The sequence below is a fragment of the Clarias gariepinus genome, chromosome 24 (genome assembly GCF_024256425.1).
Source record: "Clarias gariepinus isolate MV-2021 ecotype Netherlands chromosome 24, CGAR_prim_01v2, whole genome shotgun sequence".
NCBI classification, from domain to species: domain Eukaryota; kingdom Metazoa; phylum Chordata; class Actinopteri; order Siluriformes; family Clariidae; genus Clarias; species Clarias gariepinus.
In genome coordinates, this window is record NC_071123.1 from 10,117,001 (window position 1) to 10,189,089 (window position 72,089).

General features: G+C 37.4%; 2 protein-coding genes across 2 annotated transcripts; one reads left to right on the top strand and one right to left on the bottom strand.

The window, feature by feature from the left end:
• Positions 1–16,513: 16,513 nt before the first annotated feature.
• Positions 16,514–17,794, bottom strand: timm8b (translocase of inner mitochondrial membrane 8 homolog B (yeast)). Its single transcript, XM_053485673.1, has 2 exons — positions 17,574–17,794; positions 16,514–17,244 (listed from the first exon to the last, which is right to left on the bottom strand). The coding sequence occupies exons 1-2, from the start codon at positions 17,688–17,690 to the stop codon at positions 17,077–17,079; spliced, it is 285 nt and encodes a 94-aa protein (XP_053341648.1). The 5' UTR covers positions 17,691–17,794; the 3' UTR covers positions 16,514–17,076.
• A 9,042-nt stretch (positions 17,795–26,836) lies between these two features.
• Positions 26,837–55,883, top strand: bco2a (beta-carotene oxygenase 2a). The gene is made up of 13 exons (XM_053485421.1): positions 26,837–26,932; positions 27,421–27,507; positions 30,982–31,171; positions 32,010–32,221; positions 39,716–39,831; positions 43,595–43,697; positions 43,774–43,902; positions 48,005–48,165; positions 48,406–48,573; positions 48,691–48,828; positions 49,572–49,754; positions 50,000–50,110; positions 50,247–55,883. The coding sequence occupies exons 1-13, from the start codon at positions 26,926–26,928 to the stop codon at positions 50,361–50,363; spliced, it is 1,722 nt and encodes a 573-aa protein (XP_053341396.1). The 5' UTR covers positions 26,837–26,925; the 3' UTR covers positions 50,364–55,883.
• The last annotated feature ends 16,206 nt before the right edge of the window (positions 55,884–72,089 follow it).

Below are 72,089 nucleotides of genomic sequence, written 5' to 3' on the forward strand. Positions count from 1 at the left end.
CACTCACAGGACCCATCTCTGAAGGACTACTGTGTCTCCAGTCTTTGATGACTCATGGTCTTTCCCATCTCTGAAGGACTGTAGCCTCAGCGGTGTCTCAACTGTCTTTCTGAAGGATCACAGATGCTACCTCTATCTACTGTAAGAGATCACAGACATGCTCTCTATTAAGGTTTGTTGACTCAGTGTAGGATCAGTGATGCACTCTCTCTCTCTCTGAAGAATCACAGACACTGGCTCACTCTCAAAGGCCGCAGATGCTCTCACTCATACTCTACCTCAGGGATCACGCTACACAATATTGCTAACTTATCACAGCCCATCCCTCCATTGAGTTCTAGGAGTTCATAATTTTTTTTTCCAAAATAACTTCTGCCTCATCACTGTTTTTTGTAGCCTTTTCCATAATTATCCCCATTAATCCAAATTCCCCTAATTCACCCAACTAGTATCCCATTCATGCCAACTTATTACTCACACATGCTGTGCCTTTACACTTGCCCTCTCTCATTTATCCCAAACTCTTCTGCAAATTCACAACTTTTCACACAGCCCAACCATTCCCTACATTTCCCTTCACATCCCAGGCCCCCACAGGTTGCTTTTACACTTGGTCTTTTACTTGTTGCACAGCGAGTTACTCAAATTGCTCTCGCAGATCCCATAACAGAAGGTTTGTTTATGGTGCAGTGGCTGGCTGCTTTGTGTTCCAGAGTGTCCTAATGTCTATGTTCTGGCTTTTGCTTTTATTTATGCTGTCATAACTAGTCTTGCCGGAGTCTAAGCTTGCACACAATTTACAATTTCTTTAACCATTATATGCCCCCCTCTAATATAACTCACTCCTGGCAGGCCTGCCTCTGTCCACGATTCGTCCTCTTCAACTGATCCAGAATGCAGCAGCAAGTCTCGTTTTTAACCTTTCCAAGTTCTCCCACACCACCCCACTCTTCCGCTCCCTGCACTGGCTTCCTGTGGCTGCCTGCAAAACGCTGATGCTTGCCTACAAAGCTAAAAATTGCCCAGCACCCACTTACCTCTCTGCTCTAATCACACCACGCACTGCACCACGTTCCCTTCGATCCTCCAGCACTGCTCGCCTCATCCCACTGCCAAATGCCTAAATGTAAATGTAAATGTAAATGTAAATAACTCCTTAAATATACTGTAAGGGTTCCTAAAACATTCTTTTCCCTTTCTCTGCCTGATCCATCCTGATGTCTAATCAGTTACTGCAGCTGAGCATGGCCCTGTATGGACCACCTAAATAATAATGAGATTACTCTAGATGGTAACACATAAAAATATAACGATGGATACTGACTGCAATTGCTACAACAGTCTTATGTCTGCAATTACTACAAACAGTTTTGCATTCAAGTCTCAATCATTGAGCAGTTGATAACTTCAGCATAATAGACTTCAGAAAACTTTAATTTCCTTAATTAATTGAGAAATAACTCTAATGCTTATATTCATGAGTTGCTCATAAGACCAGAAGTTCCTGGTTACATAATTGTACATTTTAACTATACAGTGGTGTGAAAAACTATTTGCCCCCTTCCTGATTTCTTATTCTTTTGCATGTTTGTCACACAAAATGTTTCTGATCATCAAACACATTTAACTGTTAGTCAAAGATAACATAATTGAACACAAAATGCAATTTTTAAATTATGTTTTTTATTATTTAGGGAGAAAAAAATCCAAACCTACATGGCCCTGTGTGAAAAAGTGATTTGCCCCCCTTGTTAAAAAATAATTTAACTGTGGTTTATCACACCTGAGTTCAATTTCTGTAGTCACCCCAGGCCTGATTACTGCCACACCTGTTTCAATCAAGAAATCACTTAAATAGGAGCTACCTGACACAGAGAAGTAGACCAAAAGCACCTCAAAAGCTAGACATCATGCCAAGATCCAAAGAAATTCAGGAACAAATGAGAACAAAAGTAATTGAGATCTATCAGTCTGGTAAAGGTTATAAAGCCATTTCTAAAGCTTTGGGACTTCAGCGAACCACAGTGAGAGCCATTATCCACAAATGGCAAAAACATGGAACAGTGGTGAACCTTCCCAGGAGTGGCCGGCCGACCAAAATTACCCAAAGAGCGCAGAGACAACTCATTCGAGAGGCCACAAAAGACCCCAGGACAACATCTAAAGAACTGCAGGCCTCACTTGCTTCAATTAAGGTCAGTGTTCACGACTCCACCATAAGAAAGAGACTGGGCAAAAACGGCCTGCATGGCAGATTTCCAAGGCGCAAACCACTTTTAAGCAAAAAGAACATTAAGGCTCGTCTCAATTTTGCTAAAAAACATCTCAATGATTGCCAAGACTTTGGGAAAAATACCTTGTGGACCGACGAGACAAAAGTTGAACTTTTTGGAAGGTGCGTGTCCCGTTACATCTAGCGTAAAAAAGTAACACAGCATTTCAAAAAAAGAACATCATACCAACAGTAAAATATGGTGGTGGTAGTGTGATGGTCTGGGGTTGTTTTGCTGCTTCAGGACCTGGAAGGCTTGCTGTGATAGATGGAACCATGAATTCTACTGTCTACCAAAAAATCCTTTAGGAGAATCTCCGGCCATCTGTTCGTCAACTCAAGCTGAAGCGATCTTGGGTGCTGCAGCAGGACAATGACCCAAAACACACCAGCAAATCCACGTCTGAATGGCTGAAGAAAAACAAAATGAAGACTTGAGTGGCCTAGTCAAAGTCCTGACCTGAATCCTATTGAGATGTTGTGGCGTGACCTTAAAAAGGCGGTTCATGCTAGAAAACCCTCAAATAAAGCTGAATTACAACAATTCTGCAAAGATGAGTGGGCCAAAATTCCTCCAGAACGCTGTAAAAGACTCGTTGCAAGTTATCGCAAACGCTTGATTGCAGTTATTGCTGCTAAGGGTGGCCCAACCAGTTATTAGGGTAAGGGGGCAATTACTTTTTCACACAAGGCCATGTAGGTTTGGTTTTTTTTTCTCCCAAAAAAATAAAAACCATCATTTAAAAACTGCATTTTGTGTTTACTTGTGTTATCTTTGACTAATAGTTAAATGTGTTTGATGATCAGAAACATTTTGTGTGACAAACATGCAAAAGAATAAGAAATCAGGAAGGGGGCAAATAGTTTTTCACACCACTGTATGATATATACTGTAGATCAGCCATAACATTACAATCCGAAACATTATGTTCATATGTCTATGTTCTATTGCCTTTCTATCATAGCCAGCAACTTTTTTGAGCTGCATTGGCTTTTTTGTGGAATCGGATCACACAGGCTTAAAAGCATAAATATTCCTGTTTAGACCAAAGGCTAGCCTGTCAGGTCCAATCCCACAGAAATATTAATGTAGCACAAATTAATGAAAAAAGTCAGTGCTGGCCATACTAGAAAGGTATCAGAACACCCAATGCACCACAGACTGCCGTGTATGGAGCTTAGCAGGCAAAGAGTTAGCACCACTGGAAACGCACCAGACATCCATGAAGACCCCAACCATGAGGCTACAGACCATGAGGCTACAGTCCTTCAGTGGGGATGTGCACAGCAATCTTCTACTAATTCAATTCAAACCCACACTTATTGGAATACTGACCAATTCTGCTCATTTCCCAAAGGCTGTCTTGAACAGTCCCATATGCTTCAGAAGAAAGTTTTATTTAACCATTGGGATAAATTAATACATTTAAAAAGTATGTCTGAAATGTATAAATATTCTGTAAAACTGCTTTGTGACATTGTCCATTGTTAAAAGCAGTATACAAATAAAATTTCATTGAACTGATGTCTAGCAGACACAAACTTTGAGGTTTACAGGCTCATAATTCCATGGAGGTCCTTCCCCTACCATCGTAAAACCTACTTAAAACATCAAGTTCCTTCTTTACTATAATCAACCAGTTACCCTGGCACTGTTATCTCTATAAACTCCTTGAGATTATGGTTTTATAAAAGCATAAAAGGAAAAAAGTGTTCGATTTGGCTCAGCATCTCTTCAGCTTGTGCTGGTTTAAAGGCGATGGGTGGCCAGGGTGGCCAGTAAGCCTGTAATCTGATGGACAACCCCAGATGCCACCACAAAATTTCTGCCATGTCATTAGCTTCCACCTTGCTGTGTACTGGGGGTCACAGTCACATGAAAATTGTGATAATAGGAGGGGGGATAATTATTTGAACGTGCATCAATTCAGGTAGTTCCCTCTCCCTCCCTCCCAGAAGTTGAAACAGCTATGTGATTAGTGATTTTTTTGTTGTTGTTTTTCCGTCATGATAGCCGCATAATCAGCTAGTAAATCTGCCAGAAACACACACACACACACACACACATTTTTTTCTCACCATAATATGGATGATTATTACAGGTGCTGGTGATACTGTATGAACATGCGATAGTCAATGCAAAGCAATGATAAGGCCTCAAATTACTCTTTGAGGTGTTACACAATTTACTACATGCAATATAACACAATAGACTTAAGATAGCATTATGTAGCTTTGAGAAAAATTAGACAAAGCAGGGGCAGGAGCATTTTAACATGATTTAACACTGTTCCCTGCTATTAAATACTGTTGCTCACATTTGTATCATTTATCTCCAGTTTCAGAGAAGATTTAGAGCCGCTAGTTAAGCACAGCCAGAGACGTTTGTGTGGGTTTTCATGCATCACTGATAGGAGTTTTTTTTTTCTTCTTCAACAATATTATTGCATGGCAAAGTTTTATAGTCCAGAGTTTATGATTTTGATTAGAATTGTAACTTATTAGAATTGTATGCTTGTGCTATTATACCATTGCTGGTCTTGTAAAATAAATAATAATTGACTGCGAAGTAAAAGGTTTTCTTATTTGGCTATGAATGCAGAAGATAATAATTAAATGTTGTAATATGTGTTAGATGTGTCTGCTAAAACGGAAATTATCATAGTGAGGACAGCACCCATAAAAAACCCACAAGTGAGCCAATGATATCTGCCCCAACGTACAGTATACTGCACAGGAAATCAAGGTAGTGTAAAGGGCGATATAACTCCGTAATTTTGTAATTTACATTTAGTGTACTTTGGTTTGCTTTTTTTATTTCCTTTTCCATTAATAATCTCTTATCATCCTTCTTAATCAGTTTATCATTCTTTTACTTTTACGTAAAGATGGCAATAAACATTGTTGCTTTGTTCAAAAATCACAGTCACAGTTATAAAAATTTTATTGTTACAGCTAACATTAAGGTTTATTTGTCATTGTTAATATAAGCCTACTTTACTATAAAGATTATGCAAAATACGATACTGGTCCGAAACCTAATAACTGGTTGTGCCACTCTTGGTGGTACTGTAGCAACTGCATTTAAGCATTACAAATCTTTTAGATTGCTGTGGAGGAATTTTGGCACATTCTTTTTTTTGCAGGATTGTTTTAATTTAGCCGCAGTGGAGGGTTTTCAAGCATGAATGGCCTGTTTAGGGATTTAAGTCCAGAAACCCCCAAACTTTATTCATTTATTTTTCATTTCAAATTAAAATTTGATTTGTAACATTCACAACCATACACAGTATAATATGCAGTGAAATGCTTATGTGACTGTTTGTGACCTAGATAAAGAAATAGGCAGTATGAAAGTAATTATTTAAGTCATTCAGTGGTGGACTTGCTGGTGTGTTTCGAATCATCGTTCTGCTGCATAATTCAAGTTCGCTTGAGCTTGAGGTGATGAACTAATGACGAGAAATTCTCCTTCAGGATTTTCTGGAAGAGTGCAGACTTCAAGGTTTTATCAATTATGACAAGTCATCAAGGTCCTGAAGCTGCAAACCAGCCCCAGACTATCGCACTACCATCACTATGTTTGACTTGTTTGTATGATGTTCTTTTTATGGGACCCACACCTTTCACAAAATTCAGGTAATGAGGCAAGTGAGGACTGCAGATCTTTAGATGTTGTTCTGGGTTCTTTTACGAGCTCCTGGATGAGTCATCGATGTGCTCTTGGAATAATTTTGGTAGGCAGGCCCCTCCTGAGAAGGTACAACACTGTTCCAAGTTTTCTCCATTTGTGGATAATTTACTGGATTCCCACTGGTTCACTTGAGTCCCAAAGCCTTAGAAGTTTGTAACTCTTTTCTGACTGATACATGTCAATTACTTTGTTTTTCATCTGTTTCTTTTTTTTATCATAGCATGATCTGAGATCTTTTAGTGTGCTTGACTTTGTAAAACAGATTCCATTTAAGTGATTTCTTGATTCAACAGGTAGGGCAGTAATCAGGCCTGGGTGATTGGGCTTTCTCTCTGATCCTCCAGCACTGCTCGCCTCGTTCCACCATCTCTCAGGGATCGAGGAAGACATTCATCCAGACTCTTTTCTGCTCTGGTACTTAGGTGGTGGAACGAACTTCCTCTAGATGTCCATACAGCAGAGTCTGTGACAGTCTTTAAACGATGACTCAAGACGTGTCTGTTTCTTCAATACGTGGGCTAATAAATAAATAAATAAATAAAGATTTTTCCAACTGTGTTTGACTGATAGCACTTAGTTAGTAACCTACTAACCCAGTGTAAGTATCTATTTAATGATAGAATCTTCAAAGCACTTTTTGTAAGTCGCTCTGGATAGGAGCGTCTACCAAATGCCTAAATGTAAATATGTGGCGAGTGGAATTTAACTCAGCTTTCCAAAAAATGTGGTTAATCACAGTCCTTTTATTGATTTAGCAAGAAGAAGGTAATCATGTTATGGAGTATGTAATATTTTTTTTACATAGGGCCACGTTTTTTTCTCTTAATAATTGAAATCGACTCTTTAAAAAATGCATTTTGTATTAACTCGTATTATCTCCGTGGTATTTTAAAATGCGTTAAATAATCTGAATCATTTAGGTGTGATAAATATGAAAAAATTTTTATGAATCCACAAGGGTGCAAATACTTTTTACATTTGCAAATACATTTCTGAACTACTGTTTGACTAAAAGTGTAAAAGTAAAAGTTGGGTAAAGGAATGTTTAGATAGCTTTCCTTCTGTCTCTGTCCATACAACACGCTATATATATATACATGTGAATCGTAGTTTATATATATATATATATATATATATATATATATATATATATATATATATATATATATAAACTACGATTCACATGACTAAGTTCAAACGTGTGTCTTAGTGGTAAGTATGCAGTACAGCCTTGAGTCCATGTGTAAGGGCAGCAGAAGCACATAACATTATCCTCCGGATATTAAATGATATTAAATAGAGAGGCATTTTTATTGTAGCATCATATCACAGGAACGAAAGTGGGAATAGAGCTACTGTAAATGAATCTACCTCAAGGTTGGAAGTCCAAAGCAGATTTCTACGGTGGTCACTACAGATTTAAGATCCTGTCTCTCCCTTCACACATCTGGTGAAAGATTCCTACTTCCTACACACACATGCTCACTGGTATTTTAAGTAGTTGAGGACACACAGATCTTTGAATTCATTGAAATATTATGTATTAGTCATAACGTCCGTAAAAAAAAAAGAAAAGAAGACGCTCTCAGGCAGGGAGAGAGTGGAAAAGTCTGGGGAAACCTTAGGAAAAAATATGGTAAAAAGACTGTGTTTACGACTCTAAACGTTAATCTCTTTCAGTGTTCTTCTGAGATTAGAGATGATGACAGCTAATAAGGTTATGTCTGGATGCAAAACCCACACACCACTGAGACCCACTAACCACAGGCAGATACTTTCTGCTACCACATTCATCAAGCAGACTGCATGGTACTTGCACAGCTTAAATAAAACTATTACCGCATATACACACACACACATATATCATGCCACCAGCACCCACACAGAATGCTATTAAAATCTGAAATTTAAGCATATGGTTGACCGGTTTAGCTGCATAAGACCATCATGAAATATTCTCAACCTGGACAAAACATATTACACAATCTCCTGGGCAAACACATTCATCTTGTTCGGTTATTCAGTCATAATATGCCAGTCAGAGAATACACAAGAAGAAAATGTAAAAAGCATAGTGAAACCCAGGCAGCTGGGATTAATGTTAGAACGGCGAATTGAATCACAGGGCTCCTTATATAGTCTGTAAACACACTGATGTCCCCATCTGAATAGTGTCTGCCATCTAAATATTCATAACTGCACTGGATTAATTTGTCAACACAATTGTAAGGGAAAGATTTACAATCCTGGTTATTTATTTTCCAAGTGAAACATTGAACCATGCTGCCCCCAGATGGTGTAATAAAAATCAGTTCATGACAAAAAACAAAAACAAAAAAAAAAAGTTCAGTAATTTAACTGCAATATATAATAAAAATTACATAAGTATAACTGTTTTATGTGTTTATAATATAAGAATACTTCATATTCTTGAGCATAGCACAAGAATAACACTGATAAACAGCAAAACTGCTTTTTGATGGCACCATGATGACTTTATCACAACCACCATCACATCACAAACACACCTGCAAACTGATCAGCTGCTGTCATTTGCCTGGGGGAACCACAGAGACTGAGAGCTAAGCATTCGCTCACCATTAGCAGATGTACTGTGAGGTTTATACCATCTGGAATCGGTCTATTCTATCCAACACACAGGAAATGACTCTGAGCAAATAATTAATAGATGGACCAAGTTAAAGATCCTCTACTGTCTAACAATCAAATGTTACTGAATGTAAGATGACTAATAGCTTGAGGGTTTACAGTAAGAAGAAATGGCTTCAGAGAATTAGTCATGGAGTTCTGGAAGGCAGTGCGACCATCAATGAGGTTCTAGAAACAGCATACAGTTTATGCAGTTATCCAAATCAGCCAATAATGCATAGCGCAGTACTATGCATAAAATCATGCAGATACTGTACAGGTCACTTCAGTTTGATGAACAGTATAAGTCTTTTTATAAACACATACACATAAAGCATGGTGCAAGGCTGCATCCACAGACATTTTTCCTCATATGAAAGTTGATATTTTGCTTTTTTATTCCCAACCCCAGCTTGTTTTGTAACTAATAAGAGAAGACTGAAAAGAGCCAGATGTAACACCACTCGCTTTTTCCTTTAGGGTCACCTGAATCTGTAGTCTTTTTCGGGCCGGAACAATCATGGCACAAAAGGTTGAAATCGTTTCTGCATTAGTTAGGATGCATTAAGAAATGTTTAATGTTTTTTTGCCAATACAAGGGAAGTGCTTTATTGTTCCACTTAAATATAAAAACAGTTATTACATGTAGCTGATGATGCATGGCTGCACATTCTGATTTACAAAGTAGATGCTGATATTGAAACCCTATTATCTGTTATCTGTGTGATTATTAGTGGCACTTGGTATGTAAAGTATTGTTAATCATTGGGGGCAGGGCTGGTTCAGGCGGTTGGTGATCGGAGGGTCGTAGGTAAGAGCTCTGGGTTCCCACTGTTGGGCAAGACCTTTAACCCTACAGTATGTCCATACAATTTATTCGACTTTTGCCAGTTTATAAAGCCCAGAGGATTGGGCATCAGGCTACGAACCCAGCATTGTAAAAATCACAGTGGCTGCAGAAATGAAACTTGTTTCTCATTGCAACAATAATTAATATTGTTGCAATTTTAATTGCTATTCATTAGGTTACTCGTCTAGACGTCTTATAATTTCTGACATTTTATCATAGTACTGCAGTTTTTCAAATAGTTAAAAATGTTTTGCTGAAATTTACACAAACGTCCACCATGCAAGTTGACTTATACACTTATACTAAATTGATTAGTAGGAAACTGCAAACATTTACTTTATAATCAGATTTGATGTATGCAACTTTGATGAACAGGGCTACAGCAAAACAAATCCTAAAGTAAAAAAAAAAAAAAAAAGCACTTGTGTATGTTTTTGTAAATTGACCTTATTATTACTACTTACTGTATTAATATTAAACTCACGTAAACACAGATCTTAGCCAAGAATACTTTTTTAAAGAAAAGTATATTGTAATTTTTAAATGTATAGCACGTGCATTGTAAAAACATGAAGATTACATTCGTCCTTGCAACTCCTCTCTGGAAGAAACTGACTTCCAGAAGACAGAGCCAGTGCAAGCTTCATAGAGCTCAACGGGTCAGGCTTAGATTTCCACTGCGGTATCTTTGTAGTTGCAGAATCACACAGATCCTACTGTCCCTCAGGTGTCAGCCTTACAGTGCACAGTGTCTGTGTGGAGTTTTAAGACACTGGGCCCTTTCTCTCCAGGCCCTGGAAAAGACATGGCACAGACACAGACGCTGATTACGACAGGTTTAGATCCTATTATACTGCCGGTTTAATTAAGAACTTGTTGATCTTGAGGCTTTGACTTCACAGTGGCCTTTTGTAAAGGACAAGGCTTGGGGTCTGTTTTCTCTGATAATGAAAAAGGGATACAAAGGATATATGAGATAATGTTACATGTTCTTTACATCGAAGTTAGAACAGTAACCTTTAAAAAATATTTTATTGCATCCTTCCTGTAGACTTCATGGGGAGAGAAGAGAGACCATATAGCACTGCTTATCGTTCATGTTGAATAATATATTTTAATACCATCAAGTTTTAATAAACTTCTTACAGCATGATTTTCAAAACAATGACCATATATTTTATATATTTCATATATTTATGTTAAAACACTGCTATTGCACAGTGTAGACAACAGGCACTGTCACTATACAGTATGTGTGGCAACATCAATAGATAGATAGGGAGAGAAATCCTAGGTAACGTATTATGCAAGTAAAATCGGAAGTCTTCCATTTACATTTCTACTTGAGAAAAAGTACTAAAGTACTCACCTAAAAACAACTTTATTTCAATATTGAGAATAGTGAGCTTGCATTTACTCAATGTAGCCTGTAAGACTATCTAATATATCTCTCTTGTGCTTTTTTTTTTCGCGGTCTGAAATCATCCCCCCTTCTGATTTCAAACACCTGCTACATGATTGAGCATTTCACGGGGGGAAGGCAAATTACTGTATGTTGTGTTACCAACACCATTAACAAATAAAGTGAAGCATAAAGTACAGATATTTGTTTTGTATGATATAGTTGAGTAAAAGTAAAAGATATCTACCAACAAAACTTTAACAAAGTAAATTTCCCGTTGACTTCCGGGCAACTGTATGAATTCCCTCTGAATCCTGACCTGCATTGCATCTGTCTTGGGCTTCCCATTAATATGGTCCAACTTTGTAAAAATATTTTTTCTTTTTCTTTTCTTCTCCCGGAGAACAGCCTAATCGTTGATGCAATGCACAATAAATAAATCCAACTAGAACCAACGGTTTAGTCAAAAATCCCAAACAGATTTAATGGTTTTCAGTCTCGATTTTATTTACATGCACTTGGGTCATCCTTGACCTGCTGTGTGTAAACATTCATTGACTTTATTTTTTATTTATTTTTTATTGCCAAATAGGTTTGTGGTGTTAAATGTTAGGGATTTTTAAATCAATTTAAAAAATCAATTTTTCTTTTCCACACAACTATAAGACGCTCACATAGAGACAGTCACTATTTTACAGTTCAGTTAACACCCATTCTCTTACAAACCATACCCTTGCTGGCTGTAAGACAGAAAAAAAGCCTGTCTGTTGTCGTGCCAGCTTTCATCAACCCTCGGCAGTCACGGTGGTGAAGATTCTATAACTATAGACTTCCTGCATGCTCCAATAAGCATCGCTAACCTATCTGCTTCCTGTTTTTAATTAGTTCTGATGACAGACACTCCTCCTACAAGACACACACACACAAATCCATCAAAGACTACTTTGTGTACAATACACAGAGGAAGCAAAAAAGGCCAAATCTTCAAAGACCACACTCCTGACCTTATTATTTCCTTGCCTATAGCACTGTGGAGGCATTAGTCTGCAAAATAACTGGAGGTGGATTTAGTATCTGTCGTTTGGTTAATGAGAAAGACTGTAAATTATACTAATGGTAATGTGACAGCTTTCAGAACTCTGGAAGCTTAGAAACGTGCTTGACAGATCTTGCGCAAATTGTTTTAAAGTTATGACTGCAGTCATTTTTGGAATATTTAGAATGCCAATTGCTATAAAGTTACATCATAGCACATTTTCCAGTGCTATAAAACTTTTTTTTTTCTAAAGCCCCTTGATCCAGAAATAAAACACAATCATAAAATTAGCTTCTTTCGAAAAAGAGATAGTAAAATCACTTCTTAAACCAAAAAATCAGTAATAAACCTACCAAAGCAACAACATAATATTCTACACCAGTTGCAGTGTATGGTGTAGTGGTTAGCACTGTCGCCTTGTACCGCCAGGGTCCGGGTTCGATGCCTGGCCACGCCCGATTCCTGACTCTGTGTGCATGTAGTTTGCATGTTCTCCTGTGCTTGGTGGGTTTCCTCTAGGGCTGTAACTAATAATTATTTTAATAATCGATTAATCTGTCTTTTTTTAAAATATTCGATTAATCGGATAAAAACCTAGAACCAAGAAAAGCATTCATTTCCAATCCTTTATTCAAAAACAGAACTAACATCTTTAGAAAGTGCACAATCATGTTGCTCCTTGAGCTGTTATAATAATAATAAAATAAAATAAAAAATGGACCAACAAAAAAATAGACATGTAGTATGCTTATATATGATTATATATCTGTCAAATAGATATAGTGGAACCTTGGATTACGAGCATAATTTGTTCCGGGCGGCTCGTATTTCAAAACACTCGAAAACCAAATTTAATTTTTAAAACACACTAACAGAAATCACTGCTGTAAAGTAAAAATAAAACAAATGAACCTGCATTTTATGGCATTATATTCCTGCCACAATTCTGAGCGCGTGGTTTGACATTTTGAGAGCAGACAATGCACTCTATGCGCGTGCAATGTCTCCACTGCGCGCTCAACAGCTTGATTCGCGTGCAACATTTATTTTCCGTGCGCGCTCGACTCTGCCTGTACGCTCGCACAACTTTGTCCAGTGTTACAAAACTGCCACAAAACCAGCCAATCACAGACATCCACACTCTACTTCTGATCGGTTGTTTCTCCTCCAATCAAGTGGCACTACTATCGACCGCTGTGTGTGTAAACGGTGTGCAATGACGCACGCGCGCGCGCACACACACACACACACAGACAGCAGGCAAAGAGCAGCCTTAAGCAGAGAAAGAACATGGATTTTTAACATCTTTAATGAGACTTGTTTTTGCTTTACACGCGCGCTGTAAACACACGCATACAGACACAAAATAAAATATGTTTTACGCGCATACACACGTGGTCACAGTGTTAAGGTAAACAGTACATGCGTACACGAATGTTGATTATACCAGTAAGAGACAAGCACTAAGACCCAGCAGCCTCCGCCATGTATCTTTTCTCTACCTCTGCCCTGTCCAGTGTTGCCAACTTAGCGACTTTGTCGCTATATTTAGCGACTTTTCAAATCCCTCTAGCGACAATTTTTTAAAAAAGCGACTAGCGACAAATCTGGCGACTTTTTCTTGTGTTACTGGAGACTTTTGGAGACTCAGACTTGATGTGTCTGTACTGACTTTTCTCAACTTGCCACAGCAGCTGCCGCCGCCGACCCCTCCCCCATCCCAAAGCACTCACAGAACCCCCCCCAAATGAATTGCCCATGCGCAAATCCGCCGTTAAGTGATTCCGCCTTGACGACTTTTTTTTTTTTTTAAACGCCTAGTAACAAATCTAGCAACTTTTGGACAAACCTTAGCAAGTTTCCAAATGTCGCCAATACTGTCCTGTAAGCACGAGGTCTTGCTTTCCCGGTACAGTTACTCATCTCCCTGTGTCTGCTCTGATCAGTGAGCGCGAGCTCCGGCTAAAAGGAGCAGCATATTCCCGTGACTGCACAGCAGCTAACATGGATGTGAATGAGCTGCACATGTGAAAACGGTGTTGCAACGGACCTATCACTTACCTGCTTCTCCTTTGCTTGAAATAAAACTATTTCATTTGACCATTTTCTTTTTTTTTCTTATTTATTTATTTTTTCTTCCGATGCACTTATATTACTCACTGTTACAAAGCTTAAGTTCATAATTATATTGGACACATGAGGAAGGATTAGGAAAAACACGCAAAATGCAAATACGACGTAATTACGTCATCAATATGCAAATATACGCATGACGTCATCTAACGACATTTGGCGACTTTTCGAGCAGACTTTAGCTACTTTCCGTTGAAAATAGTTGGCAACACTGGCCCTGTCTATGAGGCGCGGAACTCTGCCAGCATCAGTGCACGAAACCGAGTGTGTTCATTCCGCTCCGCTTTTATCGATTCGTTGTTGCAGCCCTAATTTCCTCCCACAGTCCAAAGACATGCAGATTAGGCCAATTGGAGTTCCCAAATTGCCTGTAGTGTGTGTGCATGCCCTGCGAGGGATTGGCACCCTGTCCAGGGTGTACCCTGTCTTGTACCCTAAGCTTCCTTGACCTCCCCCGCGACCCTGAATACATACTCTTGTAGTATTATACGGTGCAAGGGCTGTATAAAGCAAAAATGGACAATTTTTTTATTAACTGACACGTTGCACGTAAGGAGTAAATCTTCCCAATTCAAAGGTACTACTTAACATAGTCTCCATCACAAGCCATGCATTTGCGCTGAACCCAACTCTCAAATTCCCTGTGTCCCAGTTGATGGTCTCCCACTATGCTACAAAATGTTTAAGTAAGGAAATGCCCCAACTGACAAAAGAAACATGCTCAGAGGATGAACTGAAGCATTGAAGACCAAGTAGTGTTATACTATCAAGTGCATGAGTCGGGATACATCCTGGATGTGGTTGCAGTCCATTGCAGGACACAAAAACACACATTAGCCTACCCTGCATTCATGGACTGTTGGAGGCAACCGCAGTACTCAGAAGGAACCCACTAAACATGTGGAGAACATGAAAACTCTACAGACACAGAGCCGAGGCAGGAATCAAACCCTAAACCTTGGAGATGTGAATCCACAATGCTAACCACTACACCATGCTGCTAGGATCATTCCAAACATGTGATTTTTTTCTTTAAACAATTGACAACCAAAGACATAACCAAGAACCACTAAATCTCACAACTTTTCATGCACTACTAAAATACCTCATGGGTGTAGGAGAGGCTTTAGAAACAATGCTTTGTTCTAACAGCAGTCTTCTCCCTCTTGAATTAGTAGTTGATGTATGACAGAGGAGAGCTAGCTGGTTGGTGTGGACTAATGAAAAATATTCAGAATTGTTCAACCCTAAAGTAGGAAGAAGATGCCCTCAAAACCAATAAACGACAACCACCAGAACAATAAAAACACATATGATTACTGGTGGATTATGCAAAAAAATATTATAAGAAAAAACTTCCATTTTTCTTTTATGTTGCTTAATTGCGGTTGGAATCCAGTAGGTTGGTTACATTACCACCAACTGTAGGCCTCATTCTCCTTCATCTTTCCTGCCTTTTAAAGCCCATTTTCCAGTCCAGCTTTCCTTAAAAATGTCTAATGCGTTCTTTCCTGATCTTGTCTTGACCTGCTCTGTATCTTAACCTCTCGGTCTACTTTATTCACTACTTCAATGCACTTTTTCTTCTCAAGATGTTTCTTCTCAGTACCAATCAGCATCTTCAGTTGGAGTTCTGTAGATTGTATCATTGCCACCTATATTATCCCTCACCTCAGCTTCCCTGTCCTCTAAAGTCGACTTTCCAGTTGTCTTCCTCAAAAACATTAAATGCTTCCTTTCCTGATCAGTGACTCCCCATTCTATCCATTTTTATCATTAGTTTCTTCTTCTATAAAATTGACTAACATAATAGTGTGGCTGTCTTTTGATCTCAGACCGGACAAGACCAGAGTTTGGTCCTTATTGCAAGAACTAATAAAAAGGAGTCTAATTTGATTGATAGGCAACATTAGCAAAATTAGAATAAAATTTAGGGGGAATTTTCAAGCATTAAATACACTGATCAGCCATAATCTTAAAACCTAGGTTTTGGGTCCCCTTTGTGCCACCTTGGGCAGCTCTGACCCCTTGGGGCATGACTCTAAAGGGCCTTTGGGTGTTGTGGGTTGGGAGGTGGAGCCTTCATGAATAAGAATTGTTTGTTGAGCCTGGAGGCTGGCTCTGTCGTCTTGGGCTGTTTGCCTGCTGGACCCGTTAGTTGCAATGCACTGGGTGTTCAGGTGATTTCCTACCATTGACTTTTTTCAACAATTTTCTACTGCATTGGCTTTTCAGTGAGATCGGACTGGAAGGTTCTCCGCAGGCGTGTTTAAGCCTTGAGCAATAAAGATCCTGTTGGTTACCAACACATACACCAATTTACCAGTGTATAGTTGGTAACCAACACATGTTTAGCTCACATAGCGGTAGGGTTAGTGTTATGGCTGACCATTGTATATAATTGTTACAAGCATATGTAAGTTTTCTTAAATCTCACAGCTGTAGCTCAAAATTTTTACTTATTTTGTCATTCATAACTACAACTGGATAATTATTTTAAACAAAAGTCCAAGGTGCTGCAAAGAAAAAAACAATAGCAGCTTGTAAATAATGATGTAATAAGATGATCATTAAGTTAAAGATAGTATTACTATAATCATAAACAGTCCACTGTGAATAGTTCTTAGGTATTCTCTTATAGATATATATGAATGTATGAAATGTGTTATAACCTCTGAGGCTTGAGAGCTGTGACACATACTAGTTTGTGTACTAGCAGGCAAATTGCTGGAAATCTATTCTGGATGGCATCAAGACGTGTAAATATTTAAAGACTCTTGCATATCAATGAGGATAAAAGTGTATATATTTCCTTGGGACTTAAATTTTATTGTTTTAAGGAATTTTATTGAAGGAATGCGTTAGGGTAAGTTTTTTCAGCAGGCTCTGGATTTCTGGACTTGTCCCCGGGTAAATTAGCTGCATGTCAGTAGGGAGTAAAGAGTCATTTGGGATTCAGTCTGGGATTGTGGTAGTAAATTCAGCTGCTGAGAGGATCATAGGCCACTCGTCCTTGAGAGGTCGCAGTATGACAGCATGCTCATTGTGTGCCCTTCTGCACCATCTGTGTGAAGCGGTTGGTGATGGCGAGAGTGGTGTCGATGAAGCGCTCCACACAGCTCACGAGGCACGTCTCGGTACGTGAGTCCAGTTTTGAGCTTGGCTTGTCTATACATTTGTCCCAACACACATCTGTGAAGTTGTGTACCTGTAAATACAGTCTCAGGGTCAATTCAAGGATATACATATAACAGGAAGTACTGATACACTAAAATAGATACCTTCGATGTGATCGAATTGTATTATGTGACACAAAACGTATATGGTGAATGTGATCATGAGAAAAGTTTCCATCACACCACTCAGTTGCTTTAGCATGTTTGTAGAGTCTCTACTCAGTTACAGCAGTAGATTAGTATCGATATGTGTAATTAAAGCTTTCATATGGAGATTTTAGTGATTTTTATTTTTTTCTTTTGGATAAAAATCCATTTCTGTAATGCTAAGGCTCTGCAGTGGAGCTCCCTCATGACATACCTGAGCCTGAAACTGTGCTTTCTGTTGCTCCACAGCAATCAGACGCTGAAGTTCCGCCGCTTCCGCTTTTTCCGACGAACCGGCCGACGGCATATCGAAACTACTAAAGTCTGCCATTCTCTCACTCTATATGCGATATTTTACAATACAGTGCGAGACGCTTAACAACAATCACCTCAAAGCGTAAAGCACGGAGAGAACCGCATGCAACCCGGAAGGACTTCCGTAACCAGGTGGATATGACGTCACACGTAAGCTATCGGCAGGCGAAAAAAAAGGAAAGAAAGAAACGGATTTTCCTAAATAAAAAAAAATATATATTTTTTTTTACCATGAATATGATAATTATTTATTTAAATATATTTTTAAAAAATTTAATGTTTATAATTTCCAAGTTTTTTTTATTCATAAATGAAAATTTCATAATAGTATACCCCTCTTTCTTGTATATATACTGTATAGAAATGTCATTATAGTATAATTAGAAAGTTGTCAAAAAAACTCCAAAGGTTTTAGAAATTTACATTTATGTGAGTCATATGGAATAATTCTTTACTACTTTCCCCCCTACTTTTATACTTGTTTGCTTATACTGTATATCTTCTATATTTCTTTATGTTCTTAATTGTGGATAGTTGATTATATTACACCAGAATGTTGTATATGGTATACTTTTACTTTTCCTCGTTTGTAATTGTTAAACGTTTTTAACAATTAAACGTCTTAATACAACTATCATTGTATCATTAGAGTTTAGTGGTAATGTAAGTATCTTTATATTATTTTCTCATTTCCTGTTTTATAATAATATTGACCTTACAGGTTTGTAAAAAAAAAAAAAAAAAAAAACTCATTCATTCCACTTGGTGGCAGCAAAGGAAAAAAAGACACACTTGAGACACGCTTCCGGTATGAGTGGTACAAACAGGAAATAATGTGTGGTACTAATTGGATGCGAAGACGTGTCCGCCATATTGGAAAGGGCCAGATACTGACAAGTGGGGGATTTGCCACAATAAAATCTCCCGTAACGAAGAGTCAAACACAACACAGAGTCCAAATTATACATACAGGGTCAATAATACGCATACACCAAACCTAATATTTGGTTGCAAATTTCACATTTTAAATAGCAAGTTTCATCTTTATCAGACACTTTTGGTAGCCATCAGCAAGTTTCTAGCAGAATTCTAGTGGGATTAAATTAAATCAGTTACATTTGTTGGCTTCTTTGGCATCGACTTTTATGCATGGTCCACATTTTTTCTTTTTTAATGTGTGTTTAGGGACAATGTCCTGTTGCAGCACTTTGAGGTTATGCGGTGGAATTCTGAGGTAGTCCTTCATCCTCACTATTTTATTGGCTTTGCATAATGGACCAGTTCCACTGGCAGGAAAACAGGCCCAAATCATGATACTTAATTTCTTAAAGAGCATTGGGGACTTGGAAATATTCATTATAGTGTGGTGTTGTGACGAGGCTTTATGCTCTGTCATAAACAATGAACTTGTTTTTACAAACAATTTTAATTAAGAGAACAACTAAAACCATTCAAATTTTATTTCATTTATTCACAAATTTATTCATTCATTCATTCATTTATCTATTAAATTGCTACATTTTATTAAGTTTTCTAAAGACAATTTTACTGACCTATTTCTTAAGGCACACAAATTTTATTGTAGTACAAATAAAGAAATGTAAAAGTCATATGATATCACCACTACCATGCTTTACAGTTGGGACACTGTTTTGAGGGTTGAATCAAAACTTTTTTTTTCAAAAAAATATTTCTTTGTCCATGCAGTCAGCTGCAAACCTCAGTTAAGCTTGAAGGATGAGTTTTTGGGGTAGAGGCTTCTTTCTTGAATGGCAATGTTTTTCAACCTGTGCCCACATGCCAACGGGACACTGCCCACCAGACCTTCACGACCCCCACATCCCTTCCCTTTCTTTCCGTCCTTAACCCTTCCCTTTCCCATTTTTCCTTAAATAAATTATCCTTTTTCTCGTAAGACCTCGCCTCGTTGTCCATGCTTTATGGTGTTGCCTGTGCACAGAGGGTCGAACCCGTTACACCCATCAATAAGGTTATAAAAATGAAACAACTAAAATTTTAAACAAAAAGCATTGAATGTTTAGAGCACACCAACTTTTGTGGAACACAGAAATACATTTCCAAGTGCAAATTTGGAAGGGCTAGAACAGCAGAAGTCCATACTGGTTCCACTGCTGTCAGCCAAGAACAGTAATATGAGGCTAAAGCGGGCACAGGCTCAAAAAAACTGGACAGCTGAATGCTGGAAAAACATTGCCTGGCCATTCCAATCTTCATCTGAATAGGCTACATATCCACCATTGATAGGGCCAGGAAAAAATGAGAAAAAATCTAAATCTTTCAATTTATTTCCATTGCATGGCTATGGTTTGTTTTCTACCTGGAAGATAGGTCATATGAGGTAAAATTGAGGGAATCTGCTCCACACAGACTCTTTATTGGTGTCCCACAAGGCTCAGTACTTGGTCCTCTGTTGTTCTTCATCTATACCTGGTCTCTTGGTAAGGTCATATCTTCACATCGCTTTCCATACCATTGTTATATACCAGATGACACAACTCATTCTCTCCTTTTACTTAAAGAAATTTAACTGTTATGTTGATCTTTCAGCCTCTTAACACACAGTATGACTGCAGATCAATCCCTGCTATTTGTTATCACCCAAATGATGATGGGTTCCTTGTTGAGTCTGGTTCCTCTCAAGGTTTCTTCCTGTTGTCATCTAAGGAAGTTTTCCCCTGTCACCGTCGCCTCGTCGCCCATTTTGATTCATACACATTTTGCACATTTTATACAAATTTCCATAATTTTCTTTTTACTGTGTAAAGCTGCTTTGTGACAGTAACAGTTGTTAAAAACACTATACAAATAAAATTTAATTGTATTGAATTAAAATAGATTAATAGATAGATTTTTTCCCATAAAAAAGGATATTAAGACTTTACACAGTTACACCCTGTATACAGGATACATTTTAATAAAGATATAAATCAAATCATAAACAAACAAAAATAGTCATGTAAATATATGTTTTTTAAATGAATTAGTCATATTAAGTGATTTGACTGTTTGGCTAAGGATTTCAAGGTTTTGATACCAATTGATGGTGACTGTCACTGAGAGGGAAGCCACCATAGCTGTAAGTTAATTCAATTTAACACTTAAATTTTACTACACAAAATGTTTTTTACTTCAAGATCAAGCTCTAAAGCTATTGTTTAAGGAATTTAATGCAATGACCTATTTAACTCATTTAAATACATTTGGGAAAATGTAAATGCTTGCATGAAAGTGTGTTAGGCATGTTTATTTTTATTATCAGGAAGTGGCCCAGTTTCATGCACATTTACATAAGTTGACTAAGGATTGCACTTCTGCTACAAGGCAAATCAAAAGCTTCTCATCTCCAGCTTGCTCATTTCTTTTCTTTTTGCTGCCCTCAGTCTCAATTTATGCAACTATGCCAATAGCCATAATAGTTTTGTCTGATCTATACTTTTAATTTCTTATAAAACTTAATTTTTTTTGTTCTCCAGTCAACAGGGTATCAAATTTGTTTGTGACTTTAGGATTATGCCAAGGAACCCCAGAGACTATTCATATGTTTTTCTTGTGATAGTGTAACTGGCAATGTCGATATTGTACGTCATTTGCAGCTTGTATAATGTTTTTATCATGTATCATAAAAAAGACATGCATACCAATATTATTTAGACAGATGGGGTCTCATCTTAGGTCATGCATGAGTACCAGGATTATTTTTTTTGGAATGAAGATTTTCAGTTAAAAATGTAAATGCACACAAGATAAATGTAAAGCTGATTTAGATCTGATTGATTACAATAACAGGATGTCTGCCATGCATTGTAGGTATGGTAATCTATGCCAGGTCATGTTGAAAGCTTACAGGATCATTCTGCTATTTTGCAAGGGTTATCTCTTTGACACATGTTACAAACACATGTGCACACACTGGAAAAACCTGAAAGAGATTTTGTATTGTCATTTTTAAGATTTTCCATATTTAGAAAGGTGAATCAAAGAAGAATGGGTTGTATAACAACAAACTCCAAAGGGGTGCCCCAAATGAGTCTTACTAATGGTGTGGATTTAAAAGACCTCCAAAAGCAGAGTGAAGTCATGATCTGGATATACTACCTCCTTTTACAGTTCCAGACATAGTGATAAGAGGGGGAGGAGTGGAATTTAGACTGATTTAGACTAAGTCACCTGAGCAGGCCATGCACCAGATGCTCAAATATGAACCCTAGGTCTGGGCACAGATATGGCAACTGGTAATGCTCATGAGATAATTAAGATCACTAATAACCTGATGTGAAAGATGACCTGAGATTTGGTCATCAAGTGTGTCCATACTATCTTTAAATGACTGAGGTTCACCAAAGTACACCAGCTCCCTTCTCATAACTTGGCTGGGCCATTACGTTACCAAGCTTAAACCCACCCCATAGGCCCAATTTATAGACCACTACAGGTCCAATCTACAAGCAGCCAAAGGTTTGTAGATTGCTGGCGGAGGAGCTGAACATCTTCCTTGGTCGCTTTGAGGTGATGCCAGCATGGATGGATACACCATATCCAGAAGAAAACAGCAGTTCCACCCTCAGAGTGGAGTGGAAAGTATGGCACACACTTTAATTCAAGGATAGCCATAGGACCTGATGGGGTCCCCGGATGTGATCAGCTGGCCAGTGTCTTTACTAGGCTTTTCAACTGGTCACTATCACTGTCTGCCATCCCATCCTGCTTGATGCCACTCACTCCAATGGTCATAAAGTGTTTTGAAAAACTGGTATGAAGTCACATCACATCATTCTTGCCACCAACTAGGTCTACAGAGGACGTGATAGCAACAACTTTCCATACCACACTAACAAATCTGGAGCAGCAAGGAAGCTACGCTCGGCTCCTCTTCGTTAGCATTTAACACCATCCTTCTACAAAGACTAGTGTGCAAACTGTTGGACCTACGGTTGCTCATGTCTATGGATCAAGGACTTTCTGTCAAAATGCACACAGAGGGTTACAGTAGGCCAATACACCTCCCCAGGTCTCAGCCTGCATACTGGATCGATTGGGCACAAACATAACAGAGCTGGTGAAGAAGGCACAGCTGAGACTTTACTTTCTTAGGGTCCTTAGAAAGAATAAGACCTCTCCGAAACAGTTGGTGTCCTTCTATCGTTGCACTGTAGAGAGCATTGTGACATATTGTCTCTGTTTTTGCTTTTTTTTTTTTTTTAGCCCTACAGCTGCACAGAAAAAAAGAGCTCCAGAGGCTAATTAACTCGGCCCAGAAGATCATTGGATGCCCTCTCCTTTTTTTTTGCGGAACTATACAATTCCTGCTGTTTTAATAAAGTAAGCAGTATCATTAAAGATCTGTTTCACCCTGGTCACCCTCGGATTGAACTGTTACCATCAGATAGATAGTACAGAACTATCAAAACCAGAACAAATAGATTGAAGAACAGTTTGTACCCTACAGCAGTACAAGCATTAACTGTTTCTCAGTTTTTTTATTTTGTTCCTTACTTTTCCAGGTTCGCTGTTAATAATCAGTAAATAGTTAATAATCAAGCTATAATCACTACTATGTTGTAGGTACTTAAATGAGTGTGTATAGATCATAAAGTGTATCTCATAAGCTGTGTTTCTCCTCTTTTTTGTATTTTTTTTTTTATGTGATGGAACGCTGTGTTTAATCACGTCAGCTTAACATGTTGAACGCGGTGCTGTTTTGTGTGACCCTGTTATTAGGCAATTACTTGTGCCCTTTCCCCCTTTATCAACTGTTAATATTAGCATACGCTTAGTGCATGCTCCTAGTAAGTAAATATTGTTTTAGTTTTCTGTGTGATTTCCATTCAACAACAGAATTCTGTTGAATTCTAGTATATCATGTATACTAAATTATATGACATTATTTAGGAATGTTTCAACAAGTGTCACCCCAGAAATGTAAGGCAAATCTATGCTTGATGAGTATGTGTTAACAAATCTTTATGACAGTGAGTAATTTTGCATCATGGAAGTAATTTAGATCATGTAAGCCTACTGTACACTATACAAGCCTACTGTACACTCATACATACATCCTCTCTTAAGCCCCCACAGTAGCAGTAATTATAGCTTATATATGACTATCAAGATTCTGAGTAACTCTACTTAAAATGTTTTTGTTCTATGCTGAGATCATAAACCCTTAAATTTAAAAACTCTGGTTAGGAAATCTAAACATTATAATTATTTCAATCCAGGAAGACAGGAGCTTATTAGAAAACCAGTACAGAGAATGTAGTGGAGTGAAGAACCGAATGCAGACCTGTTTCACCAAGACTTTTCATTTGATCTCACACTCATCCACCAGGCTCCTAATTTGCCCACACTTCTTCCTAGCTAAAACTGGTTCAAAATTACCCACACATGATAAACACATTTTATGAACAAAATTCACAACTTTCAATACTGACTTTTATCTTTGAGTGCACAGAATAATATTTTGATATTAAGTTATTAAAAAAATTTAGGAAATTAAGGTGTTACACAGTAACATTTGATCGTTAAAATGGAAATCATAACATACCTTTCTTATTAATTTTTCAACCGAGTAAAATATTTTATAGGATTGTGACGTCAAGAATGCAAGGCACCGTGGGACTTCAGGACTTCAGCTATGGTAAAAAATAATTAGAAAAGGGTGTATCTACCATTGCTTTTTATTCTGCATTACTACGGATTTGTAAATAAACCAGGCATGAGAGATTGGTTAATCACCATCTCATTTTAAGATGAAGTGCTCCTATGAGTAGTTCCTTCACACCCATATATTTTCTAAACTGGTCCCTACAGATATGAATGCATGTGCACTCACGATGTGCTTATCTGTGATTAAACTTAAGTTTATAAATCCTCTTGCATATTTGAAGGCAAATTTAATGAGTAGTGTTTCATTCATTTTTGTCACATACAAAGTCATATAAGAGAGACAAGTGGCTATAGCAAGCTAAACATATACAGATTAAAAGAGGCACTGTAAAGCTAGCTGATCAACTTAACCGTACATGTTTCAGTCAAGTAAATATCTTTCTTGTGTATGTCAGTCAAAACTGACATACACTTTGATATGAGAAGTAGCTAGGGCCTTGCGTAATTTGTGGGGCCCTACATGTGTGTGGACTGTATAGGGCCATCCAGGTCTGCTGAGCAGGGAGCATAGCTTTGAGCAGACTTGTGCTGTCAAGTCTTTTGTTTGAGTGCATGATGGGGAGCTGGTCTGTCAGCCTCACCCGGAAAACCCTGGAGATCTGTCTCTCTGGTTGACTCACCAGCTATAGTCCATTTCCCCACCACCAACCCACCCAGACTCTCATCAAAGATGTGGGAACAGAAATGTCAAAATAATAATAATAATAATAATAATAATAATAAATAATAAACAAGGCCCCAAACACAAAACTTACACATTGGAGACAAAGTGCATTTAAAATGCATTACAGTGCATTTAAATATTGTCATATTTAATTATATACAGTTTTTTTTATTTTAATGTGTGTAATAATTTGTTGTCGTTTTTTTAAATGCAATAATTAAAATACCTTTTAAAGTTTTCTTCTTGTGTCAGTAACTGATCTGTAATCCATTTCTTATTAGTGTATGTAGGCCACACTTTTCACAGACCATTGTAATTTTAATTCTGCCGCACAAAACAAGCCCAGTACACCTTATTCAACCACTTAAATCTTTAGGGTTTTTAAAACAGTAACATAATTGTCAATAAATAAAATGTTTTTTCTATATTATTATTATTATTATTATTATTATTATTTTACACTGGGACGTTTACAGCTAGATATTTTAAAGATATCTAGGCTTCGTGCTCATTCAGCATTACACATTTCAGCACAACAGCATTAGTGAGTATTTTTGCCCAGTGAGGCATAAGAGCATTAGTGAGATTATGCTGGGTGATGGGACTTGGGGCACCAGTGACATTCCAGTTCATTCCAAATGTGTACACAACAGCTTTGGGAAACCATCATGGACTTCATGGAAAGAGACATCATGTCACATTGCAAATGTTTTATTGATTTATTTCCCTTTTTATTTATTTCTACCTAAAAAGCAAGTGCAGAAGAATGTTTGGAGAGCTGTTTGGGTTTTACACAAATTAAGATCAAAGTGCATCAAATCAAATAGCGTAATGTGTATTGACTAACTGGCATAAATGTCCAAAATATTTTTATCACAACAAATTAGATTTAGCTGCATTCTTTTACCACTGCTGCAGATAATTAGCTCGTCGCCATCAGTCCAAACTGTTTATGAATCTATGAAACCAATTTATGACTACAGTATATTTATTTTCTGTTTAAGAAATTTAATCACTGTTTAGTTGGAATGGCCTTGATGCACTGTTTTCAGAATGCTGATAGTCAGCTGACCAACAGGAGTGGCTTCCTACAAGCAGAATTTAATTGTGGTTTCTGAGTTTGGCACTTGCAAAAATATCTTCCAGTGTTACATTTTTGTATTTTCTCTAATATGTTCCTTTTTCTACAGTCTCAAATTGGACACCACTTGCACAGTACAGGAACAAGGCTGGAAGTTATTGCCACATCCCAATACAGACCTGACCTTGTTTCAAGATAGTTACACATATTTAACACATATTAAAGTGTTGCTTGGGCCAGAGCTCAATATGTGAAGCAGGAAGTCTGACTATTGCTCCGGTTTAGAAAACTTTCTACCTTTGGTTGGTTGTTACCTTTTAGTTTAAAACAACGTCTACTTTGATACTTTATAAAATTCAATTAGAAATGGTTATAAATTTGGAACCCTAACCCTAACAGTTATATATTATTTTGTGTTTCTGTAGTATTAGAATATGTTGAATTTGGAACAGATTTCTTAATCCTGATACTGAAACTGATTTATTCACACCATGAAACATTGTGGTATCCAAGCACACCATGTACATCAGTGTAGCAGGGGATTATATAGAGAAATAATAAATTTCCATCTAACCATAAATACCTCAACGGAAATGGTAAACCTACTCCGATTTTACAGATAACAACACAGCGATATAAGGGTTAGTTTTCCTATCAGGAAGAGGCAGAGTTACGAGTGTGGTTACATAACCTGGTCAACGACTGACTGGAGCAGAGCCAAACAAAAGGAACTGGCTGTATGTTTACTGTTGGTGCACTGCACATTCAGGATACTTAAAATACTAAAAATACTTATAAGAAATTAAAATAAAATAAAAAATGATGGGTAAGTCTTAACTTGTAATCTGTTTTAATTCATTACAGTCCTAAAGTCTTTTAGCTAGGGCTATCAAATGTGTTTGTAGCTTTAGTTTTATCCAATGCAAAAGTGCTAGTCCTGGTGCTGGTCAGTCATTTGTTTGACTAATTATTTGTCACTATTATGAATATTAGTACTTTTTCTATTTATTATTGTTGGATATATGCAAATATTAGCCTACTGTGTTAATAAATTCGCATATAGGCTACAGTATATGCTATCTTTATTATTCCCAGCTAAATGCTAAGTCTAGTTGTTTGTATCAAATAATGTGCCACTTCTGCCCTCTAGAGGTCACAGACAGAACTTAGTCCCTGACACTCACGGTTAATGTCGTGTTAGTGTTTTTTTCCCCCCTTAATGACGGGTCAGTTTAATTTAGCCAGAGGCGGGTTTCTTGTGAATGGGTCTCTCTTTCTCTCCCTCTCTCTCTCTCTTTTTCTCTCTCTCTCTAGCCCTGCGCATCCACATCCGCGTTATCCGCTCTGCCATCAAGAGCGCATCATCTTTCACCATGTCACATGGGAAGCCTGTTCATACAGGTAAGAGGATGCTATTTCAGCCATGCGCCTCTATTTGTATGAGAAAATGCCCTAATCACATAGCAGTGGTGTGTGTGTGTGTGTGTGTGTGTGAGAGAGAGAGAGAGAGAGAGAGAGCTTCTGTGTCTCAGCTCAATTTGCTTGCATGATTCTAATGCTTCTGACTATTAAACAAGATAGGATATGCCTGGTTTACACAGTATCTGCCAACAATCATGATCGAATCTCTGTTTGGAAAGGCAGTATTCTGCTTGTTTGGGAGACAATGGCAAAGTATAATGACATATCATTATACAGTATATGTCATATATAATCATTTATTTCAATGCATAATGTATAGCAATACATTTAGTATTAAAATATTTTTTTCTCCCCCAGAGTTTTTTTTGGCTGACTCTGTAAACACATTGTGTTGTAAATGTACACCATTTTACCACACTGACAGCAGGGATTTTGACAGTATCTTTTTTTTCAATATACAATTGTGTTTTATTTACTAGAAGTGTGTAAGGAAATGAGCAAATAGAACAAATTAAATGGGGCAGTATGTGTTTACACCACTAATGAATCCTGTAACATTACACTACGATAACGATATGAAATAAGCACAATAGACGGTTTCTCACAACACAGTATTAAACAGGCAACTGTATATATATATATAATATATACTTAATACACAGAGTTTAATATGATGTTAGCCCACCATTTGCAGCTATTACAGCTTCAACACTTCTGTGAAGGCTTTTCACAAGATTTAGAAGTGTATTCATGGGAATTTTTGACCATTCTTCCAGAATCACATTTGTAAAGTCAGTCACTGATGTTGGACGAGAAGGCCTGGCTCGCATTCTCTGCTCTAATTCATCCCAAAGGTGTTCTATTGCATTTAGGTCAGGACTCTGTGCAGGCCTGTCAAGTTCTTCCAAAACCACCATGTCTTTATGGACCTTGCTTTGTGCACAGGTAAACAGTAAGTGGATAAAAAGAAAGGGGCAGCACCAAGTGCACAAAGATAACAGCAAAGTTCATCAGAATGATGATTACATTTTAGCGATATCTTTCCTTTTGCTATTAATATTATGTTTACTACAAAACTTTACATTCAAGTCAAACCAAGTGAAAACTTCAGAAATTTCTCGTGAATGAACCAATTGACCTCACCTAACCCCCCCCAATTTTTTTTAAATAAATAATTTTTAATCAAAATAAATAAATATAAAAAACTAGTCTGTTCTTTTAAAATCATTGAAAACGATAAAACTGAGCCGTATGCTTGAGCACCTACACATTTTTACACCTAGTACACAACACACATCGTAGTCAAGCCTCTAAAAAACCAACAGATGTTAGCCCTGTCTGTATGTGGTGTAATTAGGATGCTGTGTGCTTACTGCGACTGACAGTGATTTACTCCATAGGTATTGAAATTTTGTACTAAATGAAATGTCATCCTTCCTGTAATCCTCATTTTACCACTAGTTAACATAGTAAAGTACTGTACAGGCTAAAGTGGTCCATTATGTATTAATAGTTTTTTCCATGGACCAGAGAGAGGAAATAAAGAACTACCTCACCTGCCATTTGTATCTGGTTACATGAATGATGCACACTTTTTTAGTCCACTCTTTTTTTTGTTATTTGAATTCAAATTTATTTTCCCAGTTCACTGTGTTCCTCTTGTTTATTCACACTAGCACACACAGTATTTAGTGAATAAGCTCTGGCAAAGATCTTAGGAAATAGATGGCCCACTAGATAAATCAACCCTTAAGCGTTTATTGGCTGTCTGTGGCCTTGCCTCTTTTCACTACTTTTTTGAAAGTCATCCTGACATCTGCTTATCTCCTTGCTACGATGGATTTTTCTTCTTTTTTATTTCTTGTTTTCAGAAGGAGATTTCAGCAAACATTTATTTTATTCCCACAGAAGATATACATTTTCTACTATTTAAAGGGGTCATACAGGCCTACATGCACTTTTTTAGGCTGTTTGGACTGGACTGTGTGTTAGGAGAGTGCGTACACAACCACTCTACGATGATAAAGAGCCGCTCAGTGGTTTTCTTTTCATTTATTACAATAACATGCCCCTTCTGAAATCAGGCCAATCACAAATGCCTGTCGATGTGACGCCACACCGACAGAGGCCGCTCCTACACTAGTTGATTGACACTGGTGTTTTAGCAAAGACCCGCCCCGAGTGATTAGAAGCTGTCGGCCATTGTTTTTCGCCGCTGGAGCAAAATGGCGCCTAAGCGAGTGTTGTGTGTAATAGCGAACACAGCAGTTGTCATTCACTACCTAGGGTTAGTGACCTAGCGTTTATTGGCTGATTTAGGTAAATCGGCGGGGACGTTAGCTTCAAAAACTAAATTCAGCCACTGTGTCCTCAGTGGCTCAGATACATAACCCTAGGTAGGCTTCCCTACAGAACAGCCCAGATGCAATTTACAATACAAAAAGCTTGTCTTTGTTTGATGCATCACTTGTTTCACTGTAAGCCATGCAAATCAGTGGCTTTTCCAGGACCAGTGGAGAATTCTAAATACAGCATGTTTTGATTAGGGTTTATCTGTCTTTGTGCCTAGCCAGTACAGGATAGGAATGAGTGCCCCTATCCATGCTTAATTGATTGGGTAGAAGGTTAGCCCTTTGCTATATACTTATTTTAACCTAAAATTGTATTGTTATTCGGATTCCAGTCCAATACATGCTGTGCAACAGTGTCCAGTCACTTTTTTTGTCTGTTTACAGTGGCACAGTTTGTTGTTCAATGTGCACTAAAAGCCAAAGCGTAAGTTTTCCCACAGAAAAGAGCTAAGAGCTTCAGTAAGATGTCCTTTAAAAACCCAGAACCATGTCCTGCCAACAATGGCAAATTATTATTTTGTTCAATCCTTAATAGGAATTAGACACACTGGTATTGCATTGCATTTACTGTATGTTCTAGAAATTACACCAAGTTATAGTACCAATAATCTATAAAGTATAATGTATGTCATTTTTCCACTGTTTACATAATTCAGATGTAAATATTCTCTGGATAAATCTGAAGGTCAGAAGTTAAAGCTCAAACATTATTTAATTTTAAATTAAATATACTGCAGGCTTTTGACAGGCAGCAGAGACAAATAAACACCAAATGTGAGGGGTGCGCTAATCAAACCAAGTACTTATAATGAAATGATGATGTAAAACTAATTGACATTACAAAAAAACTAGCTGCTTTTTTTGGTGACATTCTCTTTTATTGGGAATATTCTGCCTACAAACTTTTTTTTTTTAAATGTTTAAACAAATTTAAAAGTACTGTAGTTTTATGTGTTTGAAAGCTTTTCTGTTTTTAGACAGGTTGTAGTATATGTTACGCAGTATGTTATGATATACATCATTTATACAGTATGCATAATGTGCAGATTAAACCATTTTTATTCTTGTGTTATTGCTATTATGTGATTTGATCTTTTTTCAGTTTTGAACAATTACCAAAGAGGATATCATACTAAGGGGAGGCATGGGCTTCAGTACATTGGGCCACTTGTGCAAAGTGTAGAAGAGACATCAGAGCCTCTTCCTACCACCATCAAAGGTACAATACCTACATGGATTTGTGGAAATTTTCTTCGCAATGGTCCTGGAAAGTTTGAATTTGGAAATCAACAGTAAGTAAAGTTCCTTAATTACTTGATTAAAACCAGAACAATATAGTATTGCACTGTTATGTTTTCTCTCTCTCTCTCTCTCTCTCTCTCTCTCTCTCTCTCTCTCTCACACACACACACACACACACACACACACACACACACACACAGGAACCCCAATCCTTGTCACTTGAGGGGGTTTTAACCTGAGGCCACTTTCTCTGTCTGGTTCTCTTGGGGACAGGTCTGGGATCATGGGAAAGATGCAGTGACACAATCAACATTTCCTGGATGTTAATGGAAGAAAGGTTTACCTCCTTCTCATTTACAAAGTTGGTAGGGTAGCAGCAGTAGTGAGCTCAAAGTCTCTATTTCTTTGCTATCTCACTCTTTTACTCTCATCCTTACAGTTGTTCCCTTTCTTATCTGATAAGGTTTATTAAAATGTTTTACTTCCAGATTACTTCCACTGAATCCAAGCACATAATTACACAACTGTATGATAAGATGAGTCCCAGGACCAATTCAATGTCCACCATTTTCTTATAATGGGTAATGACCACAGGGAACAATATAGCATAACTATATGCTATATTGCTATATTATATATAACTATATAATATAGCAATATAGTAATCAATATAGTGTCAGTGCATCTTTCCTATGATCCCAGACCTGTCCCCAAGAGAACCAGACAGAGAAAGTGGCCTCAGGTTAAAACCCCCTCAAGTGACATATGCCAATGGAAACCAAGGATAACTATGTGTCCCTATAATGTCCAAACATACATAACCCGTTTATTATTTTACATAAACCTGTGGTGCTAGTTTATGACAGAATATTCTCTCTATTTTTTTAGCTACAACCACTGGTTTGATGGAATGGCCATGATGCACTGCTTTCAAATCTCTGATGGTCAGGTGACCTACAGGAGTCGTTTTCTGCGCAGTGATTCCTACAAGCGGAACAGTGAGATGAATCGAATTGTGATGTCTGAGTTTGGCACACTTGCTCTCCCTGACCCATGCAAGAATATCTTCCAGCGTTTTTTATCCTGTTTTGAGACGATGAGTGAGTATAGTCTACTTTTTACAAGTCCACTCAATGATTCTGAATTGCTTAGCCAGGAAGTGTCATTCCTAGAAAGACATATTGTCAGTGTACAGCTATTTGGAAGTACTTCATAGGCTGTCTGGAAGAGGATAATGCAAAGTGAGCCATTGTTCTGCATTTCTTAAGCCAATGCCTGCAAATGTGTCCTATCAAGTGTAAAAATATCAGAAATGTATTACCATAGCTGGTAATTTTTTTTCTGGAGGCTGTCTGGTATGTAGAACTTATCACGTTTTGAGATTATGCAGGATAAAATCAAAGTTATTTACCATCAGATTGGGACATATTGTGGATGGGTTGAGTTTTTACTAACTTGGTTGCCCGGATTTGCTCCAGATCAGTGTTAAGTGATCCATATACCCAGAAAAGCCATAAAAGTCTGCCTTTAAATACGTGTTGTATATGTAGCATTGCTCTGGAATGACTTTGGTCTAGAATGTTTCCTTTGCAGATTCTGTTTATGATACCTCATTTGGTTCTTGGTTCAAGGCAGGTCTTGCTTTTCCCACCACCTTATTGATTTTTCTACACTAGGTAGGCAAGGTGCCCTGGGGAGCTCAGTAAGATGTTTATAGGGTAGCTTACAGTAGCTGTTTTTTTTTTATCTCAGAATTTTCATTTGAAGGCTCTGGGCATACTCATCATTGGTTTTTGATTTATACAACTCACTGCCATACCCAGTGCTGTCAGTGTACTCCAGAATGACTGTTCCAGACTACTTTTTGATCATTCATTTCCTGTTCTAGTGCCTCCCAGCAGGCTCTTCCTAATACTGTACATCTCGTTTTTGCAAGATCCAGGATTACTTTTTCTGTTATTTACCTCTCCCTAGAGGGTTTTTTTGTTTTTGCTTACTTTCCTAGTGAAATTGCCTATGATTTAAAGTCTTAATTTTTTTTTCTTGCCACTGGCTTTAGGCCACTTCATCTTATGTCCTCTTTGCACAGGATTAGTATTACCTGGAGACCTCTAGTCAAGTGTGATATTTGCAGAGGTTTTCTGTGATCTAAATCTTATGCAAAAGTAAAAAATTTCCCCACAAATGACCTACCATGTTTTGCTGAACTTAGAGATCCTGTGATAATATTAATCCTGGCCGAATAAGCGTGTCTGTGATTTGGCCAGAAATTTGCAGGGTCGTATATATTTTTTTAACGGTTTTTGTTTGCTGTGTGTGTTAATCCAAGTTCTACAAAGAATTGAGCCTTGCAATGAATGGAGTTGGGGTGCTTTGAAAGTATTTTAGGTACTGGGTCATATCACTATACACCTTACAAAAATACAATGTGCAGAAAGCATTAGCTAAAGAGCGAAAGAAAAAATTAAATTCTATATCACAAGAGGTTCCAAAATAATACTAATCCTGTGCAAATAGGACATTCTTTGATCGAGTTAGATTTTAAATAATTCTTTACTTCTTAGCCATTGATGTTCCTTTTTATTAAATGTTCATCATATTTGTTTCCTTTTTAAAATACATAAACAGTTAAACAGGTTATATGCTTAATCTTCTTATTAAATACACCTAATGTGGTGCTACTGTGCCAGATGATGCTTAACTCTATTAGGGTCAGCAGTAGCTCAGTGGTTAAGGCATTAAACTGTGGTCCCAGGTTTAAACCCCACAACCACCAAGTTGCTCCTGTTGGGCCCTTAAGCAAGGCGCTTAACCCTGAACTTTTCAGATGTATAATGAGAATGCAGTAAATGTAAATGTAAATGCAGTAAATGTAAATGTAGTTGCTTGGACATCTCTTGGCTAGGTTTCTACCAAACCTTGCAGCTGGTCTTAAGATTGGTACTTTCTACTCACTTATTTCCTAAAAAGCCAAAGTCAGAAGCTTTCCCTTTCTGATGGTAGATGGTCTGAATGCATTACTGCTTTACTGCATGAAGCTGTTATTATCTGCAAATATAAATTACTGAAAGTATGAGAATATGTGTACTATAGACAATGACGGAAACTTCAAAGCACTTTTGTAAGTCGCTCTGGATAAGAGTATCTGCCAAATGCCTTGATGTAAATGTAAATATTGTACGTAGAGCAAGTGAGAGCTCTGATTGTGGATAGTGGGTGTTTAAATGTTTTTGTCGAGTATGGAAGTATGTACAGTATGTTTCATTTCTATGTGAGATGACTAAAGTAATAAACCTGTTCTTAAATAGTTCAAAGTATTGCCATTTGTTGATTAATATTGGTAGCTGGGAGAATGAATTTGGAGTTTGGATTAGAGTTACCTAACTTGAAAAAGTAAACAAGCTTTCGCCGTTTTGGATTTGGCGCTTTCGGAAGAGTAAGGGAAAATGCGCTGGACTTACAGGTAGACGATTTGAATAAATACAGCAGCATGGTGACTTTACTAAAGAAAATTTAAACATGCTCAAAGATAAAAGAACAACTGTTATTGCTAACAGCATGTGCAGATCTGACTTTTTTGTCAGTTAAGAATTTTTGCAGGAAATTATTTTGTAAAGTGCATATTTAAAAGAGCACAGGTGACAGAGAGCATGACATGGGGAGAAAATAAACAGCCAAGGACACCGATGCCTGGCACAAACCCACTGGACAAGTATGGGCACAGATTCAAATGTGCTGTATGTCAAAGTACATGCTTATAATGAGATAAAAATGCGAGTCACTCTGGATGAGTGGCCAGAGAATTTTGTTTCTCATGGTCTCAGAGCCCTTTAGGAGGCCACTATGCTCATTGGGACCTTCAAAGCGGCAGAAGGTTTTAAGTAACCTTCCCCATATTTGTGCCTCGAGACAATCCTGTCTTGAAGGTCTACAGACAATTCCTTTGACTTCATGCTTGGTATGTGCTCTGACATGGACTGTCAACTGTGGGACCTTATATAGACAGGTGTGTGCCTTTCCAAATCATGTCCAATCAACTGAATTTACCACAGGTGAACTCCAATTAAGCTAAAGAAACATCTCAAGGATGATCAGGAAAAACAGGATGCGTCTAAGCTAATTTTTGCAAATTTTGCAGATCTGCATGAACTCGAACAAGGTATCTGATATCGCCATATGATTGATCAGTTCGCATGGTTTAGTGCAGAAAGTGTTCTGACCACCAAAAGGTCCTGTGAAATTGTGAAACAAGTATACATGACCCACCTCAGAAATAATGTGGAGAATTCAACAATGATGAGGTGAGAGATATGGCAGAGAACAACATACTGTAGAAATACAGCAGTATACGGCCCGTGGAGCAATGGTCCTCTGGAGCGACACAACCAAACACTTAGTGAAATCTTAATAAAGGTAAAGACAAGTACTGGTTGTGATCTAAACATAGCGATGACCTGGGCTCTTATGGCAAAAACACCATGCAAAATGTCTATGGCTACAGTCGTCATCAGTTAGTTTTTTGGCCGAACCCTAACTTACCCCTTGTGGTAAAAGATAAGCCTCCAACCTTAAAGAGAACTATGAAAAGTGAGTGGGTGGCAAGACATCTTTCTGTGTTACATGCATTAAGAAAGGTTTTTACTGAAGCTAAATGTTAAAAAAGAATACAATGAGCATTGTAGAAGCAACTACATCACACTTATTGCATAATAAAAAGTATGCAATGGGTGACAAAGTGTACTACAAGTGTGATTTCCAGAGTGGAAAGAACCAGGAATTGTCATTGTCATCCATCTTAGATAGACTGTGAACATGGGTAGGAGATTGATTTTGACAGAAGAAGCACTAATCAAGACGCAGCAGGGAATGAGACAATTGGAGAACCGGGACTAACCTCTAGGGTGCAAAGTGAAGCAAGGGGCCTGGAGCCTATCCCAGGAGACTTAGGGCTCGAGGCGGGGTACACCCTGGACAGGGTGCCAATCCGAAGTTAAGAATCAGGCTTTCACCAGATGGGGTTGTACTCTCAAAGAGACACCTACTGGAACAGTACCAAAAGCATGATTAGTGGCTAGAGTTAGTTAAGTCAGATCTGCAAAAGGAGAAGCGTTATGGCTACTTGTGCCAGTTATCTGTCAAAGACAATAGACTCTGAACTTCATGGACATAAAATAATTTTTTTAAAGAATGGGACTGCCAATGACATCTATATCCAGCTGTGAGGGAATACTATGGAATCTCAAGATATGTGTATAAAGTTTAGCTAATGCTTCATTATATTGGTGCAACAGAGAAAAGGAAATTGTAATAAAGGTAGAAGAAAAGATGTCCAAAGTAGATCCTGCTGTTTTCTATTGGTTAAATACAAACTCCACTGTGACTGGTGTACTCGCTTGTCATGTAAATAACTTTATTTGTGGTGGCACACAAAGCTTCTCTAAAACTGTATTACCTTTCCTTCGAGCAAAGTTTCAGGTAGGATGTGAGGAACATGAAAACTTTTGTTATGTGGGAATAGACTTTAAAACTGTGAACAAAATACATGCAAATACATCAGGAAAGCTACATTCATTTGGATCCATCTCGATCTGTTGAACACTCTCAGATCTAAAGTGGGTCAAATTCTCTGGGTTGAAAGACAGAGCAGACCAGATGTTATGTTTGATGCAAGTAACTTAGCTTCAAGCAATAAAAATACAACTGTGCAAACAATTCAGAAAGCAAACAGAGTAAAAATGTAATACTGAACTTCCAACACCTTGGGAAAGTTAGTACTCTTAAGATTATTGTATTTAGTGATGCCTCTTTTTAAAATCTTTTGGATGGAGGTACTCAGGGAGAACACTTTATTTTTTCTAATGGGTAAAAATGGAAAGTTCTCCTCATTTTCTTGCAAGTAAAAAGGAGTCAAGAGGATTGTGCGAAGTACACTTGCTGGAGAAACATTGGCAACATCTGATGGCATTGATAATGATGGCATTATCAATATCTGGCTACACTGTTTTCTGAACTCACTACTGGTAAGGCTGAACATACAGTACACTACCAATACACATACCTATCTGTCACAGACAATCATTAATTAGTTGATACACAAAAATTCACAAAATCAGTTGCTGAAAAATTATTACATCTGGAAATAAGAAGCATCAAAGAACTTGTCCAAGCACAATAGATCAATTGTAGTCAACACAAAAGGAGTGCCTCAACTCTCAAGTTGCTTAAAGCACTTAAAGCAAAATTGTTGCAATTGTTCTTATATATTAGTTTCTTTTAAAGAAAAGGATGAAGGTTTTGTTAAATTCCATATATTAAGTTAAGTAAATAACTGCATGTTTAAGAATATGTATTGACGGGGAGAAAGTAAGAGCTCTTAATGTGCAGAGAGGGTGTGTAAATGTTTTTACCGGGTACGGAAGTACGTATGTTTAGTTTTTAATGCAAAACAGCTAGTGTTTTACATGTTCTTAAATCATTCAAAGTATTTTCATTTGTCAAATAACAGTTGCACTGAGCATTTATCTTTCTTTATGGGGTACCTCTGCCTCTTCTTGCTGTGGGATTGTGAGTTTCCTAGTGTGGCTGTTTTTTTTTTTAATTAATAATTATTATTTCTTTGGGTTTTTCCAATTTTCTCCCCAATATTAGTAGTAGCCAATTCCTTCCCGTCGCTAGGGGGCTCCCACATTAAGGCAACTACTACCACTCAGTCGGGAAGAAGACTATCCCGTGTTTCCCGTGTTTACGTCAGCCGATCGCATCTTTTCGAACTGCTTGCTCACGCACCATTAGGGGCGGAGTAACACACTCGTAGGAAAGCGCTAGCCGCTCCCTTCGCGTGCACAAGCTTACAGATGCCCCTGATTGGCTGTAAAACCGTGATTAATGTGGGACCTCTTATCCCTCCCTTCCTGAGAGAGCTCGGCCAATCAGCTCTCTTTGTGCCTCCGGCTGTGAGAGGAAAACAGCATCACCCGGGGTTCGAACCAGCGATCTCCGGATGATAGGGCGAGCGCTTTACCACTGCGCTTAGTGTGCTCAAAAACAGTGAGGCTGTTTTTAGTGCTGCAGACTATAGTATGATGTTTGGCCAGGGAGAAGCTGCAGTAATCTCAGCTGGAAACCAAAGGTGCTGAACCATGTCCACTCTCATCCACCAGTTATTCCCAGGTGTCAATGACTATAATAACTATACTGTATACGAGTGGACAACATGGAACAACATGGACTCATTGTGTAGTCACCAATTCCCAAGCACAGAAATTATAATCAACAATGTGCAAATATTATTAATATCTGAGAAAGAAATTACAACTTTTATTTATTGGAAGGCAACATATGTAACATATTACATTCTCTTATTATTTTATGTAGTTTAGGTAGAAACTGAAACCAATAAAATAGCCCATGCTCAGCCAAAAAAATCCAAATTCCTTAACTTTACTTGCAGTACATGGAACATAGCTGCATCAATGAATTACAAAACAAACAACTGCACCAAACGTTTTAAAATAAACACAGACACAAGTCACTTTGTATTTGGCAAACAAATCATAACTATTCATTAGTAAGCAGTGAAGGCAGGCATTTGTTTATGAATTTGATAATGAGTCTATTTCTCTTATCATCCAGTCTATTTCTCTTATCATCCAGAATGTGTGCAGCTCTTATATAATATAGCCCTCATCACAGGGTGCAGAGCACTATCAAAGAAACTTGTGTCAACGCTGCGACAAATGTGAAAAGACAGCAGCCATGAAGGTTTACCCCATTTGAGCTGCTGTTCAGGAGGTGAACACAGGCTCTGCTTGGTGAAAAAAAACCTGGCAAGAGCAGCCCTCAGGGCTTTGGGGCTTACCCACCTTGTGTGGCACAGCTGACAGATCCATCCAGATTTGCAGTGACTTCCAGGGTTGGAGCTTGAGTAACTTTGACATTGTCATCTTATAAAAATGTGAAGTAAAATGTATTAATTTTGGCATGTATTTTTTTACACAATTACCAATGTTGCACGCATTAGCATTAGGCAAAGGGAGGAGATGTTATTAATCATATAGATATATTGTTAATGCTGAGACTGGGAAAGGTTGGCCAATTGTGACTTGGATATAGCATTCTGAATGGTTTCAGAAAACAGTGCTTTAGAGTCACGGTAATTCAATCAATTATTTCATTGATGTTAAACAGAAAGCAGCACTGAAGCAGCACTAAAACAAAGTTATCTAGAAGATCTAGTACCCCATGGAAAATCTTTGGGATGTATTGGCGCACCGAACACGAATCAGGCCTTCTCATTCTTGACATACAGTATGTAACTCAACGCTGGTGCTCTATGTTTGAGTGGGAACAGCCATGTATTAAGTCCCATTGATTTTTAAATGGAATGTTCACGTGGCCAGGTGTTCACATACTTTTATTCATATAATGTACTTCTGTCAAGTAAAAAGAGAGCATTTTTTAAAGCACACAGTCTTAGCACATGGAGAAGAGAGGGACAAGCTGAGATACATTCTTCTTAATTCTTGTGTTTCACATACTAAAGACAAAGTTTGTGCTGTGCCTTTACTGACAGTCCGATTTTTATCCCTTGACAGAGCCCACAGACAATGCTAATGTGAACTTTGTAAAATACAAAGAGGACTACTATGTCAGCACAGAGACAAACTTTATGCACAAAATTGATCCAGACACTCTAGAAACTAAGGAGAAGGTAGGTAACCTGAAACCTTTCTGACATTTCTTTATTAAAATGACATTTTAAGCTTAACATTCACTGATTAGCCATGGCATTAAAATGCAAAGCATTATGTCTAGTATTGTGTAGGTTCCACTTTTGCCACTGGGCCAGCTTTGGGCCCTTGGGTCATGACCCCACAATACTTTTGGGGGTGTGTAGGTGTCTGTGATTCTTGCAGTGGCTGTGGGTTGCATCCCATGCAAGCTTGGTCGGATTGAGATCTAAGGATGTTGGAAGCTGGATCAAGCCTAAACTCTTTAATTGATAATCAATTTTATTTCATTCCCCTTTTGGTGGTGTTAGGCCTTGTTTACACGGGCGTTAAAATCGAGCGTTTTTCTTGCGTTCGTAGCGTCCGGTGAGCGCAGATCAAGCGGCGAGTGTTTTCTACACATAGGAGTCAATAAGAGTGTTCACACGGGCTTTGGTAACGTGCGTTTGTCTGGCTGCGCATTTATACGGCATCAAAAAAACGTTGCATGCAGCTTTTTCATGGCGTTCAAAACCCAACAAACGCAAGGAAACCGCTCCTAGTGCGTTTTCTTCACGTTCATTTTACACTTCGGAGGACCGGATATATCCCATGATCCTACGTGGTATACATAGGGAAATGCGGAAAAAAACATACGCGGAAATTTTCGCATTTATTTATAAACCACAAAAAAAAAAATCCTTTTATTCGACATTGTGCAGTCTGAGAGTGAACCCAGTAGTAGCGGGCTTTCATATCTAGTTCCCAACACTGCCCCCACAGGTTAACACACAAACTACAATTTGGGCTGCAGGCTGACGTTAGACAGAGACAAACGAACGCCGGTGTAGAAGTCAATCGATCGCCACTACAAAACGCAACATAAACGTCTAGGACGTTCAGAGCACGTTCGTTTATCCAAAAATTTATTGCCCGTGTGAACAAGGCAGCAGCTCGCATTTTTCTACCCCGTATCGCTGCTGAGTGGTGTTAAATTTTTTGGAGAAGAAACTACATGGGTGTAGTTTCTTGTCTGGACCTTGCTGGGAGAGGACAGCCCCAGTGCCCACATCTGAGGCGTCCACCTTCACAAGTAAGTGCTTGTTGGCATCTGAATGGAGAAGAATGAGGCGGGAGTGAAGCGGCGGCAGAGTTCCTTGAAGGCGGAGATAGCAGCAGGGTTGAGGGTAAAACAATGAGATGAGAGGCGGGTCAGGGTGGTTAGGGGAGCCGCAACCGTACTGTAGTCCCGGATAAAGCAACGAAAATTAAAGCTATAGAAATTCGCAAACTCAAGAAACCGTTGAAGTTGTTTAAGGGTCTTGGGTAGGGGCCAATGACGCACAACTTCCAGCTTCTGCGGGTCCATGGCCACACCCTGGGACGAGATGACAAAACCCAGGAACGTTGGGCGAGCAATCTTTTTAGGACCACCCTGACATGTTGAGTGTGTTCTTTGGCTGTGTGGGAGTAAATGAGGATGTCGTCTAAGTAAACAAATGCCCACCGACCGGCCCAGCATGTCCCGGAGGACATCATTTATGAACTGTTGAAAGGCTGCGGGGGCATTGCAAAGTCCAAATGGAATGAAGAGGCTCTCATAATGTCCTGTCCGGGTGATGAAGGCCGTCGACACATGGGCGAAGTTCATCGCCTTTCTTCTTCACGAAGAAGAACTCCGCGGCGGCAGGTGAGGAGGAGGGCCTGATGGTGCTTTGGCAGTGAGCGTTAGATATGTACTCCTTCATCGCCTCCGTCTCTGTGGATGACAGTGAGTACAGGTGGCCGCGGGGCGGGACTGTGCCTGGCTGAAGGTCTATTACCAGATCGTAAGGGCGGTTAGGAGGAAGATGTGTGGCATGTCGTTTACAAAAGACTTCAGCCAGGTCCCGATAGGATAACGGCTGACGGACGACCCCCCCTGCCGCAGATGATAAAGCTTGGTGTCGGTCTCCACCTCACCGGCAGGATGTTCAAAAGTGAGCTTTAGTTGGTGGGTGAATTCATTGTAGGAGTGCACTGTGTCTGAATCGGTGCCCAGAACCACCGTGGCCCACTCTGCTGTCTGCCAGGATAGCAACGAGACGAGAAGAGTGATGTGCAACCGGTCCGTGGAGTATGTGGTGGAATTTAACTCAAACACAAGATCCAGTGCGGTTAGAAAAACACTGCACTTCTCATCTGTGCCATCCCATTTATCCGGTAGTGCTAGGTAAACATCAGGAGTTGATGAGAGTGACGGCGCAGCAGCCGCTGCAATGGACGGCAGGCTAGCTGGAAGAGGGGCAGCCTCGCGAAGAGCCGCGTTCTCCCGCCGCAGCTCCGCTACCTCGCGGAGCAAGGCCGCAACGTCTTGGATGCTGCTACGAAGAGCCGCAATCTCACCGTTCAGCTGCTCGACCAACTTGGCATGCCTGTTTACCACATCGCAGAGGTGAGCGTAGTTCGCTGGGTTCACTGCAGATAATGGCTCAGTCATTCTGTTACGTACTAACCGGAATGAAACAGAAGACTTAGCAGTTCCCTTTCAAAGGCTACACGCGATGCTGCGTGAAAACGCTGTGGGAACATCTTTTCGTGTTGCCGGTTGTGAAGCATGTGTGTATCAAACACGCCAAATTTTGGCTTATATAACCTCGGCCAGGTGACGTCGTCTGATGAGACGCACCTGCAGGTTATAAATAGGAGTAAACCGGAAACATTCCTCAGATTGATTTTGTCTGAAGGGACGTCCGGTCACGTAAGCAGTGCGGCATTGGAGCGCAGCATCTCGTTCCCGCCTTTTCAGGTAACAGGGTTACAGCAAAGAACTCTCTCGGCATGAGAGGAAGAGTTTACACAAATAAACCCGCGTTCTAATAACACACACTCATCAGGAGAATAGACCCAAAATAGGTGAGTACTCACGAATAGGATGCGGAGCGTCGGAACCAGCATGGGCAACTGAGCGACTGAGCGATGTGAAGTGCGATTTTGTCTCCTTTTATGCTTCCTGATTCTCGACCGTACTACTTCCAGGTCCTAGTGCCGGTCGCGGAGCGAGTGCGCATGACATATTTTTTATATTTATCTGCTACAGGTAGATATTTATAATAATAAAAGTAATTATTATTATTATTACTACTACTATTATTATTATTATTATTATTATTATTATGACCTTACCCTTCAAACCCAAACTCACTTTGGTTACGTCTGTCTGCACACAGATCTACTCAAGTACAATCTTACTCACTTAATCATTCTTTATACCACTTATCCTAAATAGGGGCGTAGGAGGCCTGGAGCAGGCTACACCGAGGCAGGGTACGGATGGGGTGCCAATTAATAGATTGGGTATGAATGGGGTGCCAATCCATAGAAGTTCATGCAAGCGCACTCATTTATACAGTATGGGAAATTTTGAAATACCAGTTAGACTACTCTATATGTTTTGGGCTGTGGGAGGAAAGTAGATCACCTGTTGAAACACAACAAATCTCAAGACATTGTGTGCAAATTTAAAATAAAGTAGATTAAAGCACAGGACGTGTAGGCCACAACAACAACAATGTTGACTACCTATAGTACTTCTACTCACTGTTTTGTAAGTAGTAAAAGTTAGTAATCAGTAATGAGTATTAGGATCATTTGAACCTTTACACATATTTGTACAGATTGTTTTGAACTGAATGTTACTATTTTAAAATGTTTGTACATGAGGTTTGTTACAGCATTTGATATTGGTTTTTATGATTAATTCTATGATATTTCACAATGTTAAAGGTGGACTGGAGCAAGTTTATTGCTGTTAATGGTGCGACTGCCCACCCCCATGTTGACCCAGATGGTACAGTGTTTAACATGGGCAACTCTTATGGCAGGAAAGGTGAGATTTTGACGCATATGTTTACGTATTTAATAGATATGAGCCAAGTCATAACTGAGCATTATGTGTTTAATAGGAGCGTTATACAACATTATCAGGGTGCCTCCAAAGACTGAAGACTCTGATGAAACGCTCCATGGGGCAGAGGTGCTATGTTCCATTTTTCCGGCTGAAAAGAACAAACCTTCCTATTACCACAGTTTTGGTAACTACACACACTTAACACATCACAGCCACTTACAGGTGCATTAATGACTTAACTTGAACATTAAACATCTATACAACTCATTAGCACCAGATATCTTAATATCCAATTTTTAGGAGTAGAGCAGGAGAAACACACATACACACACACACGTAGTGTGTTTCTGGTATATCGCAATGAGTTCAGGTATGTCTAGCCAAAATTATGAGGACGTGCCCCCGATATACAGTACAACCCTCATTTCTTCATATTTTGCCTTGTACATTTTTAATGTAGTCTTGAGGAATAGTTTTCCAGGTTTCCCAATGAAATTCTTTAGCTTTCCTTTTTTGATAGCCAAAGTTTAAATTGTATCTTTAGGCATACATAAAAGGCATCTTTAGAAAACATCTAAAAAAGCATCTTTCCTTCAATTTCTTTATTTTAATTTACATAATTTGATTTATTATGAAGAAATTAAGAGAGGCTCAAGAATTTTGCACAGTACTGTACAACAAAGGGAAATCCAACCCCCTCTCCAACAGCCATATGTAAACTGACCTTCTTTTAACCAGGATTCAAGCTCACTAAACAAGCCTTTGACATGTATTATCCCAAAGTCCATGAAAGAATGTAGTGTTTAATACTAATTACATGCAGTCAAAGGGAAAATACTTTCAGCTGGGTAAAGGGGGCAGGGTGGGACAATAGAAACTGCAATATCTCAACCTCAAGGACCTAAACTTTGAAATGTGTTAAGTCATTCAGATTTAAGTTATGTTTTTTTTAGGGTGATAGTTTTGTTGTGTATTAAACATACATAAAAAAAAAAATCAGTTCTGACTTACTCTTTCAAGGTCAAATATAACGTGTTGATGACAAAACTACATATTTTATACATAAAATCTAATATTAATGTTACTGCATATAATACAGCAATTAGTTCCATCCAAGTAAACTGATTGAATGAAAGCTCTTCTATGACTCGTGATATAAAAAATTGAATTGAATTGAATATAGAGCATAATAGGCCTGGGATATATAACAATATATGCTTCACTGGTGTTCTAACAGTCGCTAATTACACTGTCTGTTGCCAGCATGGATGAAAACAGGTATGGTCCACAGTGCAGGGAAGAGGAAGAATAATTACTTAGTAATTGTTTCTGAGTCATTTAAATTTGCCTCTGAACGGCCTGTGTTGTATTTATGGCTAACACAACCTACAAAGCTAACTAGACTGAATCTCAAATCCCTCTCAAAGCCCTGATCGAGAACACTATGTGTTCGAGATTTTAACTTCCATCCTATTTCAAATTAATTTGTCACATAATCAGTCATACATACAGCATAATATGAAGTAAAATGCTTGCACAGCCACCCATGACCTGAAAATTTAAAAAGAAAATAGAGTATTAAAATAAAGAATATGAAGAAAAAATAAATAAATCAAAAAATGAAAAAGAGTATATAAAAGTTAACATTCACATTAAGAATAGAAAATAGGAAATAAGAATATAGTAAAAAATTATACAAGTATAGAAATATAGAAAAACTTAGCTGTAGTCGGCACAGTGGTGTAGTGGTTAGCACTCTCGCCTTGCACCTACAGGGTCCAGGTTTGATTCCCATCTCTGTGTGCATGGAGATTGCATGTTCTCCCCGGAGGGTTTCCTCCTGCAGTACAAAGATTAGGTTAACTGGCATTCCAAAATTGCCCATAGTGTCTGAATGAGTGTGTGAATATGTGTTTGTGTACCCTGTGATGGATTGGCACACTGTCCAGAGTGTACCCCCCTTGTGCCCTAATTCTCCCAGCATAGGCTCCAAAATGGAATTAGTGCTACTTAGTGCACTATCTTTTCCATTTAATGCTATGTGGGTTTCAACACTGGAACCTGGAGGTTAGCAGATGTTTTAAAGCTGATTACATGGAAATACAGTACAAATTAAATCTCATAGGTCACTCACTTCTACGTACTACTTTCACAACGTTAAACTTAGTGTTGATTGCTAACTGTTTATCGCCAACTCCTCCAGTCGTGGTTTGTTAGTTCTGCCAGTCGCGGAAGCATATGTGAGGGCAAATTAAAATAATTGGTCAAAATAAACAAACAAATAATAATCTGTTGATAATAAAATTATCAACAGATTATTGTAGTATAAAAGGGCTATCATCACAGCTGTGCTGATATTCAGTATAACACCATGACCTTGAGTGTGATATTGATTAGTTATAAGTTTAAATATAAAACCAGTTGTTTATATAACAAACCATTGTTACAGTTATAATTTGAGTATATTTCCTTATGATTAAGAAAAAAAAAAGTTTTCCTAGCTTTGATTCCAAACAGCAAAAACATTTAAAAACATTAAACTGGTTCTGCCTGGTGGGTTAAGTCATAATCAAAGGTGTCAAGTAACAAAGTACAAATACTTCGTTACCTTACTTAAGTAGAAATTTTGGGTATCTATACTTTACTGGAGTAATTATTTTTTAGCCGACTTTTACTTCTACCCCTTACATTTTTACGCAATTATCTGTACTTTCTACTCCTTACATTTTAAAAATAGCCTCGTTACTATTTTATTTCAGCTTGTCATTCAAAAAACAAACAAACAAAAAACATCCGGATAAATCGCGCCATCTGGATGGAGGGAATTTGATTGTGGTTGGATGAGAAGTATAAACATACCATTCCGACACCCTATTGGTTGGTACGCGATCTATTGCACCTGCACAAATGACGTCACGTCGCACACTCCAGCAAGGATGTTTGAATAAAATAGCATTTTCGGTTGATAAGGTTGTGATAAGTAGACGAAGATGTCTGTGATAGAGACTCAAGATTCGAGCGAAATGTCACAACCAAGCACCAGCAAGGAAGTTTGGTAGCCAGGAAGACCAGCCAACTCTTATACATCCCTGGCCATACCTAAAGAAATTTTTTGAAATGGTAATAAGGGTAATTGTTACTAAGCCTGCCCTGGGTACACTAATTTTCTTGTATGTTGCCCTCACACATCCTGCAGCTAATCTTGAATGTACATTTACATTCCAATAAAGGTTACTGATGACATGCCTCTGAAGTTTGACTTTTTGCACCATTAAAATACTTATAGGCAACTAGTTATCAAATCTTCTTCTTCATGAAACATGTTAATGCTCAGTAGTACACATATATGGTTCTTTAATGTATTTGCATTGTACCAAAATGCATTCTTTTTCAATTGTCATATACAGTATCCCAAATCACTATGGCCGTTAAAAAAATACAACAAAAAAACAACACCTTTTTTTTTTTTTTTTTATAACGTGTTAGTGCAATATACATGTATAGGCCCATGGCACAGCCTAAGCTTTTATCCTTAATGCTTTTCCCCCCCTCATGCTACTTTTACTTTTATACTTTAAGTAGTTTTGAAACCAGTACTTTTACACTTTTAAATGAGTAAAAAGCTTAAGTTGATGCTTCAACTTCTAAAGAAGTCTTTTTAAACCCTAGTATCTATACTTCTACTTAAGTAATGAATGTGAATACTTTTGACACCACTGGTCATAATTAAGGTAAACTTTACTATTGTCAAAAAATGTGTTTTTTTTTAATTTTCCACTACATTTATTAAAATAAATAAATAAATAAAACCTCACTTTTAGTGATTCAGAAATTTTAAACTTAATTGTATTGCTTCCTCACTAATGCTTTGTATTTGGTTTTGTTATGGTTGAATTATACTGGTGTCTCTTTCTTCTCTTATGCTTCACTTGTTCAGAGAGGTGCTCAGTTTTTTTATTTTCATTTTGTCTTTATCTGTTTTTTTCCCCTTTCATTTAATTATTATTTTTCAATTTTGTACTTTGAGCTGTCCTTGGGTTGCATTGCCCAGATATTATTTATCATATCATTATTATCAGGAATGACCTTGCTGGGAAAATATACTGTATGGTATCATATTTCATTATCTAAAATGTTTTAACCCTGTATTTAAAAAAAAAAAAAAAAAAAAGGTTAAACAAGACTGTTGCTCCTTTAATGTTTTAATTTTTGCTTTGTGCTGTATGTGAGCCAGTCACTGTATAAAACATTTCAATGTGGAACATCTGTTTTTTTTTTCTTCCCAGCCATGAGTGAAAACTATGTGGTGTTTATTGAACAGCCAATAAAGATGGACCTTCTTAAGATAGTGACATCTGGAATAAGGGGGAAAGGCATAAATGACTGTATCTACTGGGACCCGAAACAAGAGACTGTTTTCCATGTTGTAAACAAGCAGACCGGAGAGGTGATCTTTAACACCCAAGCCGAAACCATTGAAGTTATTTGATCTTTTTGTCCTACTTTAAACTCTTGGTTTATTTAATACAAAATATTTTTCTCAATTTAGCATTAGCTTTCATAGTTAGTAACACATACATTTAATACTGGTTATGCTTGTAGAATGTACTTGATCATAGTACACATTGAAATTTCTTACATCCCTGGAAGGCATTAACACACATTAATTTCCTTGGTTTTGTAACAGGTGAGTCCAGTGAAGTACCACACCAAGGCTCTATCCACATTCCACCAAATCAATGCATTTGAGGAGGATGGCTTCCTCATAGTGGATATGTGCTGCTTGGATGATGGCCAGGCCCTTAAAGTTTATAATCTTCAGAACCTACGCAAGTCAGGAGAAGCACTGGATGAGGTTAGTAATGTTGTCTTTCCAGTTTTACACATTTATTTTTAACTTTATAAGCATTATTTAAATGTTTTAAAGATGCCACTAGTAAGTGATTGGGGTGATGTTTGGTTTCTTTCTCAGGTGTACAACAGCTTATCCATGGCATTTCCTCGCCGTTTTGTTCTGCCTTTGTGCATTAATAATGATACGCCACTGAACCAGAACCTGAACACACGGCACAACAGCTTTGCTTCTTCAGTCTGCTTCAGGAAAAATGAGGTGGGGTGCTGATGGAGAGGTCTGATCTAACTGATAGTAATCAAATATTAGCCATGTGTAGAAATTATTTTGAGTGCATAAATATCATACACAGATTAGGTACGGTATGAATTCTTGTAACCAGCTATAAATCAGAGAGCAAGATTTGTTGTAAAAAGGATATTTTAGATGTTACCTCATCTGATAAGATTAGAAAGCATGTCTGTCTTTTGTTCTTTAGAACACTTTTACTTTTACTGCTATTTAAAAAAAAAAAAAGACTCCACCTGGCACATCACCGGGCCCCTCCCTGCTACACATGCCTACTAATCCTATCTGTCAGGATAGGGAATCTGTCCTTAACCATCCAAGTCCCTGTCCTGTGGACTACTTAAAGCTTTAAAGGGTAGTGTCACTTTTTTAACAAGGCATACTGGGATCTAGTGAAGAAGCATTACCTCTGGGTATTATGCTGCTATCTACCAGAACTAACAAACAAGGACTGTTCTACATCTAATAGCCTGACAAGGTCCTAATTAATGAAAAGGATGTTCAGTAGTGTTTTTGGTGCAGCAAGAGAGTTCATTGTCGGAAAATCTTGGCATGATGCACATCACCTGTGGATGCCCAGCTAACAGAAATAGCACATATATAATAGCATATATGTCACACAAACCATTACAAATGTACAGTATTTACATATGTTTATGATTTTTATCTCTTTTTTTTTTGCATCGCTTATGTAATTCTTTATTACATGTTAGGTGTTCTGCATGTCTGAAGATCTGCATGATGATGAACTGCTGGAGTATGGTGGGATGGACTTTCCTCACATTCACTATAACAAGTATAACACCAAACCATACCGCTATTTCTACGGCTGCGGCTTTGGCCATCTGGTGGGAGACTCGCTAATCAAGATGGACCTGATGAATAAAAAGCTCAAAGTAAGCTCATACTGTATCAGTGATGCAGTGCAACTTTTTAGAAGTTCATTTTGATGAGTGTCATATAATAATATAGAAAATGAAGCCAAATATTTTACAGTATATATAGTACATATTCTATTTTTTGTATTGAATTGGTTTTAAATTATAGCATTTACTGTACGTTGCGTTGCATACGTATTATGCTAGACTTTTTTATCCCAGTTGTTATTGTGTCTCTTTCTGGTTTTGTGTTCAATGGTTAGGCATGGCATCAGCCAGGCCTCTATCCATCTGAACCTGTGTTTGTCCCATCACCTAATGCAGAGGAAGAGGATGATGGAGCCATCCTCTCTGTTGTCCTTACACCCACGGAGGTATGACAATATGAAAGGGCTTATTAGTTATTGAACTAGACAATCAGCAGACAGACGTCTTTTGCCAAGCAGTTTACATTTTAATATTGTTAATGAGTGTATTTTCTAAAAGTGACTGTTATCTGTGTGGGTTTAGGATAAAAGTACATTCCTGCTGGTTCTAAATGCTAAGACATTTGAGGAACTTGGAAGAGCTGAAGTGCCCGTTAACATTCCATGCGGCTTCCATGGAATTTTTAATTCTTCAGTATAGAACAAATCTCATCTGACACAGGAAGGCTCAACCTTGGCCAAGTCACTTCACTTAGTAAACATATTTCTTCTGCTAATGGCTTGCAATTGCTACTCATTGTTAAAATATTTTTAATAGTATTATTATATATTATATAAGGATATATAAAATGTAACCTTGGATTGCGAGTAACTTAGTCCGTGAGCGTTTTGCAAGACGGGTGAGATTTTTTAAGACATTTTAACCTAATAAATGAGAGAGGTCTTGACATATCAGTAGTACGCATGCACTTTGTCTGCAGTGCGCCACGTAATTACAAGTGAGCCAAGGATTTTTCTCTCTCTAACGCTGTGGGAGTATAAATAATCGTCTTTCAGTCTCGTATAGTCAACATCCATGTTTACTACAACAGTGTAACCCTGTGTGCGTGCGCGCCCATAAAGCACTGTTTTGTGTCCAAGTGTAGTGACCGTTCTTTACTAACTGGTCTGCAACAACGGCCCCTGTGAAGAAAAAGCTTAAAAAGGCTGTAGCAGTGCGGGATATTAATCTGTTTAAAGACAATGCAATGTCACATTTCCACGAAATCCTCAAAAGGAGGCAAAGGCAAATGTCATTAGGAAGGTTCCTTGTTAAATAAGTTTACTGACAGAGCAGTGATTCTGTTAGTGTGTGTGTGTGTGTGTGTGTGTGTGTGTGTGTGAAAGTCATCCTGCACAGTGGCTCCCCTCCTCTTCTTTTTAGAGGTAAAGTGCTGGTTAATTTGTTTTATTTTTACTTTATATTTTGTATTAATTATTTTATATGAATATTTTTGGGCTGTGGAACAAATCATCTGAGCTTGTTTTATTTCATATGGGGGAAATTCTCTTTGATATACGAGTGTTTTAATATACAAGCACACTTCCAGGAAGAATTATGCTCGCAATCCAAGGCTTAACAGTATCCATATTATATTATATTATATTATATTATATTATATTATATTATATTATATTATATTATATTATATTATATTATATAAGGATATCCATAACTCAGGCTCTGAAACTCTAGCATAAGAAGCTGTAAGTCTTGTTGCTTTGATGATTTTTATTAATAAAAAAAGGTTTTAAGCACAATAAATGCCTTATTATCTTTATATATTTAATTATTGGATCATCAAATAAATAAGATGCTCTCATATCACTAACCAGATATTTAATTTCATTACACATTAAGGAGTATTTTGCCTCGTGCTCTAAATCTCCTGGGATAGGAGCCCTGTATACAGGATAGAGCGGTACAGACAATGAGTGAGTGAGTGAGTGAGTGGTGGCCAGTGCCATCTGCTGGCAAATATGTTTCTCTAACTTCTCAAAAGTATAAACATCAACTGTGCGAGAACAGGAAATATATAGAGATTGTTTTGGTTTATTTATTTTTTTTATCAGTGTTGCAGTAAATTTTGTATTTATTAAATTTGGTAATAAATAAGTTAATAAGTAAAATTTCTAAATGGACATCCAACAAGTTAATGTGAAGTTGTTTAGATTAAGGATAATCTCTCATCTCATCTCATCTCATCTCATCATCTATACCGCTTTATCCTGTATTCAGGGTCACAGGACCTGGAGCCTATCCCAGGAGGCTTAGGGCCCGAGGCAGGGTACACCTATATAATATAGTTTTATATTTCTTAATAAAAAGAAAGCATTCTACACTTAAAAGTGTTACGTTTATGTTGATCAACAGGCTGTCTAGAAACTGTGTCAGTTCTAAATTTAAATCCTCCGCAACACCCACTTTGCTCCAAAAACACAAAAGGAAATGGGTGACTTTTTCTCGCCCAGGTAATTGAAAAAAAATCTGAATTTTGCCCACTAGGCGGCAGTACACCTTTACAACAGCTACAGTAGATGTGGATTACTCTAATAAGATTCATCAATACGAAATTACTAAAATACTACTCTGAACTCTTGCAGATAATTTAACAAAATTAATTAGCATCTGTTTAGACCCTGTGATTAATTAGTGTCTTCTTTTTTTTCTTTGTATAACTCTTTGTGGTTTTTTTGTTGTGCTTTAGGAATGAGAGCTCTTAAATTTCCCATAATCCCAGCACATTAGATAACACTGTGAGAGTCAGACTAAAACCCACAAGCTCTGATTTATAAGATCCAAAATAATGAGCATTAATTTGCATGCACAATCAGATAAATTGCACAAGCAAATACTGGGAGTGTTTATCTTTTGAGCCTTTTCTTTGCCGTTAGTACTGTAAGAGCAGAGAGTAGTTCATTGGCTGCAATCATGACGCTTGTTAAAAAAATTGGTAATCAATTTTGTGCCAGATTAATTTACAAATATGTTATGTAAAAAAAAAATGAAGAAGTGTTAACTTCACATATTATAACCATAAAGGCATGACCCTGAGCTTTAATCACATATATAAAGCTTAGACTTGAGCTTTGAAACTAACAATAGAAGATTGCATAGAACCAGACCTAACACTGCTCTATTTTTCTTTGGGGTCATCTGAAGCCAGCAGTCTATGTAATCAGCACAGAACAACTGCTGCATAAAATGAGAAAATAATTTCTTCATGTAACAACATCAGTTATGAATAAAATTTTCACCGTTCTTGTATAGAGCATATAGACAAATGCCACAAAATCAGCAGCTCTTAGTTTGAGCATTATGTGTGATATCATATTATACCTCATTTTATTCATATTAAGTTAATGTTGATGTAGATTAAATTAAAGGAATTGCTTCTTTGACAAGCCTAAAGATAGAATTTTAAAAAATAGTGTTTTTGTAACAACCTCAGCAGCAACCTCATTTCCCTTCTCATCTGTTTCAACCCCTCAGCATTTAGCTTCACCAGTAAACTAATCACTGGCCTGATCATCTGTCATCATTTGCACCTGTTTTTTATGCTTGAATCAGTGATAGGTCACTTAGTAAAAAGAAAAAAAAACCTTTGAAACTGGTCAGGCGCGGGGACTGAACTGAAAATGAAAGCCAAAAAATGCAAGCCTGTAGAACTATTCCTCATGACTACATTAAAAATACAAGAAAGTCTGGCTCTTTGGAAACAAAATATGAGGTAATGTGGGGTGGAGCTAGACTCTTGCACAGTACTGAATATTGCATATTCTTATTATGCTGATGGTGAACTGCTACGCTTGCAATCAACATGCTTAGGTCTGAATAAAGTCAAACACATAATATTTGTGTCAAATGCAAAATACGGGAAGAAAACCATATGCAAATTAGGTTCTTGCATGTTTTAATTGTTCCCAGTTTCCAGCTCAAAAATCAAAGAGACTCTCGCAAGAGTAAATTGAACTTCAGAGAACCAATTATAATGCAGACTAAAGGTCAATTAACATCAGACACTTTTTAAATGCTATTATGCTTTCCACATTATGTGGGATTTGAATGAAGGTGGAATCCTGTGCAATATCCATAATTCTTAATATTTACTTTACCCAGCCTTAAATCCATACAGTATGTCTACTCTGGGGACAGAGTTCAGTGTGGCTATAGTTTATTATACAATCCATATGCTTGTTTCGGAAGCAATTTCAATTTAATTGTATGCAGTCTTGTTACATACATACATACATACAAATTTTTTTTTTTTATTATCTTCATGGATGAGGCTTACTATATAGATGCAGGTTTTTCTTCATTGTCACCAGCTTCTCTTCTACAATTTTTGCTTTGCTTCTTGTGTCTGTATGAACTTTCTCTGGGTTCTCAGTGTTTCTTTAAATCCTCAAAACCATACAAGTACAGAGATTAGTAATAAAATTGTGGGTGTAAATGTGTCTGCATGGTGCCTTGAGATGGGTGTATTACTTCCTCACAACCCGGGTGGAAGTAGTTTTAAATTCTTGTAGGTACTTCTGTACAGTGTGTAGAAAAAAAAGAAAAAAATAAGAAAAAAAACACAGAGGTGGTGAATAGTAGTGTAAATCTTGTAAGTTTCTCTTTATTTCTATGCTTATTTCAATTTGAAATAGCCTCAGCTAATTAAATATATACACCAACTGTTCTAGGGTTGACATAGCAAAAAAACAAAACAAAACAAAAAAAAACTATGGGCGTAAAATCCAGTAGACATAAACAAAGTTGTAAGTTGAGTCATGAACACGTGGATTCATGGATCCTATGCAAATCCCACCATTACAAAATGGTTACTGAATATCAATGAAAATCTTGGTCTTCACTGTTGGCTCAAGCACAGGTACTGTATATTTTTGTTTGCATCATACGATTTGGTTGTGGTTAATCAAGTGTTTCTTACATGAAGCTATCGGATATCATTGGTCGCCATTTACACAGTCATGCATTCATAGTAAATGATACCATGTGATGTCGAGAAGTTTCAAATGGACACTTACTGAGAACTAATACAGTAAGTGAATCATGAATTACATAAATTTTTTATTAAAGTTGCTCTTCATTTAAAATAATGTTTAATATTAAAAACACGTCACGTAATGTAATGCACAGTAATAATACTATTGCTTAATCATATTGAATTGTCGCTAAACGATGCAGAAAAACTAGTTCATGCTTTTATCACCTCTAGGTTGGACTATTGTAATGCCTTACTGTCTGGTTGTTCAACTAGGTGCATAAACAAGCTTCAGCTAGTCCAGAATGCAGCAGCGAGAGTCCTCACTAGAACCAGAAGATACGAGCACATCAAACCTATCTTATCTTCACTTCATTGGCTCCCTGTGAAATTTCGCATTAATTTTAAAATACTACTTTTGACATTGCAGTCCAGGCTAAAAACCTATTTATTTAATCAAGCATTTTTATAAATAGATTTGCCTTAGGTATCTGGGGGACTCATGGACGTAGAGTATTATGGTGAACTGGTTTGTTTAGATGCTGTCTTCCTCACTCTCATTGATCACTTTTTTTTCACAGGTTTGCTGACGGTAAGGTGATTGTTTGCTTTACATCTCAGGGAGCCCTCATGTCTCATGGCTCTCCCTTTTAGTTATGCTGTCATAGTTATTCCTGCCGGAGTCTCTGCTTGCACTCTACAGTTAATATACATTTACATTATACGTTATTTGACTGTGACCAGACCTAACTGTTCTCTCCTCTCCTGCTCTCTCTCCCGCTCTTTCTCTTCCCTCTGCCCCTCTCTATCTCCTTCCCTCTCTCTGTCGAGCCTCACATGTCGTTCCTGAGCTGCCAGTGATCCAGACTCCCTCTGCCCTCCGGACCTGTCTGACCCATCCTGGTGCCCCGCTTCTGGTTGGAGATCTCATCACATGGATGCCCCGTGTGTCTCTTTGGGATGTGTCCGGTGTCTGGGGTGTCTGATTCTCTATCTGCCTTGACTGGTGTTGGCAGCTGTTTCTCTGAGGACTTGACTGTCCGATAGTTTAGGACTGGAACTTTATACAAGTCTACCTGAGTTTTCAATAACTACCTGGACTCCATATTAACATCAATTAACATCAACTGTTATGTTGATATAAAAATTCCATACAAACTTAAATAATTCTTTTGATTGTGTAAAGCTGCTTTGGGACAATGCCAATTGTTAAAAGCGCTGTACAAATAAAATTGAATTTAATTGAATTGAAATGTCTGGGTTTTTTTTTTCAAGTGTGTTGGAATTAAAGTTGTTTTCATTTCTTACCTTATACCATTAATCCAATGTTTCATAAAATTAACGACCCTTTAATGGGCATTACAAAAATAGAAACAGTAATGGAAAATGACAATGAAAGATATTTGGACCATATTTTAAATATTACGAGGATTAGGGCCACTATTTAAAAAGAATAAAAATAAATAAATAAAATATAATAATAATGAAAGAAAGTCCTGACTTTTTTATGTGGATTCTTGGATGGAAAAAGACTTTTAGACGGAAAAAAAAGTCAGAATTCCGAGAAAAATGCCAGAACTTTTTTTTTTTTTAATAGTGGCCCGAATCCACTCTAATTCCGTATAATTTGCAGCAAACCCCAGACCACTCTTTATGAGCACAAAATCCAAAAACATGCAAGCATGAAAACAACCTTACAGAAATAAGCCTAATTTTGTCCCTACTTGCAAAAATGAATTTCTGTAATATACTGTAGAATATTTATCAATGACACACTAATCAAACTGGGAATTTTGATTGTGCAGAATAAAGAAATATGAGAGTAAAAATTCCATTTATTTCTATATATAAAAAAACTCCAAACTACACTAACGCACTGCCAGTGTTTTACTAGTGCTCGGTGGGATTTGCTGGTATCCCACAAATTCATTTAATGGCCGAAACATGTGGAAAGGTCAGGACTGTACTGGGGAAGTTGCAATAACTCCCAGCCGAGTTCCTGTAACGTGCAAGTGGTGTCTGTGAATGATTAAGTGTACAGTTCTTAGAGAAAGATGCTCCAGTGAGCGCTGAGCCACCTTGACTAATATTGTACAGCCTTCTTTAAAATGTTTGCACCATTCAAATATTTTACCGTGACTAAGAGTCGCATCACTGTACTGTGTTGAAGTCTTCTATAAATGTCATGCCTTCATTTATGAGAAATCTCATCACAAGTCCTGGTTTGACTTAAACGCCCCACGTACGTTCAACAATTAAGCATGCCATCAAAATAGAGCTTTCGTCTCTGATACCATTATATATAAACAAGAAATGTTTGTATAAAAAAGTATGGATCTGCCATCTTTAATGAATTTAATGAGTCCATTCAATAATAATAAACCAGGAACAGTTTTAACTTCACTGTACAGCTTTTTCTATTTTACATTTTTCCCAACCTTAAAAAGTGAGAAACTCTTCAGCACTGTGAATGAGAAAATTTTAGTCCTACTGTATTTTATTGTCTCTGTCCAGCTTCTCTCAGGGCAAGGTGTGTATGGGTGCAGCTTTACTCTTTTTCTTTGTGCTCTACCATTCTACTATCCTCCTTTTGTTCTGTTTTCATTCTCCTGTCATCAATTCTGCCATTCTTCCATCATTCCCCATCTCTTTGTACTCATTCATATTTCCTTTCTTGTCCTGTACGCTTTGTCCCCTTCCTTTCTTGCCTTCCTATTCCAACTCATCTATGCATCTACTTTTAATTTTGTTTTACTTCTCATTTACTTTCATGGGAAGTGTTTTAAACCCTTCTGTATTGTACATGTAGTCCTAACAAAATTAACCAAAATCATAACCACTTTTCGTAAAGGGGAATATTTACTCAAAAATATCTTGCATTTTCACTTAGGGCATATCTGTCACATTGCAACCAGAGAATACAAACCAACATTTGGTTTGATATGAATTACTATTTTAAAAATTAAATGAATGAGTGGGCAGTAAATGGCGACTTCAGACGTTATAAAGAGATGATTTTATAAGTGCACTTAAAATGGCAATTTTTTAGCTTTAGACTGGCGCTTCAAACTATATATTTAAAAAATAATTTAAAATGCAGGTCATTTACATTCTTTATGAAGTATGATTAGATTAGATTAGATATGAAGTACATACTTTACTACTATGACTGATACTAAAATCTGTTGCAATATCTGAAAAAATGTCATTAAAAGATTTTAATTCTAAAAAAGGTTACAGACACTAAATAAAAGGCCATAAAATTGTATTTAGTTAATGTGTTTCTTTTTATCTGAGAAAAATATAAATGTGTATGCTTATTTACAAAAATAAAAACAAAGCATGGATCGGGAGATAAGAAGCATTAAGTATTATGACAAATGGTGTAATAATACAATCTAAAAATTCACTTTTTCATCTAGGTGAGACATTTTTAAGGACCAAAACCATGGTTTGGCTGAATAGGAAGGAAAAATACCACAACTACAATATCGTTACTACAGTTTGCCTTTGAAGGGCAGTATACACTTGGGAAACAGATTATGTTCCCATTCATAAATACTGGGTTTAGGCAAAACCCATAAAACACAGAAATACACACTCTATAAACCACATTAACAGAAATCTATCGTCCAAGCTGAATTTGTTCCAATTGATTAAATATTAGGATCAAACCACAGTATGCTGCTAACACAAGACAGCTGTCGTGTTACTTTATAATAAGACTGTGTGAGGGTGTGTGTTCATGCTCTGCTGTCCTGGAAATTCACCTGAGATACCTGCACTCTGCGCTTCCTACTGCCTTCAAACGGCTGCCGAGGAAAGGAAGCAAAAATCTCCTGAGAGTAGAACAAATAAGCCTACAGACAGAACAGGACAATGTGTCTCAAGAGACTTCTTGTCCTTCCTTCTGCAGAGCTTTGAACAATGTAGAATTGATTAGATATTCCATATTTTATAGCAAACAGCATTTTCAACACTGTGGAAGCTTAATTACTTCTCACTTAATTACTGTACACTCATCAGGTCCTTTGCTGTACACACCGACAGCGGTACACTATCAGGTTTAATTAAAAAAGGTTACATTTTATTTGAAGTGTGTATACATAGTTTTAAATATTATAATAATTTTCTAAGAATTGCATCGATCCTATCTATGATGGACATTTCTGAAAGCCGAATTCCATGAAGTGAAATTTGAAGTGTTTTTTCCCCATTCTTTTTCAATCCCCAGTTTTCATTTGGAGTCCGATCAAGGTTTTTACTTTAATTACTTCTCTTTCAAAAAAAGAGCACTTTTAAGTTTTTTTTTATAGTGCTTCAATAAAACGTTTATTTCCTTCTCTTTAAAGGACATTAAAATAATTAATTTAGATGACACAAAAAAGGGTTTCATAAAAAAATGAAGTTGTATTACTCTAGGTTTCGTTCATTCATCCTCATAATATCATTCATTTATCTTCATGCCGTTTTTTACTCAAGTGTGAAGTGGGAATACCCCCTGGCTGCGATGCCAGAACATCATGTGGCTGTATTAGGATTGTTCATATTTGTTCTAAAATGGAAAAACATCAAACATCACCTCAGTTAAAACCCATTCGATTCTACGCTTCTCTAAGAAGTAAATCAGTAGATCCAAAATAGATCCAAGATAGAAAATATCTCAGGAATTTAACTGCTAGGTGTAGCTGTCACTGTCCCAAGCTTTTTAGGCTTGTAGGCTTTTAAGTTATTTTTTTAACAAGTTGTGTATCAGTAGGTGTGCCATTACAACAATTTGCTGTAGTTCTATTCATAATCTTGTGGGTAATACGAAGCAATCTCTAAAACGCTAATATATCAATGATTTTTCAATTTGTAATGTCTTGAGAAATGGTCTGTAGTACAACTAGGGGTCATAGTGACCAATGGTGATCACCATTGTATTTATTTCTATTATATGACCTTCACATGCGCATTCACACAAGACAGACAATTTGGGAAATTCATTGAGGTAGACAGTATATGAAAAAATTTACATTTTGTGGAAAGTCAAAAATACAGAACTGGTCTCTCAGTTTTATTAATAAGTGCTTGTAAGTCTCTCGTAGAGGTATTCGTAGTGCCATCTTTTATTTGTCAGCCTTTCTGATTCAAACTAGATTGGAAGACGCTTTTCCATTTAAAAATGCAACTTGGTGATGATAATCATTAATTTGAGGTGCTGCAAAGCTAAGGCCACCAAAAACAGTGGGAATCCTTTAGGGTGACTCTGTGGTTCAAGCCATGTTAATCAATGCATGGATGCAGACCACTAAGGTATTCCTACTGGTCACTTTTATTCTATAATGAAACATTTTTTCATTAACTGTCCTAATGGGAGCAGTCGTGTCCAGGATCCACGTGTTCCTATCTACAGAACAAGAGAGCTTACTGATAGGATTTAACATTATGAAAACTATGTTAAACAGACCTCATAACTGGAACTCATAAATGAAGGCGTTAAAAAAAACGACTGATATTTACAGAAGACCTCAAGCACATTTAACCATTTAGCCTCATCAAAACTTTTAAAGCAGGCCAGATATCTCTAAATGATGGTCCAGGCTCAGGTGGCTCTAAACCCACTGTGGTTGAAATGGATAACACAACTTGCACATTACAGGAACCCAGCTGGGCGTTTTACTGCATCCTCCATACAGTTCTGATCTTGCTCCAAGCCATTTCCGCACGTTTAAGGAGTTACTGGGAGGTCAGGGTTTACTGAGGAAACTTTGATGGTATCCAAACACTAGTGAAACGCTGAGATATGTAACAAGATATTATGCAGAAAAATAAAAATAAGTTTTATTCCTCAATTTTGTAGTATAGCCCAATCAAAAGTCCCGGTTTGACTTGAATGCCACTTTTAAATTACATGCTCGTAATAATATGATGTAATCATTTTATTAGGATGTGTTTTCCACAGGTGTGTGACTATATTTGAATTGTCTTTTTGCCATACCCGTAATATTACTCAAAACTACATATAGTATCTAATTAAAAATCGTATAATGGGAACTAAATACATGGTTACCGTACAGTATATCAATGCGTAAACAATTTTTAAGCTTAATTTAAAATATATTTATAACATCATATATTATATAATAATACAGTGCTGATGGTAAAAGCAAAGTACAAAGTTTTATCTCAGGCTTAGAATATTTTCTATTACAGTGCAACAATTTGAGGTCATACTGTAGTTAAAGTTCACTAAATGTGCCTGTTATGTACAGATAAAATATGATTAATATTATGAAAAAGTTCATTTGAGTTTATTGGCATTCAGGTGATCTTGATCAGCATTTTGTGGAACACTGATACATTAGGTAGGTATGGCAAAGATATAGTAATATCTCTCTCTCTCTCTCTCTCTCTCTCTCTCTCACATACTGTACTCACACCACCTTTGATATTTTCCATGCATCTACTTGTAGACTTACTCTAACCTATAAAACATGGCTGACATATTAATTAAGTCTGCTGGTCTCTCTCTCTCTGTCTCTCTCTCTCTCTCTCTCACACACACACACACACACACACACACACACGCGCGCTCTCCTGCTGATTCCAGAGATTGGATTGGATAATGAAAAGGATCTTCACAGCCAATTAGAAAGGGCTGCTTCTGTGCTTTCCTAGCAACACAGCCGCTTCCTTTCAGCACCAGAACGGCAAACCAATATTACAAGATGAATAATGGTGAGTTAAGGGTTTTGGAGTGGGGGCAGGGATATGGTACGTCTTCCTCTGTGCTCTCATGCCTTCTCTGCTGCTTAAGCTTGCATGCAGGCCTTCCTCTTTTCCTCTATTTTCCTTTCGTCGCTCTTCCTCTATTTTCTTTCCCCATGCGCGCTCTCACTCCTTCTCTCTGTCTATTTTTCTATATCACCTCCCTCTCATTATCTCCCCTCCTCCCAAATCTCTCTCTCTCTCTGTCTTGGCTGCCTATGTGTCTCTGTTAGGGGCATACAGGCGGCTCCTGTTTCATACTCTTAAAGGACCAGTACGGTGCGGCACATTTGACTGGGCCAGGGGAATTCTGGGTAACAGGACGCACTCATTGACCCTGGAAGAGCGGGAGGCACTACTCAGGGAGTCGCTGTGGAGTAACAGACTGTGCGACCTTGTTCAGCCCTCTTTTAAACACACACACTCACACACACACATCAAACAAACTGCATGTCATGCCTGTATAAAAAAAATATACAGAGATTAAATCCAAGTTTAACATAAAAGATTTAACCTAATCAAGTAATCTGTTTAGATACATCAAGCTTCACTTGTTCATTTTTAGAAAATCAATGAAATCGATTTCTTCCAGAGAATTACCTTAATGAGTCATGGAATTTGTTTTAGTGTTTCTAAATTCATTTTCTCCCAAGTCTATTCTGTGACTTTATGCCGTAGATCAAATTTCCAATTGAAATAAATTTAATGATTGCATTGTGAGAGCTACATAATGGTGTTATGTCACAAAATGTGTATTTTTAGGTATTTCATTTACGTAACTTGCTTCAAAACTATTTTATTTAATTAAAGGCATGGTACACAACCTGAGAAATCTGAAAAATTTGATTTCTGTTCATAAAAAAAAAAAGTTTGCGTCTTTATTAACTAAATGTAAAGGATTTAATTATTTAGACCTTAATTAGTTTAATAATAAATCAAGGTGTTATGGGTTTTGTCAATGATAATTATGTGCATTTGGTGGCACAAAAATCTTTCAGTGTACAAAACATGGTCACAACACTTTTAAACTTGGCAATTTCTCTGTTTTATAGATCTCTCTTCTGTCTCCTCAATGTTTCAGTTACAGCTAGCCAAACAACCATACAGGCCCATCTTCTACTACAGCTCTTCCACTGGCCTGCCGCTAATCTAAAAATTATCTCCACTAAAATAACCCAGCTCAGGTCTAGATTCAATAACCGAGGACATGCATTAAATATAGGCCTGCAGAGAACAAAAGCTCTGATGAAGGCAGCCTTGATTTGATATACTTGACCGTACCCAAGGCTAAGTGCTTTATATTACACTATAAATGGATCTGTATACCTCCTATCTTTAGTGGACTTACAAATGATATTCTTAAATTCACCACTGGCAAAGCTTTGCATCAAAACTTGGAAAAAAATTGTTTATTAAAAAAATAATCAAAAAAGTGGACTAATGTAACTTGTTGGTCACTTACAAAGTATTTACAGTACGGTAAACTGACTACCTCAACCCTGACACTGAAGAGCTGCTCACCTTCTAGTTATGATGTTCAGTTTCCAGTTCAAAAAAGCTCTACTTTCAGCTTTATCTTATTCATGGGCAAGGCTGTTTTTAGAAAAAATATAAACTGCTTCTCTATATCGACTAGTACTGTAAAAAAAATAATAATAATAATACCAACAACAATAATAATAAAGTCTTTTTAAATGTTCTACAAAGAGTCTAAAAAGTGTTTGAGAATGTTCAAAGAGTATTAAGAGTCTCATCACCACACTCTGCATAACGTACTCTGTAAATGTAAATTTTTTACACTTTCATTCATAAAAAATTTGAAAGAAGTATTTAAATACTGTACTTACTGTATTATGAGCTATATTTCAGAAGGGCATTCAATTTCAAATTAGTATAGGCTAATAATCTTGAACAGGCTCAAATGTACAGTAGATGAATATAATTAATATATAATTTATCTAATAAATTAAGATTAGAAACAACTATTGAAAAAAGAGAAATGTACACATTATGGTTATTTGTTTGTATTAGTTCTTATTGCAGATGTGCAGTAGTACTGCTCATACAAGCAGTTTTTCTTATTAGCTCCTTAACCACATGATGTACTGTATATACTCTATACTGTACATGGCCTTTCCTTTATCTGTTCTTCTTGACTTGCCTAATTCATAATTAAGTTTGAAATCCCTTGTGCAGTTTGTGATCTTCCATTTGCACAAGCCCTTACATTTTCAGGATCACTTATTCATTCAGAGGTTAACTCATACTGTAGGAAAAGCTGCCAATCGGTATGGTTAGCGTTAGAGGCAGTGAACTGATTATACTGTTGTTGTTGTTGTTGTTGTTGGGTTTTTTTTTTTTTTTTTTTTTTTTAAAAAAGCATTTATCATTATTCTCTGATTTTGAGCAAAAATTAATATCAGATTTTTAAAGTTTACCCAAAATGTATCCAAAAATTTTATGTAGGGAGAAATGCATTATTGTAAATGAACCCATGAATTAAAACATGGCAGTTACTTTCTGGAACTCGAACAGTTTAGCTGTGATGTCATAGCAAGCTGATAGCACTTCTCTCATTCTTGCATCTTTGTCTTTTCTCTTGTACTCTTCACCTCATCTCTAGAGGAATTCTGCCTCTGGGCTTTTTAATATTCCTTCGGCTCCAGTGCGGCCTAGCTAACCCAAGCTGACACCACAGATTAAGTGCAGACAGCAGGAATGTCGCAGCGCTTTAATGCCACGTGGAGAGCAGCCAACTCGACATCTTCAGTGAAGAACTGAAGGAACAGGGAGTGTGTTACCGAGGCCCCTGTTGCAGAGTTGAAAGTAGTGCTAGGAAAAGACCTCATTTTACCCATAAGCAACCTGAGAAGGTAAAAAATTTGCCCGTGTCTTAATATAGCCTGAAACAAGATGCAATTATAGGGAGGGATTTGTTAACTGTGGTCATTGCATAAATAACAAAGCTTTTTATTTAAATGAAGATGCATTCACATAATTTAAGTTTTGTGAATCACTTATTAATAATTGTTAATGTTGTTGTTATTGTTGTTGTGTAAGCCCTACTAAATAAACCTTGGTCATAAGACCAAGAGGGTTAAGGTACTGAGTTACAGTACTGGTCAGCGGTCAGCGGTTCGAGTCCCAGCTTCAGCAGGTTGCTATTGTTGGGCCCTTGAGCAAGGGGGCCCTTAACCCTATTTGCTCCAGGGCCGCTGAATCATGGCTTACTCTGCACGATGGCCCCAGTTACAATGGGATATGCTAAGAAAGAATTTCACTGTGCTGTAATGTATACGTGACAAATAAAGGCCTTGAGCCAACCCTCATTTCTTCATATTTACAGTAGCTTCTCAAAGAACTAGAATCTTTTGTATTTTTGAAGTAGTCCTGAGAAACAACTCCTTTCAGCTCTTATTTTTGGCAAGTTTTGGGCTCTCATGTTCACTCCAGTCCCTGTACCTGAGCAGTTTCAGAGAAATGTTCTTCATTCATTAACACACAGAGACCTATGAATCATTTAAGCATAAAAAGCATCTAATCTAAGGCATGAACCAGTGAGAAACAAGTGCAGATGATGACAGATGATCAAGCCGGTGATTAGAACATTCAAATCAATTAATTTTTTTTTGTATAATGCTTTTAACAATGGTCCTTTGTGCAAAGAAGCTTTGCAGATTTAAAATTTTCTGGAACAAATTAGTCCTGAGTTTGGTCCTAAGAAGCAAGCCAGGAACGACAAGGAAAAACTCCCTGAGATGACAATAAAGAATTTAATATAAAAAAATATACATGCTGCAAGACATTTGCACAGTACTGTACATGCCCAACTACAGGTGTCTCCAAATAGGTATGTGTGTGAGATGCCCTGCAGTGGATTGGCATCCCAACTATGGTTCATGAATTGGCAAATTTAGCAAATGACTAAGCAATTTATTGAGCATAAGAGGTTGTATTAGATTTTACCCAGGTAAAGAAAAGTTTAAAATGCCAACTATATCCCTTAAAAAAACATAACAATTTATAAAAAGTCTCACTTTCAGTCATGCTGATGTTTTTCATGTAACTCTGCTGTTCAGTAGCTATGTTTGTACCTACATCCAGATATGGAATCGTTCTGTTCTGGTCCATATTTAACACTTTCATCTGACCATATGGGATGATTACTCATTCGAATAAGTAATTACTTGTACTCATGTTATTTGACAGCAACACCAGTATTTGACATTTGACATTAGCAGTAATACTAGTATTGTGGTCATGTACAGTATGAAAGGAGTTTTAACCCTGATCACCTCATTGATATAAATCATGCTGGATTATGCACATATACAGAAGCTTGTCATGGTTAAATGTAAGGCATTATTTTGTTTTTGAGGGTGAAAGGACTGAAAAGGGTGTTTTAACGTTCATAGTTAATGCATGCAAGTTCAATAAATAGCATTTAGGTACATTTTGCCTGCATTACAAATAGAGACTGATTGTGCTGCTTTGATTAACTGTGAACACATTTGGCTGGGTGATTAAGTGTCCTTCTATTTGCAGCTTTGCGAGAAATCAAATAATCCATCCTGCTCTTCCTTTTAACTGCTCCAGCTTATCAGATGTCCATGCATGATGAGGAATGGAGTGGAATGAGAGAGCCCTTTCAGTGATGGGTGGGAAACCCTGCAGTGCCAGCGGTGCAGTCGCACACACTTGGCATTCTGCTGGTGGTCCGAGTTGCTATGGTAACACCAGTGAGACTTTGTTGATTTCACATTTTGCAAGCAAGATTCACCTCTATACTAAGTGATATAATGTTTAATGATTATGATGTTTTTAGTTGTAAAACACATGATGCTATACATATAAAATCATTATATGTGTGTATGTAATATCTTATATTATTTACAGTATGTGCGCGTTTATTTTCAATTTTGCAATTTTTGGTGCTGGACTTTTGGTGTAAGTGACTACTTCTTTATTGTGACATGTCTTTGATCACATCGCTTGTTTTGTGTGTTGTTTATAAGTGATGTGTTAATATTTTTGTCACTTGATTACTACTGTATGTGTTTGTCTCACTTCTGTTATGGCTCTTATGTGTTTGCCATTTTTACATTATTTTATTGGTTCCTAGTTACTAGTTCAGTTCTTGTAATTTTATGAGTTTTTCCCATTTTAGTTTTGTCCTTGTAATTTTTATAAGGTTTTTAAAAGACACTTAAATCATTGACCAGGTTCATTCCTGGGGGGAAATAAGACGAGCAGGTGTGCAGAGAGAGCAAACATGACAATAGTGAAACAGGTTGAGGCCGATGAGGTGGCCTCCTACAAAGAGCTCCAGGTTGGCTCTCCCACCCACAACCCCAATAGAGACTAATAGAACTGCCTCCAATACAAAAATCTAGCTAAAGATCAACAGGACAGTCAATGATACCCAGCTCAAGCTGGAGGTCTACACAGCAACCTCCATGGCCCAGATCCAAATGAAGGTCAATAGGGTGATCTTCACAGCCCAGGTCAGACCGAAAGCTGAGGATTTCTTTTGCCTTTTCTCTCTGACCTGCCAAGGATGCCACTTAACACTCTATCGTCACTATTACCCAGAACAGCTGTCTTCCATGAACCCTTTACCTTTGAACCTCTTTACTCTTTCAACCTCTCAGCCTTCTTATGACTGTCCAGGACCCCCTCTTGACATGGTTTTTCATTGTGTTAGCCAGGAAATGTCGGGAAATCACTATGGAGGCACTGGACTATAGCTTTTATCAGCCCCTATGCACATGGACATAAATACCTAGATGCCACAGTTGCCACCGGAAAATATATCAATATATATATATTTTTTTCTTGATAAAAATCAATGTAATGTTAACATTTCTAAACCAATTTCAACTAGGCTAGCTCTAGGCATGTTTGTGTGTGTGTGTGTGTGTGTGTATATATATATATTAATGTGAATTACTTGTTATATGAGAGTTGTAACATTCAATAGTATGGTCAGTAATCTTACAGTACATTACATATGGAACATTTTTTAAATGGAGAGAGGTTGAAAGAATAAGTAGGAGAGAAGTATTAGTCAGGCCAACAGGAAAAGAGTTGCAGATTAGTGAAAGGCGGGAGGTTCAAAGAAAGATTAAAGATTAAAAAGTGTGTGTGGGTGAGAGAGAGAGAGAGAGAGAGAGAGAGAGAGAGAGAGCGGTAGAAAGTGAGAAGGGTGAGACAGCGGGCATTTTTGGCACTACAAAGATCTGAGAAAGTTGTTGAACCAAAAAGAGGTGAAAAAGAGGTAAAGTCGCAAGTTAAAAGAACAAGATTGAGGGGAAAAGAGAACAAAACAGAATTAAAGCCTCACCAAGCAGAGAGGCCGGGGAAAGGGAGGACTGACACACAACTCACAAAGCCAAAGAGAGGGGGAAAGAGAGAGAGAGAGAGATAAAGGGTGAGAAATTAAGAGGGAAAAAGAAGAATAGAAAACTCCTGTGGTGGAAATGAACTGATGTAAATTGAAAATCTTGAAGTTCATCAGACAAACATGCAATCTCTCAGAACAGACATCACCCTTGGGGGGTTCAGGGGTTGGGGGGGTAAGAACTTCCCACGAAGTGAATGAGTTTCAAATGTTTAGGGAAGATTACTCTTTTGGATAGACCATGGAGGTGGAATAGGGGGAGTTGTACAGCATTTGTCTTTAGCATAATTTTTAACAGGCTACAGCACGCCCAGATGTTACACTACCAGACACACTGTAAAAGCAGTTTATTGGCTATGCTACTGCATCGGAATGTGTGTGTGTGTGTGTGTGTGTGTGTGTGTGTGTGTGTGTGTGTGTGTGTGTGTGGTAAAAGGTTACCGTAGCTTAAGAAACATGCAGTTACAGTTTTACTGCTTGCCAACCCAGTGCTTTTACATGTTACTACCAGCTGACTTACAAATAAAATAACAATGAATTTTTTATAAGAAAAGAACAAGACAGTTTCACTGCTGGTCACTGTAGTTTAAAAAGTGAATGAAAGAAATGTATGAAAAGAAAGTATAAAATATGTGATTATTATTATTATTATTATTATTATTATTATTATTATTTAAATAAATAATAAAAAATATTTAGCAACTATCCAGTAAACACTAGTTTTGTAAATCTGTTGTTCCAAGAATCTCAGATAACCATCAGGAAACATACTGTATGTAATAACATTTTATTTGTATGGTGCTTTCAACAATAGGCATTGTTTGAAAGCAGGTTTTCAGAAATAAAAAAAACAGATTCGTATAATAAAATGTGGAATTGTGTTGTATAAAGGTGCAATTAATTTTAGGTAACATGAAGTCCACAATTTTTAGTAACCAAAAGTCATATTTTGGTTGATTTAAATTATGCATATTTTCAGGTTTTTGGTTCATACCATGTTAATTACTGTATTATGTCCGATTGCTGAGATACAGGACTGACTTTTTAAATTTATTTTAAATGTATTTTTTTTTTACAAGATGTATTTAAAAAAAGAGGAAACCTTTGAGGTCATTTCGACACCAGGAATACCCTGCTGTACCTTAAAATAATGTCACCAGCAGGAAAGATTTATAAGATGTTTTTCTTTTACAGTTGGAGTATCTTTGCTATTTATAAAGAACATTTACTGCTTACTGTTTCTCTTTTGTATAAAACTTAGGTAGTTTTTCTGTTAACTTAAAATGGCAATCTATCTTGGCTCAGCTAGTCAGCTAATTAGGCTTCTTAGTTAGCTAATTAGTTTTGTTCATTTATGGTGTTAATTTATGTTGTATGTAGCACCTTGGTCCTGGAGAACCCTTGTTTTCTTTCACTGTGTACTAAACTGTATATGGTTGAAAAGACAATAAAAGCCTACTTGAACTTGAACTTGAACCAGCTTGGATAGTGTCTATAAAAGTCCTTTACAACATTGTTTAGGATACATTTTCTCAATTCTGTTGAAGGATCAGAAAGAACTTTTGCCAAAATCAAGATCTGATTCATCTCACCTACCATAGGGCAAAACTAACCTGTGGGACTTACTTGATACGACGTGTCACAATTAACCTGTGTTCCACTATGATGCAGAATTTGCTATAAATACCACTGTCATACCTTTAACTTTCTTTAAAAAAATTCTAGCCTATGGACTTATGAGAACAGTCTTTGAAGGACTCCAGCACATGGCTGAGGTCCCATGCTGGGCTCCAGTGGGTGGTTGTGGCACTTTTATAAAAGAAAGATCAGAAAGATTTTTTACTGACTGCATATGCAGTACATATTTAGGATGAATTGAAACTAGTTTTTTAGCCGTCATTAAGGCTGCACAATTTAATCCCCCCCAAAAAAATCACACTCTGATTATTTAGACACATATTACGAGAACTGCGACATGCCACTATGAGATGTACTAGTTGTATTCATATGTATATTTAGGCTAAGGATAAATAATGGCACAAATGAAAACATTAAGGGGATGTTTTCCAGTATTTATTTAATTAAATTATTTTTGACAAACTCTACATTCATTTTCTGACTATCTCTGTATAACCTGTAATAAATTGCAGCTTTTTGTTGTTAAATACTTGCACAGGTCCACATTACTTCTACTTGTATATGGCATACAATGTCAATATCATAACGGCTCTTGTATTGAAAAGTGAACTTAAAAAACATCAGTGCAACCTGAACATTGAACAAATATGACGGTGCTGTGGTTACCTGGCATAAACTAGCCCGATGTTGAGAAAAATACCCTGATCATTTTCACTGCTTTTTTTCTATTTGCCATCCTAATCATTTGTTTCTTGGGCCAGACTCCAATCAGTATTCAAACCTGCCGTCTACGCATGCTGTGTTGACACTGGCAGTGGCTCGATAATCAGTAAAGTGTGAATTATGGAAACAATCCAGCCTGAATATTGGCACGGAGGGAAAATCCGTTCTGACAAAAAGAGCTGAAAATCAGTGGGAATCAAATTTTCCTTAAGAAATTTAACAACTTACAGGGTACAGCATGTTAAAGGAGTACAATGTTAATTACTGAAGGTCTGTATACAAGGATGGTGAGTGAACAGCTGCTAAGCTAATAGCTCCCTAATCCAAATTATTAGTTAAATAATTTAAAATAATGGCAGTATTTATAGAAAACGTCCTTACGTGACCTTGCCTGAAGATCTTGCCAAGTGCACAAGAATCCAAGTGTTACACGCCGGCCCTGGTGGTAAGGAGGGGTAAAATAAAACAACAGATTTGTGCAGAAAAATATGTATGATCACTATAACACTTGCTGTAAAAAGTTGTAACATGTGACATGACTCCCTTGGCATCAAAATTACATTTCAAATTGGTATTGTTACATTTTAAACAGCTTTGTTTTTGCAACAACAAAAAAAGCTCTAATCTTGAGTTAATCTCTAATTCTTGCCGATTTTTAACCCCGTGTATGACCCCCAGCCAGCTACTGTTATTTTTGGAAAACCATAAATTTAAATTATGAACTGACTGTCATTATAAGCTTTGATGATGCATGCAGCGTGCTCAGGCAATCTTGACTACTATTTGCATAGTTGATCTTCCATAGAAGAAAAAATATACTTTCCACTTAACCAGAAAGTCCACAGAAAATAAAATGCCTGGAAGTAATTTTTGCGCTATTGCTTTCTTTTCATTTTTACTAATCACCTGACACTCTCTAACAACAACCGTCAATATGAAGACTAAATGTTAAAGGTGTTTTATGAACTGTTAAACAGCGTTATAAATCATTGTGTCCTACATGTTTGTTTTCCACCTGAGAACATGAATAGTGTAGTGTTTATATACAGTGGTTATGTCCCATTAACTGTTAATGTGGTGTGCTATGAATGGGAAAGTGATTTTTATTTATATACACATACAGACACACTGCACAGCTTTTTAAAAAAATTATTATTATGTGTCACTCATTTGCTTGGGCAACATGGTGTACTTACTGTAATTTCATAAGAATTCATACAATGTGTTTAATAAAAACTCTTGAGGGTATTTTAGGGTGTGGTCTTATAGGGCATTCAAATTCAACTTGTGAATGGTTGTCATAAAAAGTGCTTGTTACTTTGCTGCTGGGAAATATGAATACCTAAGCTAGATAAGTTAAGCTTAGTTGTTTGTTTAAAAGTACAATGACAGGGAAAAGAATACAGAGCTATCAGATATACAAATATGATACTTTCCAAAAGATTTAATAAAATGGTTATTTAAATGAGATATTATATATATACACACCAATTCTAATCCTCATAGACCAATTCTAATCCTCATTAGATTGTTAGGCATGCCATGGCACTGTGACAAAGACCATGGAGTCCCAACTGCATCCCAAAAGTATCAAAGAATGCAGCATGCAGGACCAATGGAAACATGTGCATCATTTCATAGTACGTCCTGGCCACGCCCCTGTCAGCTTTTCATTGAGTTTATTATGTTGTCATAAATTTCCTATCACCCACATGATCTATGCTCACCAGGTCTAATAAGATGAAATGAGTTATTACTATGTCCGATAAGGTTGCACCACACTCTTAGCGGGCAGGTATCATCAATTATTGCTTGCTACTGTATGTTGTCATTGCATCTGGTGGGTTAGAATAAATCCTGCGACACGAACAATGCTTTGCAT

Bases quoted from the DNA above. Each gene is read 5' to 3' on its own strand.
- timm8b (XM_053485673.1), bottom strand. From the start codon at position 17,690: ATGGCAGACTTTAGTAGTTTCGATATGCCGTCGGCCGGTTCGTCGGAA. The intron at 17,245-17,573 runs GTATGTCATGAG...CTGTATTTACAG, and splicing joins AAGCACAGTTTCAGGCTCAG to GTACACAACTTCACAGATGT.
- bco2a (XM_053485421.1), top strand. The intron at 48,166-48,405 runs GTGATCTTTAAC...GTTTTGTAACAG, and splicing joins TAAACAAGCAGACCGGAGAG to GTGAGTCCAGTGAAGTACCA. The intron at 48,829-49,571 runs GTGGGGTGCTGA...ATTACATGTTAG, and splicing joins TCTGCTTCAGGAAAAATGAG to GTGTTCTGCATGTCTGAAGA.